Source organism: Girardinichthys multiradiatus, chromosome 20, assembly GCF_021462225.1.
Source record: "Girardinichthys multiradiatus isolate DD_20200921_A chromosome 20, DD_fGirMul_XY1, whole genome shotgun sequence".
Classification (NCBI taxonomy): Eukaryota; Metazoa; Chordata; class Actinopteri; order Cyprinodontiformes; family Goodeidae; genus Girardinichthys; species Girardinichthys multiradiatus.
In genome coordinates this window covers 39,485,108-39,557,196 of record NC_061812.1, presented here as the reverse complement: position 1 = coordinate 39,557,196, position 72,089 = coordinate 39,485,108, and the positions used below count along the sequence as shown (strand labels likewise).

The window sequence follows — 72,089 nt, the reverse complement described above, 5'->3', positions numbered from 1 at the left end:
TAACTTAAACTGCAAAGCTATTAACATGCACCTACCTCAGAAACAAGCTGCTTCTTAATTCTCCTGAAAACTCAAAGTTTAATCAATCTGAGATTTAGAAACATTATTCCAAACATGGATTATTGTTTCATGCAACATATAATCAAACATTCATACCAACAAAACAAAGACAAAACATCAGAGACAGACAAATGGCCAAATTTGAAGCTTCAAGAATTCAAAGAAATTTTTAACAATCTCTTTTCAGAATATGTTTTCTCAACCATATCTTTTAATGCTACAATTGATCAATTTTGTTATGACAATCGTCAGGATCCTTTTTAAAAATGAGTGCACATAGTCCAAAGAGATCTCAAAGTATTTAGAAGCACAGCAACAGTTTTCTCTTATATGAATCCAAATTTACTGATGCTGAAACCTTTTGCTAATTCTTTGTACTGTAACTCTGTAATAATAACTACAATCCTGAGAGTTATTGTTATAATTCTCTTTTTGTTTGGCTCAATTTGATCGCAGCTGCATTGCAGAATTTCTAGTTAAATGCAAAGAAGTATTTTTAATTTAATTCAATTCAAATTCAAAGATACTTTATTGATCCCCGAGGGGAAATGAGAAAAGTCAGCATTGACATTTTTATGTTATACCCAAACTAAACAAAACTGCAGTGTTTGACTTAATCAGAAATTAAGATAAGAAGCTTGTCTCCAAACTGGACTTTTTCCCACATAATGTTTCAAAAAAGAACAAACATCATTTTCTTTAATTTGGCTATTTAAATTTTGAGAGTTGGGGAGAACTTATCACTAGAACCCCTCTTTAATAATCCAATGGTGATAAATGTTCCAATATTTTATCTCTTAGTAATCTGAAATCACCTTGTGTACCTTTGTACTCCCATGTATTCTTTTAATCTTTAAACCTTAAGAAATCAAACAAGGAGACTTGAGTTTGAGCCGACCATCCACTTACTGTTAAGAGAGCCTTTATTTCTTTTATTTTCCTAAAATGAAGGATTTTACTTGTCTTGATTCTGTTACAAAAATCCTAACCTTGGTTCCAAAACTAAACTCTTCAACCCCAATCTGTGTCCCCAGAGTAGAATTTTTGAGCATTATTGCATTTCAAAGTCACCAAAATGACTGGAACTCATCATTGACTTAGATCTATTCTAATAGGTAATCAGTCTACCTTTAATTAAGTATTATAATTTCATGGACCCAAAATCTATGGCTTACAGGCTTCAGGAGTCCAGGAACCACAAGTTGAGTACTACTGCATTGAACAATGATGTTAACTTTCTGCAGAGATTGAAGGATTGGCTAAATATATTATTTCTGCTTGGACAATAATCAGATTTAAAATTATTAGTTCACAGCTCCTAATTTACCTCAGATCATATTTGCTCCTATCCCAGTTCATAAGAAGCTTCAGACAAACATTATGCTAAAAAGCCAAAAACAAAACAAAAACCAGATCTGTTTTAAAATAAAGAAAAAGCATGCTTAAAAACTTGGTACTGTGGTGGAAAATAACTCCACGGTTCTGAAGGCCTTTTCATGCAGAGTCTTTTAGGAAGCAGTTTAATTTTTGTGTGGTACCACTGTCCAATCAAATTCTTTCTAAATAACCCAATTTTTTCATACTCATTTTAAAGGTTTGTTTTACCAAGGGAAATATGTTTAACAAAACCAATTACTCTCAAAAGTTTTAAAAGTTTTTTTTTAGCTGGTGATATCTTAGAAAACAACAAGTGTTTTAACATTTCTGTGCAACACAGAACTGATCAGGTGTCCTTTCCTTCTCCAAAGGGAGAAAAAAGAACCTGCAGAACCAAACCTTTCATAGTTTTTTGTCAGGACCTGATATAAGGTACAGTGTAAATCAACACGCTGCATGAATCAGAAGAGGGAAGAAAAACCTAATATAACCTCTTCCCAGCAGCTGCTGTGAAAAACAATGAATTTGTACTTTCCATAAGCGTCAGTTAACACTTGCGGACAAAAACTGCACCAAACTGTAAGTACTGTGTCAGAGACTGTATGAAGACCATCTGCAGTAGAACTAAGACTGTTTTAATGAGGTCTCGACCCATTAGATTTATGGAATACAAAATCTGACAACAGAAAATAATATCTGAAGGAGAAACCCATCAGGTTTTACGCATTCGCTGGGTTTTAAAAATACTCCTTCATGAGATCTGTCCTGAGAATAACATAGAAACACTTGGTTACTGCTGAGTTTTGGAGATGTTGTAACTTCCTCTGCTTTTAATAACTTTTAATAACTAGAATAATTGACCCTGAATATTCCACGACGAAAGAGAACTTGTTTCTCTAAAATAATTAACTGGAAAGTATCAAATGAGTTAAGTTATCACCCTTTTAAAGATACTTTTCTAACCCTAAAATAATATTTTAACCCGCTATATCTGTCAACGTCAAGTAAGCGTAACATGAGCAGCGGTTAATAAGCGTTCTTCGTTGCAGAAAATAGGAAAAGATTTATGCAAATGTGTGTGTGTTTGTACGTTACCCCCATCAGTTTCTTAATCGCTCCAGAGTCAGACTGTCATGGCACACAGTCCTCTATCAGTCCAAAAAACAACCAGGCCCTTCCCCGGTCTGTTGGTGAGACATTCAATCATTCTTTGTCCACTTCAACCTCTCCAGGAGGGAGAAAGAAGAAACCCCGCTCCGGTTTCTCCCCTGCCCGCATAAGATGTGCTTTCAATATAAATCCAGTGTATCACTCTTCTGGCTCTTGCAAACAGCATGGATCGTTGTCCATCTCAGAGGGTCCAGACTTCTTCTGAGTTTGTTTTTTTTTTTTCTTGTAGAAAGTCACACTGTGATTTTCAACATGCAGGAAGGCAGATCTCTCTCTTTCAGGCCTTGCTGGAGAAGCGTCTCTGGTGGAGTAGCCATGGAGAAGGGCAGGTTTCTAAGGTCCAGACTCAAAAACGCAGATGTTGAACTTAAATCCCATATATGTGTGTATTTGTGTGTGAGAGAGGCAGAAGAAAAGTTTAGTATAGGTTCAGATTTTGTACAAATACATATTATCAGTCAGTCAGTCAGTTGTCCCCCTGCCTGTCACTTCCTTCCACAACATGCACTATACTCCTTTCTAAAACAACTTTCTTTTCGCATCTCTAACGTCCTTTTTCAATTTTACCTTCTTTACCGACTGATCGCAATATTTAAGACAAACGAAACTTCCTTCAGGAAAGTTTTAACTCTTTAACCCCTTAATTGATGCACTCTGTGCTTTTTAATCTTTTCTTATGTTTTTTTATTTATTTTTCCATCAACTGTTTTACTTGAAACTTTTTAAACTATTTTACTTATTTACACTCAAACTTCCACGCTGTGAAAAACCAAACTTATCTTCCAAATTAAAGCACATTTAACACAATCATCCCCACTTTTTCCTTTCATTATTTTATAAATCAGAGTATGAAGAAGGAGACACCCCTGATGCCTCAAGGTTCCGGAACCATTTTTTTTTTACCTGTTCAGCGGCACGTCTGCCCACTGGCTTTTCTCCTTTATGAGGTGTAGAAAATTGCTAAAAACCACCCGCAAAACCCTGTGTTTTGCTTTATCTTATTGTTACCAATAAGAACCTCCCTGCAATTCCTTTTGCAGGGTAACCGGGCCCTCAGCTGATGTCCTCCCTCTTGCAACTCTGGAACCTAATTAATTAGTTAGGAGATGATGGTTAATGTGTAATAAAAATAATAATATACATTATATCATACAGAGCAACTTCTCACCCAGATATATTTGAAGACAAATTGTTCGGATCTAATCAGCCAGACGCCGCAGGCGGGCATGAGGACTCCACTACCGTAATATGGAGGTGGACTGAGAACAACTCTCAGGCTGGCCAGGCGTCCGTGTCCCATCCTGCGGTCTCCTCTGGCACGTCAGATCCTGTTCGTGACGCTAAAATTGTTGTGGAATTTTCTTATCAAAGTGGGTAGAAGTTGACTCACAACAAGAGAAAATCCGGACTTTGTCTTATAAGTTTTATTCAAAGGCATTCAGCGTTTGAAGACCCTGACACTGAGGTTAGTCAGTGAAACAGAGCCACGAACAGAAATCACAAACAGTATTTATACTAAAAATGAGGGTGTTATCTCAACTTCAAAGAGTTTTAGAAATATGGCCCCTAGACCCTCCCCGGGTCAGAGTTAACAAAGTTATTTATGAGGGCACCCATCTACCTTCCTTTGAAATATACACTTCAGGAAGGGTTAACCATAAAACTCTCCAGCATGTGAATTTAGAGTCCATCTGCTAAATAAAACAGAACACTCATCAAACACAGAGGTCAGAGGTGAGAGGTAGATGGAAGGTCACCTGTGAGTGATACAACACAGAAACAAATGAGAGAGGTGAAGGGAATATCAGAGCATTTTAAAAGAATTTTCCATCACACTATTAGGAGATTTTGGAGCACTTCATGCTTCCATCTGCTGAAAAGCTTTATGGAGATGAACATTTCATTTTTCAGCACCACCTGGCACCTGCTCACAGTGCCAAAACCACTGGTAAATGGTTTACTGACCATGGTATCACTGTGCTCAATTGGCCTGCCAACTCTCCTGACCTGAACCCCATAGAGAATCTGTGGGATATTGTGAAGAGAACGTTGAGAGACTCAAGACCCAACACTCTGGTTGAGCTAAAGGCTGCTATCGAAGCATCCTGGGCCTCCATAAGACCTCAGCAGTGCCACAGGCTGATTGCCTCCATGCCATGCCGCATTGAAGCAGTCATTTCTGCCAAAGGATTCCCGACCAAGTATTGAGTGCATAACTGTACATGATTATTTGAAGGTTGACGTTGTTTGTATTAAAAACACTCTTCTTTTATTGGTTGGATGAAATATGCTAATTTTGTGAGATAGGAATTTTGGATTTTCATGAGCTGTATGCCACAATCATCCGTATTAAGACAATAAAAGACCTGAAATATTTCAGTTAGTGTGCAATGAATCTAAAATATATGAATGTTAAATTTTCATCATTACATTATAGAAAATAATGAACTTTATCACAATATGCTAATTTTTTGAGAAGGACCTGTAATAATAGGGTACGAGTACGAGTAAATAAACATATAAGCTGGGTTAAATCACAGCCATCTTATTGAGTGACCTGCATGAATAATGCAATGCTCTCATTGGTTAAAAGGTTAGGTCAAAAAATATATCCATTTAAGCCTCAGAGTATGGCAGAGAAATAGGTGACATACTGGAAACAGATGATATCTGTCAAAACATCTAAAGCACAAATATCAGACTGGTGCCTGAACAAATTTCTAACCATGCGGGCGTTTTATAGTATTTCTAAATATAGGGCACTTAACATGGTTGTTGGTCTACAGCACTCAACGCTCTCCTACTATCTTTTAGCTTTACATGCAGCGAAAGTGACAGTGTTGTTTTTTTTTAAAGCTTTCAGAGTGGGCTACAACATGCAAAAATGCAAAAAATAGAGACACCAAAACCAAACTTTGACTCTTTGTTAGAGTCAGGCATTCATGTGGCAAATAAAAAAAACAAGCTACCAAAAGTTGAGCAGGTTTATTTAAGTTATAGTTTGAAACAGTAAGGGAGATAAATAAACATATATATATATATATATATTTAATCACATTCTCAATCTCACTGATGTTCTGTGTGATATGTCTTTCCTAGAATGAGCCAAACTCTGGTGCAGACAGAAGTCTTGTCTCCTTCATGATTATTTAGCTTTGCATTGTCTAAACAGACCAAAATGAATGAACAAATACTGGTTGTAGATGGGGCTTTTACAGCCTTTTGCAGCAATTATCACCACACATCACCCTGAACACACCATTCAACAGTAACCAATGGTGGTGGCAGCATCATGCTGTTGTGATGCTTTTTCTTTAGCAGGGGCAGGCAAGCTGGTCAGGGTTGATGGGAAAGATTCATAGATCTGAAGAAAGGGTAATACTGGAAGAAAACCTGTTAGAGGCTACAAAGAATGTGACTCTGGTGGGGGAGGTTCACTTTCCTGTAGGACAGCAGCCAGCAATACAGTGGAATACTTTAGATCAAAGCATATTTATGAGTTAGAATAAGTCAATGTTCAGGCCTAAATCTAATTGAGAATTTATGGAAGTTTTGAAAAATACACGTTGGCTAAGCTTGAGTTACTTTTCCAATAAGAATAGGCAAAAAGTTCAGTCGTAACATGTGAAATGCTGGTGATTGTATGAAGTATCGACCCAGTAGGGCTGAATAGTAATGCACACCAAAACGTTTAGATTGTTAGGTGTAAAAACAATTAAAACCATGTATCATTTTCCTTCTACTTCTTCAGTGAGCACTAGGCTATTTTGTGTTAGTCATACACTGAAGTTGAAGTGAAGGCTTTAACAAGTGATAAAAAAGGAAGATTTGGTTGTTTTCCAAACTTCAAGCCTAAAGTTGAAAACAGTTTCATGTCATGTAATATGTTAAGCAATTTATTTAGTGAAACCAGGGGTGAAAGTGAGCCGGTACGGTCTGGTACTGCATACCACTAAAAGATTCTGTACTGGGAAGAGGGAAGAACGGCTGTCTGCTATGAAACAGTCATCCAGAACCAGTTACGGCTGCAAAAATTCACGAGCACACAAAGAAGATCAGATCCACTACCAATAGGTAGTCTAAAACACGACTTAATCTGTTTATAAATATAGCTTTTTTCCCCTCATTCCAAATAGTTTCTGAACTGTTCTGCTATGCTGGAGCCTCAATGCTCTTGCTTTGCTTCTCTCCCCTCGGAGCTCGAGGCTTTTGTGAACGGCCAGCCTTTAAAACGAGCACTGCTACGTTTAATGTCTGTCTGCTCGCTGCTAAATACCCCATTTAAAAGCAAAGGGAGAGTAACTAGATGTGTTAATGTTAATTTGCTGAATTACAACAACACAGTACAGCTCGAAAACACTGCTTATGACCAGAGATTTCACATACACTACACGAGAGCGCAGGTGCGCTTACCTCCGAAACAGAGCGGTGGCCAAGGAGATTGGTGCGTTCGATTTAATGGACTGGGAGGTTTTATACAGGTGGTGCACCGACATAAAAAGCTGCCGCTTGCATTAGGACAGGACGAACAATAAATCACTTACCATCTACAGACTTTTAAATAAAAACGGCGAAAACAACAAAACTGTCAAATGTTTAATTTAAATGAAATCAAAACTTGACCACAATGCAGAGAACAATAACTTCTTTGTTCACATTGTGAAGTGATTGTAATTTCTGCCTTATACAGACAGCCTACAGTAAAGTAAAATATTGATAGATTTTAATTAGTCTGAGTTTGGACTTTGCTAAGAGAGAGAGAGATCTCGAGGGGCCACAGATGAGAGTAACAACACACACCGACACATTATATATATATATATATATATATATATATATATGATCTATTTATCTATTTCAGATGTGTGTATGTTTGTTTGTGTCAATGTAGTGGAAGTAATCCTTGATATGACCTAAGTGTGTCACCTCCCATCATGCACAATAGCACGTGAGATGGCTGTGCTGAGGCCTAAACGTCCTTTAGGAGGTTGGCACGTCTTTTCCACCAAATATAAACACACACACACAACTTCTCTTACAGTCACACACCTTATTGCACACTTTAAAAAGCTTGGGGCTCATTAACACACCAGGCCTCCTGTTAGTAGAACTTCACATCAAAGCCTTTAAGCAAACAATAAAACATCAGTGTGGGGCCAAACATAAATTAGACGTTACTTTCTTTCACCCAGAAAGGTCAGAGCAATCCAGTAGGGACAGCCCAATGTCAAGCCATGGACCTGTTTATGTCTTTATAAGGATGGGATGGAGACAAATCTTTCCTACATTATTCTTAAAGAATATTTGAATAATGCAAATAAAGCCAAAAGAATGATAAGAAGCACAGGAACTCAGTGGTGGGAAACACGTGACCTGTTACAGGTCAGACAGGGACCCATGTAAATCAACGGCTTGAAACCTCATATCATTAGATTAAAAGTAACGTGATCAGTTCAGTAAAGAGACAAGCCATGGTTTCATCCAGGACACTTAATATCGTAAAACAACACAGCGTGTCTTAGCCCTTGGTGACCGGTACCCAGATCAGATAAATATTAATCATTGGAAAATAGCCCCACACGTGCAAAAAACGTAATACAGTAAGGCAAGGCTATTCATGCTTTGGCCAGTCAGGCAGACTCTCCCTGCAAGAAAATAATGTAATGGGCAAGAAAAGCACACAGAAAGCTGGGAGCGTCACAATGACTAAAGAGAGAAAGGCAAAAAGGGAAAATGTGCTTTTTTAAAACTCATACCCAAAATTACTACAGTGATTGTATGCTTTCCTAATATTTTACAGTCTAACTCACACTTATATTAATCAACTGGTTAGTATGCGATCTATAGTCGGTCTGGGATCAGCATTAATAGAAATGTTAACTAAAGCAGTGTCTGGTACACTGCCAGCATGTTTTTCGCCAGATAGACGGCTCTGCAGTGCAGTAGTTGTGAGCACGTGAGGAAGAGCGCACATGTCGGGGGGATTACAGAAAAAGCACATCTTTAGTACCCTCCAAGGACTCTTCCTCTCCCTTGAGACAAAGTCTGCACCCCTTGCTGCACTGATGCAGCAGTTATTTCCATCTATGTCAAGTAAGCATTCAGCCCTCTTATCATCCCAAAGCAGCAGCATTTATGCACCATGACAAGCACTTAATCTCTTCAAAGCAACAGACCATCAAGCAATCTGACAAACAAAAGACTACCCTAAGCACACAATAACTACGATTAAAACAAAAATGTTCTTTGGGACTTTGCAAGTTCTGCTGTTCCCAATGTAATCTCCAAACTGCCAATATACAACATTTAAATTTTCTTCCAACCCCTCTGTCCTAATCTCTCCAAAGACAAAGCTGTGTACCTGCATAATGAACATTTGTTGATAGATAAGGAGGCTCAAACAGAGGTTTTGAGACTGCTGAGGTGTGGGATGATGGTGCTGATGATAGTTCATGAGTGGAGGCTGATGGTTACGCTTGGGTCTCTTCCAGTGAACTGACTGCAGCACCTGAGGCTCAAAGAGAGAAAGAAATGGGCTTGCCTTGTATGTCAACTAAAACAAAAGGTGCATTCCCAGCCAAAAAGGTTTATAATTATGATCTGACATACCTCCAAGGTGATATAACTAATGCCGCTAAATATGTCATTTATTACATACAAGCGTTGACAACATAAAGCCACAATGTGCTGATGAAAATGTTTGTATCATCAAAACTACTTTGTCTCCTTGATGTGGAAGGAGATACAATTACTGGTGTCTGGGACAAAATATGCTTTGAAGGAGCAGAACTTGTTTGTAGGCAGCTGATAAACAGGTCACAAAAAAAAAATTTTGTACCAGTTAATCTCTTAAAGGCATCAATTTGGAATTTGGACCCAGATGTTGCCATTTTGTAACTAAAATCAAACCATTTTGTATCTGCGTGTGAAACCATGTTGTATTTCCTTTTGTAGTTCACTGTTTTATAACGATGAACTGAAATAAAAATCTTCAAATCTTATTATTATTTTTTTTACCTTTTTCTGAAGCTTAGTTCACATTTAAATTAAATTATTTATTCAGCATTTATTTGACCTTTTCTCTTTTTTTCAGGATGAAGATATTTTAAACAATCAACACAGTGAATTTTAAAAACAAGATTTGGATGTACAAATTAGAAATTTCATGGGATTTTTATAATCCACACAGAGTCAAAGACGTCCTTCATAAATCCATCCACCTTGTACAGCCCCCCAGTACCACTGGCAGTGAAAAAATCCCACAGAATGCAACCACCACCATGCCAAACTGCTGGCATAGTTGTTCTATAGGTTTAAAAGCCTTGATTTGACTTGAGTGCTCCAAAGACTCTTCTTGCTATGTTGGCCAAATAGCTCGTTCTGACTATAAAACTTTACTCCAGAAGGTGTTTACTTGTGGAGCAGTGCTTCTTTTTTAGTTGGCAACCTCTCAGTCATTGATGATGTAAAACTCAGTTCACTGGGAGCCCCGACAGCTTCCACTTCAGAGTCCATTTGAGCCTTGGTGGTATCTGGTTTATTTAGGGTCTTCTTCCAGATTTTGCATTTGCATTTGATGATGATGATGTACTAAGGATCTTGACATCTGCAGATGTTCAGAAGTGGCTCAAAAAGACTGTCAAAACTGTCTCAAGTCTACAGTTCTTCTTAGATCATCTTTCCTGTTCCATGGATTTTCTCTTTATATGCCCAAGTACCAGCTGTAGACAACCATTAACACTATAAAACCCAGACCTTGGCCTTGCCAGGTTTAGACCATTAGAAACCACTTATTAAAAAAAAGATTATAATAAGCCTACAATCATTTAGGCTGGATTTAGATCTCTTTAAATTCTTCACCAGACTCAAAAGCTCCTACAAACCTTTTTCTGAAGGGCTCAGCCAGCTCTTTTGATCGGGTCATAGTGTTCACTTTTACTTCAACAGTCAGAAACAGACCAATGTAAATTAAGTTTAAACAGTGCAAACCTCCTTAAAAAATGTGCAGCAATGATGTGAACTAGATGTGATACACCTGTGTGTCATATTTGTCATTTTAAGTTAGAGTAAATGTGGGAGAGTCCTAATTTATTTCCCACCAGAAATTACATTTGTTTTAAACCACGTTACAGAAAAATGTAAGTTATTTTCTTTGATTTTCACTGTTTCTGTATATTAGATGAATTTCTCAGTATTGTTAAATGTGATAACAGATATCTATGTCCAAATGTCTTAAAAACATAGAGGCTGCTGTACTGTGCCCTATTATTTCCATATGACTGTTTGTATAATTTTGACCCTGTGTAGATTTGACATATTCAACAAAAATATTCACACTTGTGTACCCAATTCTTGTTTTTAAAACTCATTAAAATTGCTGTTTCAAATCCATAACTAAAAGCCCTGAATTAAAATCACGTTCATGCCCATTATGGGTGGATTTAAAAGTCTAAATGGAACTTATAAGCAAAAAGATCCAGACCGAAACAAATAGAAAATGTTGCTTCTATTTCAGTAAGGTTGTGTGCTTCTGCATTGGTGCACTACATTAGTAGTTTTGCCATGAGAGAGCTGCTAAAGTGCATTTTCCTTGTTACCAAACCCCTCAACCGCCCTCTCAATGAATCAGTGACCAATTTAAAGTAAACTATCCCTGGCTCTCACACCCTGCAGTAAGAGCACAGTATGCTCCTTTAAGTTTAGTGCCCACATCCACAAAACCGTCTGATACAAAGAGTAATAGGTGCACGGCTAATCAGTCAGACATGCACACAGACTCAAAAAGCAGTCAGAAACAAGGATTTCACTAAAAGATAGCTCTAACTGTCATGATAATGATGAAAAAGCAGCAATTTTCTTTGCACTCAGGTGACGTGTGTGAACTGAAAGAAAACAAATAACTAGTTATTTACTGGTAAAAATAGATAGTTGAGCTATTGAATTAAAAATATCAAAGGGGTGACAGCCACTCTGGGAGACAACAAGGGTCAAAATGTGTACCAATAGTGGTGGGATGCCTGCCCACAATAGCCGGCATTGCCAAAAACTGCTTCAGGAGTCCAGTGATGGTGAGAGCAGGTTTATATATAAACTCAGTAATCCCCCAACAATAGGACACCTTAAGGGACTGTGCTTCAAAGACAGGATTCCAGAGGTGGCACGAGGAATACAGATGGCAAAAGTCCAAAATGACATCACAGCCACACAGAGCGGGTGAGACCCTCATAGTTTGGAGCGCTTTCAATGACGAATACCATGGCCTGATTCTCTTTTCATCTGGTTTCCCTGGCAAGGGCCAAAAACACAACCTGATGACAACCTTTAAAGGACCTGTCCTCACATTTTATGCCTCTCACACAGCAACTAGGCAGAACAATTAAGCTGGTGAAGAGATTATGATGTGCAATCTCAGGATTAAAACTTGTCACACGTTCCATGACTGAGAAATGGTGACACGCTGGTAAATCCCAGACAAGAAGGGCAATGACAGCTCTGCTGGCACAGGGTAAGCGTCTGAATCATTCAGGAAGGTCAAACAGGTCCCGTCGGCTCCAGGGCTACATCATTATTTGATACTTGGGCCTGAGACTTCAGCATGGTGTTACTTTCTCTCTGTAACACAAACCCAATGTGGGTCTTGTCTACGACCAGCACCAGGACACTATTTTCCACAACATTTTGATCTCACAGGGAAACCACTCTTTGACCACAAACACCAAAATGGAATAAAATAAGATTTTAGAAGAACTATTCTAAATTTAAGTCAATTGACACATTTTATCATAAATGAATCTCTCTATATAATATTGTTACATCTTAAGATTACATTCCCCTGCTTTCTGTGAAAGGGAATAAATGTCTTTGGTAACGCCAAACTGTTTAAAATAATATGCAAGTCAGGGTTTGATCCACCAAAACAATAGCTAGGGGTTGAAGTCATCCAGCACGTATAACACCCCCGAGCAAGTTTAAGTTACAAACCTGTGGCCACTATGAACATTAATGCAAAAGGAGCATGACTCCACAATGCGCTGTAAGAACAGACATGCAGAATAATCTTCCTGTATGATCAGAGAATTATCTTGCTCACCACATCTGATGCAGATAATGACATGTTAAAGATCTCATACAGCAACTTACCTTACTTTAATTTACTTAGCACTGAACGGATCTGAAAAGCCTACATGAGGATCAAGACATACAATCTCAGCCCATGGAGGATTTCCTCCCAGGGTCTTGTGCCAAAATTCGGATGAATTCCGGAAGTTGTAAACCTCTTTTGCTCAGTAATCACAGAGCCAGCTGCATAGGCTCCGAGGCTTGGGGTCTCAGTGGATCAACTTGTACAATGAAAGGACAAAGGGGTCCATAATAGGAAGTTTGTGTATATGTATTTATTGCGGAAATGTGATCTGAAAGAGCTTCAAATTAATGTGAAACAATCTGATGTGTGGGTACCAGGAAGGAGCAATTATCGTTTTGTTACAGAGAAAAAAAAGGTTCTCATGATAGGACTAAGTGATCCAATAATAATATTAATAAACTCAAGTCAGAAACTCTAATAATATGGTCTGGATTTTTACTTTTGCTGTTTGAACTGCTTTTCCATGAGATCATCAATAAATGCTGTATGTATCATAATAAAATTGAACGTAATCATTTTGTAATGTTTAGCAGAACAGTTGCACTACTGAATGTATCTGTTACAGAGAAGTACTACCCCTTTTCCAAAAAAATATGTTGTTTATTGAGCTAAATCTGTTTTCGTGGGGCTTAGTCTATATCTACAAAAAGACTGCAATACATTTTTGAATACTTTTTATTGTTACCACAGTAAAATATTTAAACAAATATGGGGATACAATTTTAAGTCCATAACGCCCATCCTTAGTTGCTGCTATGGCACACAGTGTTGCAGAAAACACAGAGGTTAATGCATGCAAAGTTCTGCTTCTTGGTGAAACTAATTGTTAACACTACATAACATTCCCAAGTGCAGAAATACTTTGTGAAAAATTGTTTTTTATTGAGCTGTATTCATGCTTTGTCCTTGTTTTCTTTTTATTTTAACTTTAGACCAATCGAACCCTAATCTCCAACAGTTATGGAGTGTTTGCCGTTGTAGATTGCCCTCAACTTTGGAAAATGAGCTTTCTCTGGACAAAGTGGAACCAGCTAGTTCCATAAACTGACACTTTTGGTCAGTTTTTCTGGCCATCTCAGTGTGATTTCTGAAATAATTGTAATAGTGAGGGGGGTTGAACCCAACCCACCACTGTTATACTTCTCAACCATATAGTAAAGTAGTGATAGTGCCCTAAAGGTTGAATATTGTGAGGGTTCTGCCCGTTTTGCAACTCCAGGAAGGGATGTAGCTATGACCGACAGTCTGATGGTACGTTCACACCAAACGCGGATTGTGCAAATTTTTCGCCTCATTTGTATGCTTTTGCCTGCTCGACATTCCGCGTGAACTCCGCATTGGCATTTGGTAACAAGCGGCAACGCTTCGCCGCGTCATCAAATAGGAGGAGCTTCCATCTGCTGCTTGCTGGTTTCAACTGAACATGCTGGACATGGATTTCACGGATAATCACGATGTTTTACCTGTGGAGAGCCGAAAAACGCTGCCGACGTCAACGTCCCTGGGTTAACCAGATTCTTCAGGTACGGGAACAGTTCGGAGAGTACCACCACCTACTCCAGGAGCTGCGTCTGGATGACGGTCGATTTCAGCGGTACTTCCATCTATTCAGGACCCAGTTCGAAGATCTGCTGCCCCGTGTTGGGAGACGAGTCGGCCTCCGGGACACCAACTACCGGCGACCACAGTGAAGCCAGCCCCAACAACGGAAACTCAAGCTCCGCGGTGCCAGCGGCATCTAGCCCATGGCCGATCCGAGTCAGACACCCAGATTTCGGCTAGCTGCTCTCTGTTGCTCCCTCTTCTGATGCGCGGTGGTTCACTAGGGACCATCAATAAGTTTCCGAACCAAACAATCGTGGAAAATCTGAGTGATTGAATCGGATCAACCGTGAGCTAGATGCCACTAACTCCGCAGAGCTTGAACATCCAACTTCAAACTAAGTTCACCGCGGTCTACCAGCGCTGTATCCCTGCTGCTGAATGCCTGTCCATCTGTCTTCGGTGGGTAAATAAATCTCAGCTCAGTAAAAAAAACTGCCGATTTTTAATGTCCACATCTCCTAAATATAAGATATTTGTGCCTAAACATAACCAGGCCAGGGCCTTTCTGTACTTGTCTCGGTAAAAGTAATTAGTTCTGAGTCATACAACTCAGGCTTGCCGCACACCGCCACTATGATCTGGTCCTCCATCTTCACTGACAACCGCTTCTTCTCCGCTTTGGTCCTTCACCCTATGTCACAGCCACATCCAGTCCCTGATTGGTTGACGCGACGCTAATTTAGGAAAAAGTTCAGATTTTTCAACTCGTCCATCGCTCTCGCTCCGCTCCCGCTTCGCTTGGCGCGCCTTCCGCGCCGCGCCCTCCGTGTCCTTCGCACCACGCCGCTCCGCTCCTGAACGCGCCTCTACATAGGGATAACATGTAAATTGGCTGCTCCTTTCGCAGAAACCGCGTTCGGTGTGAACGCACCATAAGAGACTAGCCAGCTGTGTGACTTCAGGCAAAAACAATTATTTTGATACTCGGTAATTTTCACCATTGGACAGGTTGCACTTAAGTGCTCTGAGACAGAACAGACCACAAGAATTCAGCTATGGTACTTAGTTGTGGTCAGCAGGTATAAGTTGTTTTAAATTAAAGAATAACAGATCTGTGTTTTTTTTATGTGCGTCATATGTCTGATGATGTTTCCCTTTTTTTGACTAGGGGATTTCTGACTTAGCACTCAATTCTGACCCAGATGAGTTTGCCTAATGTGGTTCCGTGATGCTGCCTTCATTCATGGAAGGTTGTGTATGTGTGGAGAATACTGTCTTCGAGTGGTTATTCACGAAAGAGGGCTGTATAAAGGGACGAATTAACAGTATTATCCAGTTTTATTAAAATGAAGCTCTAAAAATCTAAACAAGACAAAGATGAATGGAGCAGCAGTGAAGCCTAGAGCTTATAGACCCAATGTAAAATAAGAATGAATTTTTACTTATATACCTTTTGTTTGACCATTATTTTACCCTGAGATGTAACTACAACCAGATATGTTATCCCTCAGTGAACTAACCTATTCCTGTAACCTTCGAAGAACTATTAGACCAAAAAGTAGCCTATAGGTCAGAGCTGATATGATATGCTTGTTGGACATTTCTCAGTGTTACTATAACTGATGAAGTATGATCCCCATATTTTGTTACTGTCACAGGAACTGAGGATAAAGTACGTAGAACTCACTCCATGTAGTTTCTTGAGATTGGTTTAATGGTTTGCTGATTAGTCAATGGAATCTGGTACCTATACAGGATATAAGCCTTAATTTATTCCTAAACATGTTAAATCTAATCTAAATAGACAATATACCACACCAAGTCACTTTAGTGAGAAATGAGGTTCTAATAAGAGAATTTACCAAAGCTTTTTAATCTAATATTAAGGTTTCCAAATTTTTTTTTTAACATCCATCTGCCCAAATAGAGCCCAATGTAAGAACCTCCAATGTAAGACCTGTAGTTTAAATCATATTATGTCATATGTTTCCAGCTGGATGAAGTGGAAAATTAGTCATTTCGGACCAACACCTGTTGGAGAGCGCATACATGCTGTGGGAGAAGAAAATGAGACGTGTGTGAGAAATATATTGAGCTAAAACTTGTCTTCAGTCAGACGACAGCTTGTCATCACAACTGTGACCAGCTGACTAATTTCCATTGACAGTGATACTATGACAGCATGAAGGAGGCCATACATACCAGTAAGAGGCCCTCCACACGTGGGAAAATCCCTCTGATCTCCTGTAATATCCAAATGCTGAACCTGAGCCGTCTTGATTAAGGGAGATCCCAAAATGTTTTACCATAATGAACCTACTCATTAAAGGAGGAATTATCAGTTAGTCAGAAACACTCAGCTGAAACACAGTTTTAATTATGACGCCTAAAATTATAGAATTTTGGTCATTTTATAAATAGTTAAATATTGTTGGCCCAGTATTTTTGGGATGTGAGGATATGCTACTATTATCCAATTTATATTAATTAAATTGTAAATTGAATATTTTAATTTTAATCTTCTATGTAGAAACTGGTAGATTCAGTTGTACTGTAGACTTTTAAAAGTGCAGGTTTAAATATAGAATAAGAGCAAATACTTAGGAAATGCTGGGCAAAGGTTATGAAAAAAAATAACACTCATTAAAACTGATCTCAGATAGAGAGGCGCTGATCTGGCCGATACGGATTTCTGGTTTTCTTTGAGGTCTGAGCTGCCAATTCCAACACAAGAAAAAAACGGGAGAAAAATATGGAGAAAATGTAGGGGTTACAAAATTCACCCAATTTGTGCATCAACATATATGTTCCTAACTTTCATTTGAATTACATAAAATTCAAAAAAGTAAATCAAGTACATGTTTGGGGTTAGATTGAAAATGATTAAACTTTTTAGTTTTGATGCAGGTAATGTTATGATTCTGGCCCGTCTGCCTGCTCTGTCTTCATGTAATCGGCTAATCTGCTTCACCTGTCTGCTGCTGCACTGGAGTGCAATCAATCATGCCATGCACCTGTTTTTCTGCAGTTATATTCAGCCCTCAGACAGGCAGACAGTGCCAGATTTTAGATTTTCAAAAACCTACCAGTTAGTAGATGTCCAGCATTCCTTCCTGCCTGACCACGTTTTTGACCACTTTTTGCATCTTGGATTTCCCTGCCTTGCCTGACCCTCATTGGATGTCTCTCGCCTCTGGATCACAACCTTGTTTCTGCCTCTCGACCAAAGCCTCCTGCCTAACCCCTGGATTTGTCTGCCTGAGTCTGCCTCCCTGGTTTTACCCAGTTACTACCCCCCCCCCCCTGACTACTGAGCCTTGGATCTTTCCCCTTGTCGGCAATCCGACTTCTGGCTGTGGCGTGTTCTGCACCGATCCTGGATTCTGGAGACTGCCAGGACCGCACCCCGCAAAGGAGCCTATTCTGATTCCTCCGTCCTACACGGACTCTGTTAAGGTGGGTGGCTTCTTTGGAATCATATATATTTACCTAAGTTTTTTCAAGCCACTAACCTGCCTCTCCGTTCCCAGTGATCCCAGGTTCCCGGCTGGTGGAATCCTGAGTATCTGTGCGCTGCTCCTGAATAAATCGTTTAACTTTTATTCTGTTTCTGGCTGAAATTCTGGGTCCTCTGTCCTGAACCTCACAGGTAATATACAGGAAAAAAAGAATGACATTTTTCTTTATTAGGCCTGCTGATCACAGATCACAGCCAATCAGTGGAATCTCTGTATTTCGGGTCGCTTGATTGGTGCACCACCAGTCTTACAGTTTATCCCCTTCCCTACAGGAGAAACATGAACATTTTTGGCCTTATTAATCTGTTGAGGTTTAGCAGCACTTTGTTTAATGTTCCTCACAGCATTATCCAGGATTGCTAGGGACAGTAACACAAAGAACCATAATGTGCACCGAATTTCTACCAGCTTATAATGTACAGTACATGTCAATTTGTTTTTCCCATACCACCATAACTCATGTCAGCATGTCAAGCACGTAGCATCCATGTGACAAATAAGTAGTCTTGGATTTAAAACAACTGAAAAGATTACGTTTACTGCACTGATGCATTTGTAGTTGTCAGTTTGAAGGAATTGTGTTCATTACATACACCATAAGAGAGTGAATATTAGTTTTTAGTACTGATTGTCAGATGACAATCCAAAACAATGTATGTGCTGTAATATATCAAACGTCTTCTCAAACCGTTTATTTTGAGCAAGCAAACAAAGCAGTATTCAATCTTCATTTAGTCAATATGCAATAAATAGACAATCTATAAAATCAAAGTCTTAATTACATTACTTTGGTAGCTTTAATTAACAGGAAAATTTGAAACTAAACTCTCTAAGAAAGTTACCAACAGGAAAAGTCATGGTCACCAACTAAAATAATAAATTACATTAAATCTAACAATAGTTGGCTAAATAAAAGTTTGCTTCTGTTTTGAGGTAAATGGTTGTCCACATAAAGTGTGTAAAGAAACTCTGAAAACCCTAAAACGTTTGACGTTAATTTCTAGAAAAAGGCAAATTTGCAAAAATGACCTTATATCTTTGTTGTGCTGCTTGGGGCTTTCCTTGTTTTAAGGTAAACAATTTTACCTACCTTCTCCGAAAGTGCTTGGTTTGTTTCCATGGTAATTGGTTTAAATGCTGATGTCTTAACACAAACTAGTAGCATTACATATATTAGGTTCATTTAATAACAAGGTGATTTTCCTAATGCTATTTTCACTTCAGCCATGAAATTCTTTTCCATTTTAAATGGTAGGTATGACTCTGGGTAATTGTGCCTTGGCACAATAGATTCCGATGTAAAAAACAAGTTGGAGAGCACAGCTGTTGATCAATTACTTTCTCTGTTTCAGACTCATCCTAATATCAGCGGTTTATAAGTCAAGCCTTCCAGCTACTATTGACCACATTGTACAGCTTTTTCCCCAACACAAATGAAGTGTTAAATTTGCTTTTGCTTGCACCTCATCTAAGAGGGTGTGACATCAGCGTCCATGACCTCTTAACATTTTTATGTTTGCCACTTTATTAGGTACACCTTGCCAATAAATCTCCAGTTCCAACAGATTCCAAAGGTGCTATATTGGACTGAGATCTGCAGACTGTGGAGGCAGTAAAGTTATTGTCATATTCAAGAAACCAGTTTAAGACAGTTTGTGCCCTGTGCCGTGGTGCATTAACCATCAGAACATACTTTTTGATGGTTAATGCCTGAAATGTAGACATAAAGAGACAGACATGGTCAGCAGCATCACAGGCAGGCTCTGGTGTTTAAAGGATGCCCGGTTGGTACAAAGGGCAACAAACTGTGGCAAAAATGACTCACCATGCCTTTACACAACACCAGCAGCATGAATTGTTCATACAGGGCAGAGAGGATCCATGCATTCATATTTACACCAAATTCTGACCCCCCCCATTTGGATGTCCCAGCTAAAATTGAGACTGATTGGACAAGGCAACATTTTTCCCATCTGAAATTTTCCAAATTTGGTAAGCCTGTGTGAATTTTAGCCTAGCTGACAAGAGCAACACCCGTTATGGCCCTCTGCTGCTGTACCCCATCTGCTTCAAGGTTTGGCATACCTCCGTTATAACGAGTTAATTGAGCTGCTGTTTCCTTACCATCTTCTAGAATCAGTCTGTACTCTTCTGACCTGTGACATCAGCAAGGTATTTCAGTCCACACAACTACTGAGAGATTTACTGTGAATCTAAAATCCCAGTAGATCAGCAGTTTCAGGAACCTCAGACCAGTCCGCCTGGAACCGACTACCAAGCCACGTTCAAAGTTACTTAAATCCCCTTTGCTCCTCATTCTGATGCTTAGATTGAACTTCAGCAACTCGTAGTCACCATGGCTAGAGATTTTTTATCTATTCACTCATGGATATTTTGGACACAATGACTCTGTGACTGTTGTGGATTATTCAAGTGGTGACGGAGAAATATATACAGTATGTCGATCTTTAAATAAAATTTTGTGATCAACTTTATTAAATGCACCACTGAGATCTAGTTAAACCATGACAGAAGGTTGTTGATGCATCAAGCCCCAGATCATTGTTCCACAAGAAGCAGGTAACTGCAAACCTATAAATGACTAAGCAATATGTTCGGGTCTTCATGCCAGATAGCCAAATGAATTTAGTGCTTTAAATTCAACAAAAGGTGTTGTGTGCTATCCATGTTCTGCATCAGATTCGACTAATGACTGAATATCTCACTTTGGACAGACACTGAAGAAAGATCTATCACTGCTGTCCATGCACACGCAGAACTGTGTGATGCAGTTGCTGTCTTCTATTTGTATCATATTGTATCACTATGTCACACTTCTTCCGCCTTAATGTTTTACGCTTACAGTTCAAGACCTTTCAGCTGATCGTGAGGAAAAAAAAAAAGACATGTAAATCATAAACTGAAAGGGTGACCTGAAAGGAACTAGAAATTAGATTATTTAATGGCTTTGACTCAGCCTTAAATAGGGGGAAGAGCTAGGTAATGTTGGGGGAAGCTTGAAGAACAGTCACTGCTCCTCTGTATCAGAAGGATTTAGTTTAGGTGGTCTGAGCAGTTGGTCATAAGGCCTACTTGAGGCCTCCCTTTTTGCAGGTAGCACATGATTGGGAGGAGATTCTAGGGTATACTCAGAGTACTGATCTTCACCTTGCACCTTGATCATGGAATGCCATGGGATTCTCCAGAAGGAGCTAGAGGGTGTTTCATTTGGGGAGAGGCAGGTCTAGGTTTAGATTGTGGAGCTGTTGTCAATGAATGGATGGATGGATGGTCTTTTTCTTCATTTGAAATTGTGTCTTTTCTATTAGATGGGAGCCATGAACTGGGGACTACAGAGTGAGGAACATCCAGTTAGATAGAAGTAGTGACTGCTTTAGAGGGTCATTCTTTGAGTTTGCGATGTGGACATACAGTGAAACAAAAAGCATATAAAGCTACTTTCCCTTTCACTAAATATGTTTGCTTTCTGGTTCTGAGCCCAACTCTGCAGTCACTTGTAATCTCATGTTCTCTTTGAGATGCATCATTACTCAACTTCTATTTTGAATTAAGTTATTTGTTATGTCTTTGACAGATGGTGGAGAAACCACAGGTGCACCACCCATGTGAGAAATTAAAACACACACACAGTCGAACACGCTCTGGCAGTGATACACACAGGACAAAATGGCAGCGGCTACAAAAACAATACTTTTATTGGACATTGTCTCTGCTGACACAAGGTGGGTATGTAACATCCACTGCCTCAGTAGTTAACCTTTGTGACCTATGTGAGTCAACGCCAAGGATGTGAAAAGTAGAAGCCCACGGACTGATTTATGTGATACAATTACGTTGTTAGATTGTGGAAGTTTGGAAACAGCACATGGTCCAAACTGGTTTCCTGCAGCTAGTAGTGTCACTCTCTGGAGGATGAAGACAACCATCTTAATGTGGCTTTTAACTTGCAAAGGGAGGAAGTAGAAGATGCTGATTCTTTCATTGGAAGTCTGACATGGTTATGAACCCCTGATAAGTAGATTCTGGATTGGATTTAGAGAAATTTGCTCAATCAAAATAAACTTGAGAGAAACTTAGGTAGTCATTTTTTTTATGCCGCTGATTTTAATGATTTTTTTGAAATGGCATTTTTTTCATTTCTTCCCAGAATTTTTTTTATTTCTTCCTAGGATGACTTCTTCTTAATTTACCACAGAATAAGTCAAATGACTGAACCCTGTTCATTTTTTTTATTACATAAGCTTCCAATGCTCAAGCAGCACTAAGGCAGCATTGTTCGGTAGAGAACTGCAAAAAAAAAAAAAACTGATTGTAAACTTCTGAATTGTTGCTTTGATATGATGACGTAGGTCAGCACACAAGCATCTGCAAAGGTCAGCGCAGTGCAGAGAACAAACAGCAACAATGAGGACAACAGCGCTACATATTAACACAGCAAAACTAGTCGCCCTCATGTCTTTGAAACTTGTTCAAGGAACATGGAGTGGGTTTGTTACTTACTGTGCAGTCAGTCTGGGGAGACAAAGCCTGCTTTTTGTCTCAAAGGACAAAAGTGAGGTCAAAGTCTGTTCCCTTGAACAACCTTTCTTTGTCACATTATGGGGGGTTATGTAACACAAGCTCCACAACAAGACTTTTTAACAAACATGCTGGTATCTTTTATTTCTGTCTAAAGACGACAGCTGTTTAAATTCTGTTGCCTCTTTTTCATCATTGTCTTGGCTTTTACAGCAAAGAGAATCTTGCAGAGTCACATTCATTTGTACTGTGCTCTTAACTCTGTAGAGAAGATTGTTACTCAATTCAATTCAAAAAAGACTTTATTAATCCCAAAGGGAAATTAAATATTGTTGTAGCTTATTATGTAGGTTTCTTCAAAGAGCCGTTGTAGATGCTGATGGCTGTGGGCAGGAAGGATCTCCTGTAGCGGTCTGTCTTACAGCAGATCTGAAGAAGCCTCTGACTGAAGACACTCTGTTGTTGTAACAGTCTAATGAAGAAGATGCTCAGGGTTCTCCATAATGTTCTTCATCTTATGAGAAATCCTTCTTTGCACAATGATCTCCAGAGGTTCCAGAGGAGTCCACAGAACAGAGCCAGCCTTCTTTATCAGCTTGAGAGTCCCTGGCTCTGATGCTGCTACCCCAGCAGATGATGGCAGAAGAGATCACACTCTCCACAACAGACTTATAGAAGATATGCAGCATCTTACTGCAAACAACAAAGGACCTAAGCTTCCTCAAGAAGTAAAGTCTGCTCTGTCCCTTCGTGTAGATGGCTTCACAGTTGCATCTCCACTCTAGTCTGTTGTCCAGGTGAACACCGAGGTATTTATACTCCTCCACCACCTCCACTTCTTCTCCCATGATAGAAATAGTTTTTGACTTATTCCTGTTTCTCTTCAAATCTACAATCATCTCCTTTGTTTTATTCACGTTCAAGATGATTGTTTCCACACCATGCCACAAAGCGGTCCACCACTTTCCTGTACTCAGCTTCTTGTCCATCTCTGATCCACCCCACAACTGCAGAATCAGTTTATTTCTGCAGTGTCTTGTACTGGAAGTCTGAGGTGTACAGAGGGAAGAGGAATGGTGAGAGTACAGTCCCCTGTGGCACTCCTGTGCTGCTGACTACCTGGTTAGACTCACAACCCTTTAGTCTCACAAAATGTGGTCTGTCTGTCAGGTAGTCTTTGATCCAGGAGATTGTTGAGGCCTCCACCTGAGTCTTCTAGAGTTTCTGACAAAGCAAATCAGGTTGGATTGTGTTAAATGCACTGGAGAAATCAAAGAACATGATCCTCATAGTGCTGCTGCTTTGTCCAGATGACAGTGGGTTTGTTGAAGCAGGTGTGAGATGGCATCTTCAACTCCAGCTCCACAGTAATAGGCAAACTGAAGGGTGTCCTGATAGTTTATTTTTTGCTTACTCAGGTGGGCCAACAGGAGCCTCTCAAGGACCTTCATGATATGGGATGTCAGGGCAACAGGTCTATAGTCATTTTGGACTGATGGGTTAGTTTTCTTTGGAACCGGAACAAGACGGGAGGTCTTCCATAACACTGGAATCTTCTTCTGGGCCAGGATTAGATTGAAGAGGTGCTGCAGAATCCCACAGACCTGCTCAGCACACCCCTTCAGGACTCTAGGGCCGACACCATCTGGGCCTGCAACCTTATTCCGATTCAGTCTCTCCAATTGTCTCTTCACCTGACTTCTTGAGACACACAGGAGGAAGGGGGAGGCAAAGGGAGCATAAGCATCTTCTGATATGGTTGAAGGCAAACATGTAGAAGCAGAAGGGTCTATGGCTGAGGTGGAAGATAAAACATTTCAGGTGTTACTGGACAGCTGTGGGTCTTGTGGGTCAAAGGAGGGTGGGATGTCTGTTTGGCTGTGAGCAGGAGAGAAGGATGCTGACCTTGTTTCTGAACTGAACCTATTGAAGAATGTGTTCAGTTCACTGGCTCTGTCCAGACCTCCATCGGTCTGATCATCCTTCTGCTTGAAACCTGTGATCTTCTTCATCCCTAACCACACATCTCTGATATTGTTTTGCTGGAGCTTGCTCTCCAGCTTCTTCTTGTACATCTCCTTGCTGTCTCTTATCTTGACTTTAAGTTGATTATGTAAACTCCTCAATAATTCCTTGTCTCCTTCTATAAATGTTCTATTTTTCCAGTTAAGCAGGTCCTTCAGGTCGCTGGTGATCCAGGGTTTGTTATTGGGGAAGCATCTCATGGTTCTGGTGGGGATGATGTTATCCACACTAAAGTTTATATAGTCGGTAACACAGTCAGTCATGGCATTGATGTCCTCTCCATGTGGTTGGCACAGTGCGTCCCAGTCTGTAGCCTCAAAGCAACCTTGCAGGGCTTCTTCAGCTTCCTGTGACGATTTTCTCACAGTCCTCTTTATTACAGGTTGTCTCTGAACAAGGGGGTTTTATTTCGAGCAGAGAAAAACAAGATTGTGATCTGATTTACCTAGAGATGTGTGAGTCCTTGACATTTGCATAAAACAAATCCAACGTTTTGTTTTCTCTGGTAGAGCAGCTGACAAACTGTTGAAACATTGGAAGTGTAGCAGAGAGTGAAGCATGGTTAAAATCACCAGATATTGCCACAAACGCATTGGGGTGTTGTGTCTGTAGCTTAGCAACAACTGAGCTGATGGCATCACATGCAGTGTCAGCAACTGCAGAGATGACACTTCACAGTAACATGTCCTGGATGACACCATCTGTTGTTCACAAGTACTGCCAGTCCACCTCCTTTACATTTGTCACTCCTGTTTAAATCTGCTCGTATGGTTAAAAAGCCCGGCAGAGAGACGCTGGAGTCGGGGATATGATCCTGCAGCCATGTCTCGGTAAAACACATAATACTGCATTCCCGGTACTCTGGCTAGGTCCTTTGTAGGGCTTGGAGTTCATCCAACTTGTTTCCCAGCGATCTCACGTTGCCCATCATAATTGACGGAAGAGATGTTTGAACTTCCTCCTTCTCTCTCTTCTCTTAGCTCCTGCTCTGCATCCAGGGCATCTCCTTTTCAACTCATCAGGGATTTGGGGTTGTAGTTGAAGTATTATTTGAGCTTTTGAGATATTAATCAGCTGCTCCCGGTTGTAAGAAACAACCCCGTTGCCATGGCAATGCATCATAACAAATGTCCAAAGGTAGAAAAGTATTAGGAAAAATCCTCCAAGATGCACAGCATCCAACACCGGAGAAGACAGTCCAAAAAAAATCAACTGTATCCACCACAAGAGGAATAGTTCCAAAAAAGAATAAATCAGAATCAAAAGTAACAGAGCTACTCCAACCTGCTGCCAACTTGAGCGGCGCAATTCTAGTCTACCACTGAACACATCAACCTGGTTAACTGATAGTGACCTTTCAGGCATCTAAGAAGGAAGAATGTAAGACATTTCTATTTGTAATTATGGTCCACACAACTACTGAGAGATTTGCAGAGAATCTGAAATCCCAGTAGATTAGCAGTTTCAGGAACCTCAGACCAGTACGCCTGGAACGGATTACCAAGCCAAGTTCAAAGTTATTTGAATCCCCTTTGCTCCTCATTCTGATGCTTGAATTGAACTTCAGCAAGTTGTAGTCACCATGGCTAGATGCATAAATTGGCTGAACAGGTGTTCCTAATAAAGTGACAGGTAAATGTATACTGTGAACATGTTATGATTATAACATGTTATGAAATACTCGGATGATTCTGCAGTTGTGGGGTGGATCAGAGATGGACAAGAAGATGAGTACAGGAAGGTGGTGGACCGCGAAGCTCTCAATTTACCGGTCGGGCTACGTTCCTACCCTCACCTATGGCCGTGAACTTTGGGTCATGACCAAAAGAACGAGATACCGGATACAAGTGGCTGAAATGAGCTTCCTCCGTAGGGTGGCCGGGCACTCCCTTAGAGATAGGGTGAGGAGCTCGGCCATCGGAAGGGGCTCGGAGTAGAGCCGCTGCTCCTCCACATCAAGAGGAGCCAGTTGAGGTGGCTCGGGCACCTATACCGGATGCCTCCTGGACGCCTTCCTCAGGAGGTGTTCCAGGCACGTCCCACCGGGAGGAGGCCCAGGGGACGGCCCAGGACACGTTGGAGGGACTATGTCTCTCAGCTGGCCTGGGAGCGCCTTGGGCTCCCCTCGGAGGAGCTGGAGGAGGTGTCTGGGGAGAGGGACGTCTGGGTGTCTCTGCTGAGTCTGCTGAGTCTGCTGCCCCCGCAACCCGGTCCTGGATAAGCGGAAGATGACGAGTACGAGTAAATCTGTTGGGCTTCTTCTTCTTCCCTAATGTGTGTATATATATATATATATATATATATATATGTACTAATGTGTATTTATAAATATAGAATGTCCCAGTACACCAAACATTGTTGGTTGTTAACTTTCCACTATGCATTAATGCAACTGTATCCAATGAACAGCCCTGTTTGTCTTTACAGTTTGTAAAAGAGATTATTTAAGTTCAATGCAAGCCCTGTGGCGTATACGGCCTGGAGATATAATATGAACAGTCAGAGCTCAACCCTGATTACAGGTGGGGTAGATATAGCTTTCAAGTCTGTTTGTAGTGCAGAAGTCAACAATGCTCCACTTATGTAAGCCCTGAAGCCATGCCAAATTAACCAGAGCGTCTGTTTGAGCTTATTGGAAGTGGAACAACACTGAACTGGGTTTTTATTAGTTAGAGCAATAACATCCTCTCCCTGTGCATCCGTGCATCCGTCTGGCTGTCTGGACCACCCTCCACCTGCAGGGTTCTCCTTGACCACCAAGACAGACTTCTTTAGAGCTTGACCGACATCTACATGGATTCTTTGAAACCTTCCAAGACCAAGGAGAACAAAGCTGCCAGGAAACAGAGCTGAACAGAGCAAGCAGCACAGAAAAGGAAGGGAGAAGGGAAGTCTTGTGTAACACTGGCAACAAAGAAGGGACACTGTTTAGTGAATGGTTAGAACTTAGTTTTTTATGTATTATTGTCAGCATCTTGGCTATTCTCAGAAACAAATGTACTTATAGGCTTATAAAAACGCATATAGGTTAAAAATAGTTTGAAATATATTTTTTTATTATCTTCTGATCAACATGTCTGTAGTTCAAGAACATAAGCAAAAATATATGTATATTTTCATGTCATAGTTCAAAGTCTGATTAATGAAAGAAAATTCCTGTACATGTAAGATAATTACTGAACGAGCACAATAAATCCAATGCCTTGCAAAAGTGTTAACACCCCTTGAACATTTCCACATTTTATCATGTTATAGCCAGAAACTTAAATGTTGTCTTAGTTAGATCTTATGTGATAACAACAATACAAAGTAGTGAATAATTGTGAGGTGGAAGGCAAATAAAAGATTTTACTTACAAAAGAATATCTGAAAAATGCGATATGCATTTGTCTTCAGCCCCCCAAAGTGAACACTTTATAGAAACACCTTTCGGTGCAATCCATTGTTTGTTCCAACATAGTCACACTGAATGGACCGGATCCGTAAGCATCAATTCTCAAGTCTTGTCACAGATTCTCAATTGGATTAAGTGTGGACTTTGTATAGGCCATTATAACGCATGAGTATGCTTTGATCTAAGCCATTCCATAGTAGGTCACAGCTGTATGTTTAAGAGTGTTGTCCTGCTGGATGGAGAAGCCCGGTCCCATTCTGAAATCTCTTGCACTTTTTCAACGGTTTTCTTCAAGTATTACCCTGTACTTAGCTTGACCTATCTTGACCAGGTTTCCTGTCCTTTCCAAAGAAAAACATCCCAACAGCATGATGCAGCCACCACCGTGGCAACTAGATGCATTACATTTTTTAGGGGTATCAGAGTAAAAAAGAGTAAAGAATACAAATAAGCCCACACTTTCTGGTGTAATTTTCAAGTTTTTAAAACTTAGAAAAATTTTCCATACATCTTACAGCTATTCACTACTTTCTGTTGGTTTATCACATGAAATACCAAGAAAATATATATATAAAAGTTTCCACAAAGGGAAAATAAATGTTGTAACTCATATTATACAGGTTACTTAAAAGGGTTGTAAATTCAGATGACTGCGAGCAGGAAGGATTTTGTGCAGCAGTCAGTAGTGCAACAGATTTAAAGAAGTCTCAGATTGAAAACACCTCATTGTTTTTCTTTTTTTTTTACACTTTACTTTGAAAGCAAGCTTATTTTAGATGTTGCAGGGTTTTTTTTTGTGTACTAATATCTGTCATTACAACAGGTTTGCTATTTGAAGCCCAGTTTAGCTAATTCAAATGTCTCAACTTAGTTGGTAGTCATTTCACCTGTCATTTAAAATTCATACATTTTTCCATGTATGAGTAAAATGCTGAATGGTGGAGAACTTTGCATCATTTCCATCTCCTCATGTGAATTGAGGCACTTTCCCTCTGGTTCATTATCTATGCACTGCTGAATAGGACATCCCCACAGAGAGAGCCGTTTGGCCATTCATTCAGGTTTCAATAGCAATGACGCAAATCCCTGACCTGTGCGGTGGGCAGTGGCCCAGGCATGTTCTCTTGGACTGAGTCCCTGCTGCCTCAACACACCAACAGCCTGGAACTCACACAAGCCAGAACAGCTGAGGCACAGTTGGTACCCCCAATGAGCCGTGAGAGCCCCAGCCAACATCATGCAGTCCGTCTGAGGCTCACCTGGCACAATGTTCCCTGATCATGTAACATATGTAGCATATTGTTCATGTTCTAATTTTGTGCTCAAGTTCCCTGGTAAAATCAAATATTAAAGACATGTAATAATTAAAGTCAAGAGACAGCTGCAGTGTTATTTTGGAAACATGACTACATGTATATATAGTAAACAGAACGCACACAGAAAAAGCTTCACCGTGAGTACGAAGCCTTGCCGAAACCCGGGATCGAACCAGGGACCTTTAGATCTTCAGTCTAACGCTCTCCCAACTGAGCTATTTCGGCGTATGATGACGCGCTGGAATGCGGAAATACGTCTTCCTCAACTGCGATCGTGATAGACCGTAATACTTTTATTAAAGACATTTAAAAATATTTTTACACTTACACAAAAAATATGCCTGAAATTTAAAATGCGTATCAATCTTTATTTATGGCAGGAAGGATTTTTTTCCTCACAGTATGTGCGACAAAGTTTACATTTTGATACAATATTAATGAAAGAGCAGTAATTTAAAGAACAGTTAAAATATCCGCATTAAACCTTTCGTTGACTTTGAATTACAATAAAACGTTTCTGTAATGTGTCAAAGTTCCCAGCAGAGGGCGACCAAACATAAACCTTTGGTGATCAGCTGAAAACATTTTTTTATCTATACTGATCCCCCTTTGTGAATTGTGTTTTTGAATAGAGTTAGAATTCTCTGAATTACACAGACTAGAGCTATATTTGAATTTGTTGCATTAAAAGAAAATTGCAAGAGATCGATGAATGACTAAACCATTTAACACAAATCTGTAGCATGGGTTGATTGGTCTTGAGTGTTAGTAGTTTCTGTAGTAAGATGATAAGATGCTGCGACAATAAAGCATAAAGCTTTTATTATCAGTGTTATTCTCTTTATTTTATTTATTTATTTTTTTAATTACCTCTGTTGTTTGATTTTCTGTATCATTGTAATGTTTTTCCGTACGTACAGCGCCTTGAGTGCCTTGCTGCTGAAAAGCGCTATATACATAAACTTGACTTGACTTGTTAACAACAAATTATCCAATATCCAACATAACAGAATAACTGCAATTGTTGACTTGTAACTTAGAATATGGTATTTACCATGTATTACCACGAGTATTTACTTGTTGCAAATGTATATTTCACAGCCTCATGCAGCACATTACTTAGAAGGTAAGGAGGATCTAAATTGAATGTTAATTTTATTTGAAGGAAAGAATTTGATTAAATGTGTATTACTATATCAATATAAATCCTTCAAAAAACATTATCATTTGTGTGTGGTTGTTCTCAGTCTAATGCATCATCAGAACAATGACAATATGACAATATATCAATAAGCTAAAAAAAAAACGAAGATTTTTTTTCAAACCGTACCAAAGCCCAGAATGAACTGAGACATCAGCAAGAACGGAGCAAGTGTCACAATTCAAATACTTGACATCCACTAAAACAGTACAGAAATACTTATTTGGCTCAGCCTGGTGAGGAGGCAAAGGTGTGAAGAGTTACATGAGCTCAGTTTAGAGCTCTTGTTTAATCACATCAAAAGCAGTCATTTAAAGAGATGATCGGGGGGCTTCCTGGTGCTGTGCCGCATGGGTTTATGGGCACATCCCACTGGGATAAGAACCCGGGTCAAACCTGGAACTTGATGTATATTTCCTTCCTTGGGATCCCCTGATAATTAGATGCAAATTGGAATAGAATAGAATAGAATCATCCTTTATTGTCCCTCAGTGGCAGCAGGAATTGGGTTTGGAGCTTGAAAGAATAATTGCATTTTACTAATATATTTACACAGTTAGTTCTCCCATTAACTTCACTGGTGTGTCTAGCACCGCATTTGTGAAGGTGGAATATAATTTACTAGTTTTTTGAATTTTAAATCCTAGGTTGTGCTTAATGAGTTTGTAAACAATATCTGTTAAAGACAGGACTTAAATATTGCCCTGAGGAAATGGCTGCTCACTGGAATTGGCCAATTTCTTGATCGGACCTGCCAATGACCATGTGAAAGAATCTCATCTTTTACCAATCAGGGAACACATCACACCTAGGTAAGCTGTACTGACAACAGACTTCAGTATTACTGAGTTAAGAAGACTCAAAGTTACCTGTTTTCAGTATAGACGATGTGTTTAAAATGAAGTCAGAGGAACCACAAAGCTGTAAGATGCTATTGAAAAGGAAACTGTATTTTCCACAGTTTGAAAAGTCTGTGGTTCATTCAGGCTCCTGCTGAGCAGGAGAGAGCAAAAACTTCAGCTGATAACCGTATGGCTGAATGTACTGCAATAAAAATAGCTGTTGTTTTATCCTTTAGAGCTTGTAACCTCTGTCAGTCATTGATCATTTGGAAATGTTAGCAACCTTTAAGATATCTCAGAGTCAAAGAAAAGATCCACAATATCTAGGGAATACACGCAACTGTTCGCTGACTAAAGACAGGTCAAAATCTGAACCGCTCAATCATTTTGTTTTTGTTTCAAAATATTAATAAAACCATCTCCTACAGCAACTGCTCCATCATACAAGCCCAGTGACGTTGCCTCCATATATTATCAGGTTACAGCTAATTATTTTCAGTGCTGTTCCTATACTTTTGTTTGCCATAAATCTTTAAGAAAAAATTGGAAATGGCCAAAATTTGTATAAGCAGGTCAAAGCTGTACGAAAAGCAGAAATTCTGAAATTGGCCACAATATTCAGATCAGTGCATTTGATGGGAATCAACCCACCTGGATAATATTCGTTGAGCTGTTTTATTTGTTTAATTGGTCAAAGAATTATAAAGTGAGGAAAACCAGAGCTTTGACACATAGCCTTCCTTTAAAAGCTAATAAATATTCTGTTTCTGAAAAACAATCCAGATTTTTTTATTATCAAAGTTGTTGATATTTGTGTCTTTTATTTTCAAATTAACCAGTGGAAAGAAAACAAATTAGATCATTCACTCATGGTGAAAATGTTAAGAGATCTTGAACCAGAAAATTACAAACAGCACTTCTCTGCACCCCACTGGCTTTTATCATAACTTCAATTGTTTGAGGCAAGGAGATCTCTAAAAATAAATCATCATTCTTCATTGATCAGGTTCAGGTGTTGCAGGCAAGTTAACAAAATTACTTTTAATTTTCTTTATTCTCTTAATCCATGATGTGTCGGATCTAGTTAAAAAACAAAAGGGACAAAGGGTGAAACAAATACTCCTTCATTCTACACCCTTAGTCACTCCGAGTTTATGTTTGATGATTGGTTTTGCAAATGACTTTAATAAATGAATATATAAATATAAAAAAATAAATAAAATGAAATAAAAACCTCTTATTCGTTCATTTGTTTAATTGTCCGCTTGATACCGCCCCATTGGGTAGGCTTATTATCGCCCGCCCGACAACTTGTTCTCTTCTGCTTAGTTGTTATGGGTGTTCCACAAATTGCTTTTCAAAATATTCGGATAATTTGTATTTTACAAACATTCATTTCCTCTTCTGTTAATTCATTTTTCATACATTTTCAATTTACAAGACAGATTGCAAAGGTTTCCTCCTGATGCTTTTAGGAGGAACTCCTGGGTGTGCAGACATGTTACCTCTGTTTTATTCTCCTGTGACTGCAATTTGTTAACCCCAACTAAATCTCTGAGAACAACTTAAACCATCTTTCTATTTTTGGTGGGGTTGTTGAAACTAGGTTCATCAGTAAATGTGTTACAAGCCAGTTTAATTAATATTTAACCTGAAGTTTGAAAATATGCACCGGATGTCAAGATCACAGTAAGAGCTGGGTGGGTTAATCCTTGCTTCAAAGGTGCAGGATATCTATCTAATGTTCTTCAATGCAGATTCTGACAACAAGATCACATCTTGTTGCTTTGGCAATATTTCGAGGCTAGCACCAAGTAGATAATACAGCCGATCTGTGTGAGAGAATAAACTGACTTTTGTTGTATGTTTGCTGTTGATAGCTTGCGGAGCATAAAACAGCAGATGTGGCCAACTCCAAGACTCAGTCTGGCTGAGAGCTGTGGATTATGTTGAGAAATTATTTTCCACTGTTCCCTAATAATCTCTCCATTCTGATTGCACAATAAAATGCCCATTCACTCCCTAATTATTTTTCTATTCAGATTTGTTGCAACAATGGCCAGTGACCGTGTGTCCACCTCTAGTTAGTTAAAGATTCTGTGTTGTGTTTTCAGGTTGGGAGGTTTAGACCTTCATCATACTTTATTATTCACTGTATCTCTATATTTTACTCCCTGATGTTTCAGTATCTACGGTCCTGGTCAGACGTTTACATTCACTCATATGGATTTGAAAATCATATTAATTTTATGTTTTTATTGTTGTTATAGCACCATTTATTATTCCGTTTGGAATAATGATCCAAAATCATTTTTGGGGGGTTTAAAGCATCTAGATATAAATTTTTCGTGAAGATTCTGTGGGTATTTCTCCATCCTTCACTGCTCCACCTACTTTATGTGATGGCCAGTACGATAGGCAGCAAAATAGACCCAAACCATGATACTGCCACCACCATGCTTCACAGCTGGCACAGGGATCATTGTTGTAGGCTTGAAAGCCTCCCAATAATTCCTCAGAAATTCTACTTGGCCAAAAAGCTCAATCTTTGCTTCAGCTGACAATAAAATGGTTCTCTGGATATTTGGCTCATCTGTGTGGGCAGCAAACTTTAGAGGTGCATCTTCCTTAATCAAGATGAGAGGATGTAAAATCCTGTCCATGATTCATTCTGATATGATCACTTGCTGTCTTTTCAATATCATGGTCTAGTTCTTTTGATTTGGGTTGTAGATTAAAAACATAGCTGTCAGGTTTACCTTTTTTTCCCTAAAAGTTCATGATCTTATTTTCCAGAGATGGATTTTATCTTCATACTTCATGTAATTGATGTGTAAACTATGCTAAGATACAAATTGTCTTTTCTCCTCATCTTCGTTGTTGGTTTATAAAAAGAAATGTTCCGTTTCCTCATTAATCACGCTCATGTAATATGTCATTGTGTTGGTTGGATGTAGATCTCCATCTTCTTACATCCTGTGACTTTCTTGTGTGCTGGTATTGTGACTAACAAAGCAGCATCATCTGAAAAGCTCTTTATTTTTACAGAATTACACACAAGTGCTTTAGCCACTGTGAAAAAAGGACAGTGAGATAGGAAGGTGATGAAAGGATGTATTTTACCCTAAACCCTGAGTTTTTTAACACAAACGTACATGGAATGAGCATGAAAGAACAGGCCCCTGCTGACACAGTTGTTTAAAGCTCTAAACGCCCCCTGCAAAACACCAAACCACCAGAATGGCAAAGAGACAAGCAACTTATTAAAAAAAAAGAGATCTTTTGTTGCAAGCACTGAGCAACTTGCAGAGGTTTTCATTATCTCATGCTTCTTCAGTGTCACGCGTCTCAATTGATTATGTCTGATTTGGGTGTTTCTTTTTTCAATCAGGGTTTCTCATATTTTCTTTGGCTGTTTGGTCAGCGAGTCACTTTTAGCTTTTCAAACCATCACACCTCTCTGTGATTCATCTTCTGAACTGTGTGCTGATACATGCGATGTTCTTTTAGTAAGCAAGCACCCCACTGACGATTGGGGCTCTCAGGCCTTTGGGCCTTGACATGCTTTTTAATCACTTGTCCATTCAAGCAGCAAGTAAAAGCTGTTCTTCAGGATGAATGAATCTAATCTGACAAACTTTTCTTACTTTATATCAAACTCTTGTGTTTTAAGTAAAAGATCCAACGTATCAAGCATATATTTGAATCTTCTGTTGCCATGTTGGTCAGCGTTTTTCCATGTCCAGAATAAACTTGTCCCACTGAGAAAAAACTTTGAATGTAAAGAAAACAGAGATTTAAACTTTAACTTACAAGAACCTCTTTCTCTAAGTCCCTTCAAAATCCCCTAAAGGTAGAGCTGGTTCCCATTTGTGCCCATTATTCGACCTTTCCTCACTTCCCTGTTTAGATTATCCCCAGCTGCTCTGCATTCGGTTGATTGTGCTCACCTGGTCTCCAAGTTACTCCATGTTATATCGTCACAGTATTTAAGTGTCTCAGTCTTGGTCATTCTCTACTGGACTTTGTAAGTTTGTCATATTTGTCATTAACTATTCTAAATTCATCATGCATCTGCTGATGTTCTGTTGCCGCTTAGGTCCTCATCAGCAACCTCCAAACATGACAAAGAGTTGCTATAATATCACACTGATTCTTATATAAACCCTGTTATATCTTACTTTATGGTTGTAGAATAGAATAAGTATTTTTCATCTTTGCTTTTTCTTTTGCCTTAAAAATCATAACTGAGCAGATAGTATGTTTATTATTATTATATCACATTTTTGGTTCCATTGATCATGAGCTCTCGTAGTTTTTCGTGGTTTAATCATTCATTTTTGAGGTGATTCTAAATAAATACTAAATCCAAAAGAAAGACCAGCCCAAGCCTCCATGGGGCTCTAAGTGAAATTTGTTTTTGGGGCCCCCTGTTTTTGCCAATATTATGGATTGCTGCAATCAACAGTCAGATGATCAGATCATTTACACACCTAGTATCACCTCACTGCAGCTCTGGGAGTGCTGTTTATAATATTCTATATCTATACATCATCTAGTTTTACTGGACATAATAAAATAAACTAGTACGCAATGTATTTACAGTAAAAGTCTTGTTTACTGTTTTCAAAAAACAGCATTGTGCAAAAATAATCTGTAATGGAAGAACAACAACAAAGAAAATAACTTAGATACATAAAAATAAATTAGACCGTACAAAAAAAAGAGATATTGAAATGTCAGTCAGTCATTTTCTACCGCTTATTCCATAGTGGGTCACGGGGGAGCTGATGCCTATCTCCAGCAGTCTATGGGTGAGAGGCAGGGTACACCCTGGACAGGTCGCCAGTCCATCGCAGGGCAACACACATACAACCATGCACACACTCATTCATACACCTAAGGGCAATTTAGAGTTACCAATTGACCTAACAGGCATGTCTTTGGACTGTGGGAGGAAGCCGGAGTACCCGGTGAGAACCCACGCATGCACGGGGAGAACATGCAAACTCCATGCAGAAAGACCCCAGGCTGGGAATTGAACCCAGGACCTTCTTGCTTCAAGGCAACAGTGCTACCAACTGCACCACCGTGCAGCCCCTATTGAAATGTAATAAATAAAATGTCAAGCAAATACTTACATTTTGTAAACGAATAGTTACCTGAAACCGAGTACAAAGCAGTTTAAAAAATTGCCACGTTGAAAAATGAAAGCAATCCTCCAAAGACTGAAGGGTACAGTCTCCCACATCATAACACAGGAAACTTCCAGGCTCTTCATTGCATCTGATTCTGGCTCATCAGGCATCCCATAAGCAAAATGCCTTCTTGTGGTTCGCAACCTCTACTGTTTCAGCAGTGCTAAATCTAAATCAGCAGCAAATCTGAAATCCTAAAGACCCAATTTCTTCAGCAAGCGATTGAGTCTAAACTTTTACTAAGGGGTCAGTAGCTGTTTCTCTGACTTCTAATAAAGCTTCTCTCACCTTGTCTGCTTGGTAGCCTAATAGTTCAATACTTTTAACCCGCCTTTCCCAAAATGTTTCCCTCCAGGACTTAATGTGTGATGTTCATGCTTCTTCAAGATGGCCCACCTGAAGAACCTGAGAAGAGTTTGTAAATCTTTTCCACATTTCCCAAAAAGCAAGTGGCATCCAAAGAGACTTTAGCGACATCTGAAACCAAAAGATTTAAACTATAGCCTCCACAAGGCACGTAAAAAGCACATGGATTTGTTTTTGAAAGCCTTGCATGTATGCCTTTATTTTCCCCTTTCATGTTTGATTGTCCCCTACAGTTTTCAATTAGGATGTTCAATTCTTCAAGCTTCTGAAGAATTAGTGCAGACAAGCCATGACCAGTAGTTTCAGGAGCTAAAAGAAACCCCAAAAAGCATTCCTTTATTTCTGGAATTTTTCCAAGGTTTACGAGGCGCACAACAACCAACATCTGTCCTTGATGACTCACATCTGGGGTGCAATCTCGATTGATTGCATAATATTTAGAATCTTTTATTTCTGACACCATTGTCTCCAGTACTTGATCACTTACACAGGTTATCGGTTCATTTTGTATTGTTTTCTCCAAGTATGTGATATGTTGTGCTCCCCTCTCAATGCGTCTCACGTGATCTCTTAACACAGGGTCAAATTTAGTCATCAGTTCCACTTCTTTTAAAAAGTTCCCATTATTGGCCTGATGTTATGTGTCAACAGATCCCCTTAGTGCCAGGTTTCTTTCAGCAAGTGACTGGATAATACTAATTAAGCGTTTCAGCACATCCCTCCAGCGATTCTTTTCTGCTTCAAGTAGGTCCATTTCAATTACACCCTTTGAAAGATGCAAAGCAAATTCCTTCCATTTCATCATGTTGCTACAATGATTTTCACTATTTTCATGCCGTTTCAGCAGTGCCCCTAAGTTGACCCAATTGCGCTGTCCCTCAGTTGCCAGTTTTAAGGGTTTTTGGGAAAATAATTTGCAACAAAGCAACAGACTGCATCTTTGAGTTTTGAATTGGTCAACCAGCTTCATTTGACTTTTTCCCCATTGACTCATTGTCTGTAAGTATAGTGATAAAGAAAACTTCGACCATCATACCTTTCGGAGAAAAAAGCAGTTCTCCCTGATAGGCAGTGGCCCTCTGATCACCTGCTCTGTCCTGTCTGACTTTGAGAGGAAAGATGGCCACTCAGCTGGGTCAACTGGAGGACCAGGTGACGATCCATGGTGTGAAGGAGACTTAGAGGTGAAAGCTTTTGAGGAACAGACAAAAGAAAGACCATTTAAAAGGACTTAAAAGGACATTACATTTGAGTTGTCTATGCAATTATCAATCTAAGAATGTTTTGCACTACAATGAGCAATTATAAAAGAGGTTCTGCTGTTAATCTACAAGGTAAATCTGCAGTGGTAGCAGACAAAGAGGAGACAGTGGGGACTGAGGGTGGTGGTGCCAGACATGACATAGTAGAGGATACAGATGGACCTAGGATGAAAACAACAACAAAATGATAGTCATGGTAGATGTCATATTACTCTTGAAAACTGTGTTGGTTAATTTATTAAATTTAAAAAACGGTTTAAAAAATTCCTATACCAGTGTGTTTTTGTTTGTGATAAGAACAAAATACTACCAGTAGAATAACTGAAATTTGCTTCAGAAATGTTTTATTTAACAATTATATAAAGGGTGTTCTGCTGTTAACCTAGCAGGTAGATCAGCAGTGGTAGCAGACACAGAGACAGTGGGGACAGAGGATGATGATGCAAGACATAGTTGGATGTCAGAGGAAATGCCTACATGTATACACATATTAATGAGATACTTTGATTAACTGATTTTCCCCGAGTGTAATTCTTAAAACTAAAAATTACCTGATGGTGAGGTTCCCTCACCCCACTGTTGAGCCTGAGGATGTGGACTGGCACTGTGGCTGATTCTGTGGCTCCAAAGTATTTTAACAATGCTCCAGGACAAGTTTAACATAACTTATCAGTTGATAAAAAAAATTGGGTTAATTTTATTTACATAAGTTACTATGTAAGCAAAATAAATTCAAACTACAGTTAAGCTAGTAGCCATGAAGACTGATGCAAAAACACTTTACTAGCAAATGTCAGAAGTTATTTTTTTTTAATTATTATTTGCAATCAAACTTTAGTAAAAACTTCGTTTTGATGCCATAAGAGGCCTAAATATATAGGGCCAACCCTGTGAATTAACTCAAAGATAAAGCCCGGTTTACACAAACACCTTAGCATAAACATTTGGGCTATTTAACCGGACCGCTAAACGTTCTGCACCACATCCCCGGGCGCAGCACAATGGCAGCCCACTGCTCCCTGTAAGGGATGGGTTAAATGCAGAGGACAAATTTCGTTGTAATGTACATGTGCAATGACCAATAAAGATGACGATTATTATTATTATTATTTCTTTAGACATGCAAACGTACCTTTATCTTGGCTTTTCTCTCTTCTTCCTCTTTCCTCGGCCCTCGAAGGATGCGTCCTATTTTGTGACATATGTTTGCCTACTAGCCATTACCTGCGCATTGAACGACAGGAAGCTCACGGCACCGGGGCAGTGTAGTGGCGTGCCGCGACCACTAAGGGGACCCCTAAACCAGTAATTTTCTTGCATTTTTTTTTTTTTTTTTTTTTTTTTTACATAAAGATATATTACTGTAAAACTATTCACAACTTTACCATGAAATTGTGTGTTTTTGTTACTAAAATCATAAAAAAATTATACATCCAAAAAAAAAAAAAAAAAAAAATCAACTACCCTTGGGGGCCCGCTACTGGCTCCTGGGCCCTAAGCAGCCGCTTAGTTTGCATTTGCCTTGGGATGGCCCAGTCCCAAGGAATATGCGGAAATCTCTTGATTCTTCTTTTGTAATCGAGATCAATCAATAGACCACTAAATAATTCATCAGTTTGCTTTTGATCTTTAATTATGAGACTTATCAGCACTAAGATCATTTAACATAACTTATCGCTAAACACGATGAAGTAATTGCAGATCAGGGTTTTGGACTTCCAAGACAAAATAAACACTGTCACGGAGTGACATTTTTGGACTCTGTTTGTGGCTTTGTGTTTGTTTACCTTTTGCTTAGATGTTTCTATTTTGGTTTTTGTATCATGTTTTCTTTTCTCTGCTTCCGCCTCCTAGTGTTTTCTTCTTAAGTTCTTTTATGGTTGTTTTCTTATTACTTGGTATGGTTTATTATTATTGTAATTATTATAGTTCTTGGTCTTCCCTCGATTCTGTAGTTTTATTTCTCTTTAGTATCTTTGTGTTTTATTTGTTCCTTTGCACTCTTCTTGTTTACTAGTTTATTTTCTGTTTCCTTTCCAGTTATTTCAGTCAGTGTGGTTAGGTTTATTTACTTTTGTATTCAGGTTTTCTTTATGGGTTCTTTGTTTGTTCTTAGGTTGTTATTGTTGTTCCTATGTTCCCTCTAGTTTCTCTGTTTACTTTAGTTATGATTATTCTAGTTTTCTTATTCCCATTTGATTATTTATCTTTGTCTATAGGTTTGCTTGGTCTGTGTTTCTGTTTATTGTTTATTAGTTACTTTGCCCATCCTCAGTCTTTGTAATTGTTTCACCTGTTCCTTCTGCTTCCCTGCCTCCTTGTCACCCCTGTTCCCTGTTTTCTCTGATTATCTGCCTTTGTTATCTCACAGTATATAAGTTTGGTTTCGTGTCTTTGTTCATTGCTGGTTCCTTGTGTAAAGGCTAAAAAGTCCAAGATACAACATAGCTATATTTCTGGGCTAGTAAGGACAATGTCTGGCTGAAATAAAATGCTTCTCTGATGTTAGGAGATCTAAAGGATCTCTGCTTCTTGTTCACTGAACACCAGTGTTGCGTATTTGTTAGTCATTTGTTTTAAACCAGCAGTATGTTAAAACACTAAAACAATCTGAGGTATTAGTGGCCTACTTGCTTTCTCTGCTGAATTAGCCTACTTTCCCCTGCAGGCTTCATCCCACATAGATGACCCTCTTTTTTTACTTTCCTGCTGAGGCCTGCATCACCTCCCTCCCTCCCACACAGCACAAAGCCCACGCAAAGTTCATTTCTTTCTTTTTTAATTCTGGCATCTCTAGCTGGTGTGTGCAGGAGGACCCACAGGGAGGAGCACATGCTGAACCATGCCAGGTGGACGTCCTCAGTGCCTACACAGGGAACCAATGCTGGACACAGATTCTGATACAATCTGGCATCGCAAAGAGTTCAAATAGCTCAGTAGTGAGGTTCAACGATAAATGCTAAAATCAACATACTATAACAATTACTCTGTTTCTTTCTGATTGTAAAAAAATAGCACATTCATTAATGTCTCATATATTGTAAAATATCTGTGGTTCAACTTGAGGGGAAATGGTACACTGAGTTGAAGTTGACTTGCTACAGCTGCAACATAGAATAATTTAACAAATAACTTATGAAGTATAACACGCAGTTCATATAAACAGGAGTACACAACAAAAGAAGCTAATTAAGCCCTAAGAATTTTTCATTTTTATTGATATAATCCTGTTTTTTTAAAACATTCACTATCCAACAACACCATAAACACACATAAAGTTAGCATATTCTTGGAGTAAGACAACATAATGTGCATTTTCAATGTGTTTACATTCAAAAATACATTGCAACAGCTCACATGGCTCCAGTGTGGGTACATCATCAGAACACAAGCAGAAGGAACAAAGTCAACAGCAAACACGTCTTAATAATTTTATTAACAATAGTCCCATTAATCCCATTGAGAAGGAGCCAGTTGCTGTCTCGTGTTTGCTGTTTGCAGCAGCGGCGACAGAAATAGTCCTCTAGTCTAGAAAGACAGCCTTAGAACTCTTTCAGAGCAAGTGGCTTTGATTGAAGATTTCACATTAAATAAATTAAATCTGGGCAATATTTACAACATGTACACACATGTTCTTACGAAAGTGCACTGCCCCAATGAGCTACAAACATCTACTCAATACTATCTAAAGATTGCTTAAGGAGGTCTCAGCTACACTGATGTTTAATAGAAATCTTACTATTTCTGTCCATTTACCAGGGTTGATTTTCACTCATTTCCTCAGAGTAAATGTTGAGAATTTTTTCAACATTTAGTGTTTGAATTAAAACCTTTCTGTTGTGCTTCCTAGAAATTGAAAAAACTAAAACATACAATAAATGTAGCTCTATAGCCAGTTTCTGCAGTGCCTTGCTTAAGTATACATGCCCCTTAAACTTTGTCATGTTTTGTCACAACTACAAATCTTAATGTGTTTCATTGTGGTTTCATGTGACAGATCAACAGAAGGTAATGCATAATTCTGAACAGAAAGGAAAATGATACATGGGATACAAAGGAAACCCTGCTGCTGCTGGGGAAAAGCAGCAGAAGTAAACAACTAATAGCTCTGTTGGGACCCCAGCTATGGGTACAACATTATGGGCCAGTAGGAGCCTTTCTGGAACTTTCAAAATAAATCGCATTAACCTACTTCCAGCACAGCCAGAAACAGGGTAACAGCGGACGTCCCGTGACGTCACTGTCGGAATAAAAACAACGCTTTTGCAACTTCACCCGGACAACATTTCCTCAGCACGGTTCATGTAAGAGGTTGTGTTTTGGGCAGAGAGAGAAGTGGTTTAGAATGAAATAATCTAAAAAAATTTTTGTTTTATGACATTTGGTTTTGTTTGTGTTGAAACTCAGCCATCTTAGTGCTAGCAGATTATCTCCTCTAAGTCACACAATTAAGCCCATTTCTCAGAGATTTGGTTCTTATTCAAAATCTTTCTTTAAATATTATTTTAATAAATAAAGGCAGCTAATTAAACACAGTTGAGAATTGGTCATCCAGAAGGTTGGTTTTATTCAGCAAATCATTCTTTAAAATATTATTTTCTTAAAATAATATTTTATCTGATCTTGCATTGTGAATGGTTGTTTAAAGGTAAACCAATTATTGTCTAAGTTAGTTCCAAGACTAACTTAACTTCACTTCCAGATTCTTCAAGATAATCCTTGGTTCTAAAACATAAATAACATTGCACCACTTTATTGGTCATAGTTTTCAACCTTCTTTAATCAACTTGTTTATATTGTACATAGCCCATTAGTCTTCCTTATTCTTTAATTCTGCTTGGTAGTTTAGTTGGATTGTTTTAGCATAGTAAAAAGTTTGTTAATATATGTTTGACTTGAGTTGACTTATTTTTGTTAATAAATTCTTGTATTTTAAGAAATTGTGTGAATTCATTCCATGTGTGTGCAGAGTTTATGCTGTTCAATAATGTCAGAGCTTGGCTCATCCCTTTCAATTTTGTCCTAATACCACCGCCTTATTAGGCTGGTATTTACAGGACACCCCTCAACCAAAATATTATTTAATAAAATATTAATATTAAATAATATATTCATATTCATAATTACAACAGCTGTCATGTCAACAGATTCTCCTCCTGAGCTATGGATCTCTGCAGCTCCTCCAGAGTTACCACAGACCCCTTGGCTGATCCTCTGGTTAACTTACTCCTTGATGGATGGCCATGTTTTGGTAGGCCTGCAGTTGTGCAATAATCATTTTCAGATAATGGACTGAACAGCACTCTTTTGAGATGTTTGAGATATCATTTTATAACAGAATGGTGCTTTAAACCTCTCCACAGTTTTATCCATGACCTATCTGCTGTGTTCCTTTTCTTCATGATGCTGATTTGTTCTCCAATGTTCTCAAACAAACCTCTAAGGCCTTCACCAGATCAGCTGCATTAATGCTGAAGTTAAATTAAACACAGGTGACTTTTAAAGGCAATTGGCAGCACTGGTTTTTATTTGGGGGCTTAATACAAATCAACATCACATTTTTTTATTAAAAAAAATGTTAAAAACAGGTATCATATTCCCTTCCACTTCACAATGATGCGTTATTATAACTTAAGACTAAGACAACTGATTAGACTACAGTTTATTTAGGAGTATAAGAATTAAAGGGGCTGAAAGCATATTAATGTAACGCTTTTCTGATTTTAATGTGTAAAACATTTAACCATGCATCATTTTCATCCATTGTACAATTATGCACTACTTTGTGTTGGTCTACCACATAAAACCCCAGTAAAATACATTGCGGTTTGCGACTGTAACTTCAAACTGTGAGGAAGTGCAAGGCACTGTATGGGTCAGCATAAAGAAGGGAGAAAAGATGAAGGGATCAGCTAGTCTGCAAGTTACAGTAAGATATTACACCATTACTTAAAAACTAGGAAGAAAAAGAGCTGAAGTAATATCAAATGGTGGTGTAAATTCTTAAATAAACCCTGTTATATCTGACCGTGTGAGCTAGAACCAAACTGCATTGCTTATTTCACACTTTTACTGTCTTATGACAGGGTCTTCATCCGTTGACCACTTCTAAATCCTTTAGCCTTCTTTATTCAGGCTAATGTGGCAGTGTTTTAAATGTTTCTTCTGCAAAACAGAAGTACAGCTAATATTGATTTGATTCAAAGAATAGCTATGTATTCAAAGTGGATGAACATAAGATCATTTGAGTGGGAGATCTTTCTCTGGAACAACACATTCTTAAGAACAGTTATATAAAAACTCACTGTATGTTTATAAACCTCAGTATTTCGCAGTGTACAAATGATATACCTTAATTTGTGTGGAAGCCATGCACACCACAGTGACGACAGCGTTCTGCCTTAAATGTTGCCTGAGGTGACCGGAGCCGTGTTTAGCCGGGCCTTGCTGGCGGTTACATTTAAACATCTCCCAGAGGTAAAAATGTGCTCTCCACATTTTCTACAGCAGCTCTTTGCATCAGTGAATTTTACAATAGAATGCACCTGCGACCTTATTCTGCTTTTTAATTACTCCGTCTGCACCCAAGGGTCTCAGCCTCAAAGGGCCTCGGCCATGTGGCGATCTGTGCCTTCACTTGCTTCCAGCCGCACCTGTCGGCTGGTTTTTCTGGTCTCTACCCAGGAGTTGTGTATCACTGTGCCCCCTGGAGACGGGTCCACCTGGAGCAAGGACACCACTCGCTTCTTAACTTTGGCACGAAGGGCACGGCGCAGTTTCTGTCGGGTGAAGGCATAGAGCAAGGGGTGGGAGATGGTGGTGCCGTAAGCAAGGGCCAGGAACCAGAGCCGTAGGCTGACCAGGACGTCACTGGGGCCGATGCTTAGGATCAGTATGTTGGTCACAGAAAGAGGAGCCCAACAGCCCAGGAAAGTTGTGATGATAATGAGGGACATTTTAAACACCCGCCTCTGTCGTTCACGACGATCTCGATGACGTCTCACTGCCCGACGCAGTGCTATTATTGCTGAGACGGAGGCCTGGACGCCCATGGTGGCTGGCAGGGGAGCAGCAGCGCCCGCCTCAGAGGCGATGAGAGGAGCGGCGGTGGACTGGGCGGGGGGAGAGGTAGCGGTTGGGGTTGGAGACGGGGATGGAATGAGTGGTGGGTGGCTGAGCTGTTTTGTACCATCTGTGGTGCACTGTTCCCCTCCTGCCTCTCTGTTGTTCCTCCTAAGTCCTCCCTTCCTCTCTTTCTGTCTCTTGTGACGCCCCCTGCTCCGCTGACTCTTCCTCATGTGGGAGCCAATGCGTATGTTCAGAGCCCTCAGTATTCTGGAGTAGGTGAACAACATGACTGCCACAGTGGTGAAGAAGATGGGCACCTGTAGTATGAGATGGTAATACATACCCAGACTTGTGTAATAGCCCTGACCACCAACACATAGGAGGGTCCTGTTCCGCCATGCTGGCACAGCTGTTCCCCTAACACCAAGTGAGGTGGTCATCTCACTTGTTTCATCTGGTTCTGATGCACTGGACCACTGGACCTCCAAGAACGGCATGAAAAACACTGCAACCGAAGTGACCCAGACGGCAGCCAGGAGCAGCGCTGCTCTGCGAGTCGTCAGTAGCCTGTTGGCTGGCCGCACCGAGATGTCATAGCGGTCCAGGCTGATGACCAGGATGTTTATGGCTGTAGCAATGCTGGCGAATGTGACACAAGCCTCGTGGAAGCAGCAGAGCAATGTCAGGTTGGGTCCTGGCGGCAGCAGCACCACCACCAAAGTGAGGGGCACACAGAGTAAGCACACTGCCACATCCAGCACATGCAGGTTGACCGTCACCATGTTGCTAACTGAATCTACCAAATTAGACTGGGAGCAGTAGAGCACCAGCACTGTCAGGTTGCTGCTGAACCCCAGCACGAGCTCGAGCATTAGGAAGGCGGTAAGCGACACCTGGAAGCTCAGTGAGTACGGCATGTGCCAGGGAACCGCACTGGCAGATGAGGCATCTCCCTGATCCTGATGAACCTCCGTACCCTCCAGGCCTGCTGGCATCCTGACCCAGTCAATGGTGGCGGGGCCTGAAGTGTAGCTCCCAGTCTCCATCACGACCCTTCAGTCCTTGTATATTGTGCCTGTCCCACTGCAGATTACTTCCCATAATGCACTAGTCTGATCCTCCATGATGAGGTGGTGGAAAACAGTGTAGCGACAGTTCTGGGGAGATTAGAACACAACAAAAAAGAAAATGCAGCGTAAAGGTTAGAATCAAAACACTTTATTCCCGGTGGATATAAGCATTGTCATGGACTGAAATGTCATAACAGAGAGACCGTGACCCATGCATGTTTGCTAAAATATGTCGATCTCATACATATGTGCACACACAAAACCCAGCTTCTACACTGAACGGGTTCTGAATTATACATCAATCCAGGCCAGTTTACAGCCTTGCCTGGGTTCATAACAAGATAATATCAGATGGGCCCCCATGGAAAGCTATTTGATACAAAATTAAATAAATAAATACTGCTATTGATAAATTATTGATAAATATTCCATGAAATAAATAAAATATCCCCATGAAATAAAAACAAATACTTATGTTACAAGAAATGTTTATATTGTTTGATTTAATTCATTTCAAGATTTAATTTACTTAAAGATTTATTTAATTTACTTAAAGATTTATTTATTTATTTCATAATGCAGTTTTATTTTGTGAAACTTTTATTGTAAAGCTACTTTACATATTTCAGTGACTTTTACTTTTTAACCCTGTTTTTCATTTTAAGCTCTTTTTATTTCATGTTCTAATATTCAAATGAGGGGGCGGCGTTTTGTCTGTGGGGCGGCGCTGGGACAGCAGGGCGGAGCTCTGAGGCCGGCAGAAGCATGACGTTGCCTACCCGAAGACAGCATGCTGGAGGGGGCCAGGGGATTCCTTCTCCCTCCCCTAGCTCCGGCCGTAAAAGCCTGCCACGGCGGTTGCCGCTGTTTTTGTAGAAACCAATGCTGATTATCGACACACGGGATGTCATTATTGTTATAACCTGTTACTTTTAAGTGATGATGTCATTATTGTTTTTTATTTAATAAACAGCGTTAGACCCATAACATAAGGTGGCTGTATTTACTTGAGATAGAAAATAAATAGCACTATGTGTGTGTATGACGTGCTGAAAGGATGACGAAGACTTATTGCACAAACAGCTTCCACAAAAACAGCAGCAACCACCGTGGCAGGCTTTTTACGGCCGGTCTGGCACCGGAATCCCCTGGCTCCCTCCGGCATGCTGTCTTCTGCCGGCCTCAGCCACGAATTGAGCTCCGCCCTGCTGTCCCAGCGCCGCCCCACAGTTAAAACTCCGCCCCCTCATTTGAATATAAGAACATGAAATAAAAAGAGCTTAAAATGAAAAACAGGGTTAAAAAGTAAAAGTCACTGAAATATGTAAAGTAGCTTTACACAATAAAAGTTACACAAAATAAAACTGCATTATGAAATAAATAAATCTATAAGTAAATTAAATCAATCTTTAAGTAAATTAAATCTTGAAATGAATTAAATAAAATAAGATAAAAATGTATTTTAACATAATTATTTTGCTTTATTTCATGGTGATATTTATTTATATCATGGAATATTTATTAATAATTTATCAATAGCAGTATTTATTTAATTTTGAATGAAACGGCTCTCCATACTACCAATGGCATTTTTTAACCAGTAACAAATTAACTAATATTTACCGTTTCAAGACATGGTTGATAGTGCATTCTAACACCTTCTGCCATCTTTTTCATTATTCCCCTTTCCCTTCTTCTCCCTCCTATCTGCTTCATACTTTGGATTTTTTTAGTTTTTCTGCTTGAGCTTTAAATTGGGTTGCTTGGCTCCTTCTCTGATTAATGATCTGCAATGCTCTCCTGTTATTTTACTTGGACTGCCATGTCTTGGGCAATATTCTCTCCAGTTTTGGATTATGAATTGAGGTGTTCAAAGCTCGAGATTTAGTAATAACCTAATTCCACTTTAAACTTTTCCACAACTAAATCCCTGACCTGTCTCCTGTGTTCCTTGGTCTTTATGCTATTTTTTTGTTGTTGGTTTATTACATTTAATCCCAGTTAAAGGCAATCAGGTTTGTGGTTGTTACATGGTATGTATCAAGAAATGTGGAAAAGGTCAAGGGGAGTTAATACTTTTACAAGACTTTCACGAAGTTCAGCTGAACAGAGTCATAGTTATTCTGGAAAGGGCAGAAAGAACATTATAACAGAAGGACTTTAATTATTTCCTTGCTATCTCTGGCTCCTGAGCAGCCTGTTATAAAGCCTCCTGCTATGCTGTTGGCAGGTTGGTGCTAGATTGCCTCAGATTAGCTGTAGATTTGTTGTGCTGTGCTGTGAATGGTTGCTTCCCTACAAGGTTGTGAATGGTTTCCTTTTTTCTCTCGAGTGATGATTCTTGGACATTTCTAAAATATCACAGGGCCGTTAAATGGGTCAGTTTTGGATTGGTTCATGTTTTATTTTTTCAAGGATCTTGGCCACTGATCTGAAAAGGTTACCCAAATACAGTTTTCACTGATGATTTAATTAGGATTTTATGCCATTAGTGACATCAGCCCATGCCTGATGGGTTTATCCAAGAGCTCAAATGTTTAAATTAGGCAATTATAAATAGAAAAAATGTTGCACATAAATGTGGAAAGTTGGACGTTTAAAATGCTGACATCATAAATACTTAGGCTTATAATTTTACATTTTAGCTGTATGTCTATTCAGAATTTTACCACATACAGTATTGCATATTCAGGTACTGATGTTTGAAAAGCATAGATGCTCATCCGCTAATCAGCAGGTGGATGTTACAATCCCTGCATCCACTTATCGTTGTGTAAAAGTGGCCATGGGTAAGATAAAGAGTCAGTCTTTGGCTCTTTGGGTCAGTAATATGTGAATAAATGTGTGTCAGTGCATTCTCTTAGTACCGCAAATTGAGCTAAGGGGTCAATAAGACTGCAAACGACTAAAAAGGACAGATGATTCATAAGCTTCATAAATGTTTCATGTCAGATTCTGAACGAGTGGTGAAAGCTATCATATGACTGCAGAGTAAAAAAGAAATGTTCATGAGACATGAGGTACCTAAAATTATAGATGAAAAATCAATCAGGCATAACAATATGATCTTTCTGGCACATTCCACAGAAACTTGACTGGACTGAGATCTGGGGAATTTGAAAGCCATGCCTCCTGGGTCGGGACAGCGAGGACTGCTGCGTTAAGGACTGAGGTCTCCGTACCGTGGTCACGCGCTGCGCCACACCGCCATTTTTGCTTTTTGTTTGTAGGATCATGCTAACAGAGGCCACAACCATCAGAAATACCATTTTAGTGAAAGGTTGTACGTGGTCCGTAACAATGCTAAGATAGGTGCTACTTGTAAAAGTAGCATCACCGTTTAATGGCAGGACCCCAGAGTTGCCACCAGATCATTGAATGAATCTCACTCACTACCTCTGCTGACTCGCTTTCTTCTCATAGTGGATCCTGGTGCCAGGGGTTCCCCAGGTAAAGAAAGCAGACACACACCTAGTCATCTAAGTGATGTTAAAAGAAAGCAAGAGTAATCAGACCAACTCACCTCACCCGCTTTAATTGTTCAGTGGTCCTGTTCTGATGCTCATTGTTTCTTCTTTCAGGCACGCTTATAGAGTAATTCGAGCTACAGTAGCTTGTATGTTGGATTAAACCAAACGGGCCAGTCTTCATTCACCACATGCATCAGTGACCCATGTCTGCCCAAGGCCCAATCCCCAGATCGGTAATGTTTCTTCCTTTAACCACATTTGATATATACATAAAGATAATTACACTGCAGAGTGGGAACAGTCCAATTGGGGATTTGGAGATGCTCTGACTAGCTATCATTATTTGGGTCTAGTCAAACTTGCTTGCCCATTCTCCCTGCTTCCAACCCAATAACTTTGAGGACAAAATGTTCTCTTGCTGCTTAATGTATCCCCACACTACCAGATGCCATAATAATGAAATAATCAGTGTTAATCAGCACACCTCACCGCGGTCATATTATGCCAATTCTGCATATATGTTTTAGGTTCTGTTTTAGGGGCTTTGTTCACTGATCTGCAGTCAATCAGTAGATAGTTTACATGTGTGTGGCGAATATGTAACAACCGATACAACTGATCTCACTTTCTGATACACAAAGGATTCAAAAACATCGACAAAGCAGGAAACAAACAAAACCTCACATGAAGCATAAACAGGACCAGAGTGGGCCAGGAGACATATGGAAGAATCTGTCAACAAGTGAGAACAAACCAGTGGTATAAATACTAGTGAGGTAATTACTGTAGTGGAAACAAGTGAGCACAAGATGAACATGAGGAGCAGGTGGGCAAAGATAACTGAGTGATAGAAAACAAAAGGCAAAATCTATATATTCTTACCGACTGGTGAGCAATAATTCCACTTCTGCTCATGATCCATTACATATTGATACTTCTTGACAGCCCACTTACCTGTGATTTAAACGACCATCATCTCTAAAAAAGCTTTATGCTTTACTGTCCAGCTCATCCCCCTTACAATAAGTTTATAAGCACACGCTTATGAGCGTACAAGATTACAATTTTGAATGCTGTCTCTTTCTATTTTATCCACTGTCCGGTTTGTTTGTACCATGCACCATGCAGCCGCAAACAGCAGGGTCAGTTTCTATGAGCTGATTTCTGCTGAAGGCTTGTTTCTGTTAAAAGGGAATCATGCATGCTCTAAAGAGTCAGTCTCCACAGATGTGGAACTGGCTTTAAAATATCTGCGATGGGTGTTGGTGTTATATAGGTCAAGCAGGATTGAACTGAATTAATTAACTGGTATTTAGATGCTTGATAATCATCTGTTAATTCAAATAATTCCACTTGCTTTTTCCATTGACTTGTTGGGATTTGCCTTTGTACCATTTATAACCAGTTTCTAATTTGTATTAGTTAATTAGGATCCTATATATCTGCCAGTGTGATGTTTTCCAAATCATCCAAACAGAAACTAGGTCACCTGGATGCAGCTGTCAACGTCCCTCAGAAGAGCCCTCTTTCCCATTTTCTCTGACGTTAATAAACCATGTCAAACTAAACATATGATTAATTTAATGTAAATGTACCAAAGTATTTAAGTGAATGTAAAATTGGGATAGGAAGGACATGTATGTTAAACCAAATCTGGGACCAATCATATATTTGAAACATTATAAAGTTTGCTTGCATCTCAGTTTTACTTCTTATGTTACATTTAAACTTTGGGAAATAGCTATTTTGGAATCTGGGAAGAGTTTCGAGGAACTTTGGGAAAAAGCTATTTGAAACTCAAAGAATAGTTATTTGCATGGCTATTTGGAACTTTGAGAGCAACTATCTGAGACTCTGGGTATAGCTATTTTGAACTCTTGATATATGTATTTGGAACCCTGGGAATAGATGTTTGGAACTCTGGGAATAGTTATTTGGTAGACTGGAAAATTAGGAATAGCCATTTGGAACTCAGAATTGGGATTTGGGAAACTAGGAATACAAACCAGTGTTGTAGCTCTTTGTTTCCAAGACATTGATTGAAAGCATTTGTATATAGTATTACAGCATTCCCGTTTTAACTTTTGAAATTTCAAAACATTACACTGAGACTGTTAGCTAATTAGAGTGTAATAAACATCATGTTGATTCTAATTTAGATCAGCTTATTTTTGTGTGTGTGTTTGTTTAAATTGAGAATAACGTAGGCTTAAGTTAAAGAATAATCAGATCACACAGGTGAAGTTGAGCTGAAAAAAGACTCTAATTCTAGTTATGGTAAATATTTTTGTTTGATATTTGCAAAATCAAATGTTTCCAAAAACAGCTAAAATAGACTGTTTTTGCTAAATGTGTGGACTGGATATATCAGTACTGAAGATTACGAAATTCCTAACAATCACCCAGAAACACACAAGCTTTCCACAGACCATAAACTGCATTACCAAAGGGTCTCAGGTTCTCTAGGTTTGAAGCACAGAGTCTGATTCAGAACAGAACAAACTTGTGAAAGCTGCTTAGGAAATTGAAGTCTTTGATGACTTTTCTTCAAAGTTAACAAATAAATAAAAATAAAAAAACGAACCAGCCCAACTCGACGAGAACAAGCTAAAAGCCAGCATTTAAAACACACTCATCGCTGATTAAGGGGTGGTAACTAATTGCACCCACAGGAAGCTGTGATTTTGAGCAATTGCAATCGCGGCCTCTTTTCATCTGAGCTGGCGAGTGAAACTTTCTAAATCAAGTGTTTAAAACACAGATGACACAACAACAGAGAGAATGAAGTCCCATAAATAAATCTATGCACGTCTGCAGTCTAGCAACAAGATGCTCAATCGACAGATATAGACTCATTTTTCAACCTTCCTCCGTTGCTCCAGCAACAATGCTACCAGAAATCTCACTATCAAGAACAAAGGTGATATTATGGCTCTGCAAGTGATTTTTGTCATGACAACATGTTTGCTCCTGCAAAGAGAGGACAGAACTGATGCGCCTTTTAGCTACAAAAAAGCAAAGTCCGAAACTAATTTTATTATGTGTAAATATACAATGATGATCTTTACAGAATATATTAGGCTATTCAGAAACCAAGTGTAAGCATCAAATATGTGCAGTTTAAGGGACAATCACCTAAAATCCCACTAAATAGCATTTAAGTTAGTGGTAACATGAGAAAATGTGAAAGAAAGGGGTTTAAATAGATTTTTAAAGCAAGGTTTAGGTTGTGATTTAATTTTTGGTTTTAATGGTGAGAAATATCTTGTGGCTATCTGTATTGAAAAGAGGGAATACTGATGAGATAACAGATGAAAAAAAAATACATGGTGAAATGAGACAAGCATGTACAGAAATGATGGTGTGCAGAACTCAGCCCTGCAGCTGGCCAACCCCCCTCATGCTCCCAGCTACTGTGCTAGGGAGCAGACTGATTGCCACCAGAGGGTACCAGGGCTTTAGATGAACACAGGACAGAAATGGAAATGCACACTTTAGGTGAGGCAGAGGGTTCTCATTTGAAAAGAGGCATGCAGCACCTGAAACTAGGCTATCTGAAACACCTGCTGGAGAGAACATTTTAGAAAAGAAATGCCTGAAGGAGGGAAGGAAGGAAGTGAAGTAGTGGGAAGAAACAGTAGTGCCGGTAAACAAGCTGTCCCAGAGAGCAGAGGTGGTAGTTTTTTCCACTCTAAAGTCTTACATCAGCCTTCCTCTAGCAGCTCACGGTTTCCTGGTTGCCACCAGTCCCCAAAAGGCTGCTTCAGTCTCTAATGGCTCAGCTCATGATTGCCTGAGTGAAACGCTTCATGATTACTACACACTCAGGGTACATAAAACAGCAAAGGTGGAAAGATGTTCCCAACCTTAAAACCCCAGCACCAGAGCAATCTGATCACAGAAGGATTGCACTGAAGCTTATTTATGATAGGTTGGCTTTTCTGTAGAGATCATTGGATTGGCTGTGCCAAGTTAATAAAGTTTATTTAAGGAGATTTCTAGCTCTAGTGTAATTTTAAACTACTGCTCTTTCGGTAAAAGTACAGTTCAGTTACCATTTTCAAAAGCACCACTGTTTAATAAAAGTGCTACTTATGTGGCACACACATCAACCAGTGTGACACTTGCTGAAAAAGACGGTTCCTCCAGCCCAATCCTGGAGAGGAAAGAGCTTTGAATGTTTTCCATCACTGAAAAAACTCCAATTAGACTGAATCTTTGAGGTTAGGTCTCTGCAGACAGATCATTTTCTAAATGCAAATAAAACTCTTGGAGGTGACCAGCATGACCACCAGTACTAACAAGCTGGGCATCAAAGGCAGGAAAGAACAAAACTCTGCATTTCTGGACATAATTTGCTAATTAAGTCACCAGAAGTGGAAGAGATGACTGAAAGAGGGAAGATTTCCATACTTTAGAGAAACCAATAATCACCTTTAGTGAGAACAAGGACATGATCTGCATGATCTGGGAGACACATTCAGAAATTAATCTGAACTTTTTAGGAACTGCTCTCTTAATTTATACTCCCAGCAGTAATGCTGGTGGAGATAATAAACTACTCGGTCATATACTGTTCTGTCCGTGTCATGTATGAGTATGTAATCTGGGGGAGTGGGGGTGGTTTGGGCTGTGTTTAACATGGGCAACGTGGCTCACCGCCCTGGGCGCCATCCTTTCAGTAATCAGTATAAAAATAAAAGAATGTCAACTGCCATCTGAACAGGTTCTGTGCTGCTTATTTGCTTGTCGGGACAAGTAGACGTTGGTTCTGTTGTGTCCAGACAAAATGTAGAACAGCCCACCAGCATCAGGCTGATGACACTGACGTTGATATCTGATTCAAAGGTTCCAACTTGGCACTAAATTAAAGGGCTATTTCACAGTTTTTATGGGAATCTGAACTACATTTGATAATCTCAAGTTCATCATCTAAACTCTGACTCGTAGAAACTGAACTGAACTGCTCTATATGAACAAAGATTATGTAAAACACAAGTTGACATTACTGAAAACTTGATTCTGTTTTTGAAAACACAAAACAATTTGGGTTTCTAGTTTAAAACTAGTTGTTGAAACTTTTCCTGCATTGCTTTACTAGCATATTATGCCAACTTTAGATGGAAACACGTGTTTTAATTGCAATATATAGACTGGTTAAACCTGGACTGAACACCAACGGTGAAACTAGTTTTTCACATCAGCTTTTTCTTTACCAATCCAAAACTTCTGTTTTTTTCATCATGCTCCTGGTAATGTTATAATGTGTATCTATGAGTAACTTTATTTAGTCATGGAGAAATCTAACTGCAGCTTCAAATTTAGTGCTGACTATGAACTGGACCTTTCCAAACACTTCTCAGTGCATGTGCTGTTTAACCAAATGATTTATTATAACAATATTTTATCAAGCTTCTGTATCAAACAAATTGACATAATGTAGACACAGTTTTGTGATGAAATTATAGCTCTGAGGTAATGAATTGTTCAGCAGCTGGGCAATAAAACAGAACAAGTATGGATAAGGCTCAGTTAAATGGATAAAACAGTTTTTGTACTAGTTGTAAATCACAACCACTTCAAAATCAAGTTCTGTAACATTTTGCATGATTTCAGTTTCATCATTTAAGGTGTGTGAATTGTATTATTCAGGTAGGAGATCATGTCACAGGTCACACGTGGAGAGGGAGAGAAGTGACAGGTCGGTCAAAACAGGTTGTCATAATGAAGCCAGAGGCAGATTCAACTGAGTGTTCAAGTAAAATATAAATATCTGTCTGGAAAAAACTATTCATCTGTTTTTATACATTTTATTAAAAAATGGTGTGTCAAGACTTCTCATTTATCAATGTGGAAATCTCTAATGGCAATATAACTATCACATCAAAATTAGAATTCCAGTACAACCCATCCAGAGCGGGACGGGTCAACGAGGCTTTGCTGCCCACTTACAGACGCTGCCCTAAATCTGATAATTTATCTTTGGTGATGAGCTCCAAGTCTTTCAGATTGGCAGCCCTCCTTGCCATCACCCTAATCTGTAGCTCCCTCCACAGATTATCTGTCAGATGTGACTCAGGACTGACTTACTTCCAGTCAGAACTAACATGTCAGTAAAATAAAAGATTACCTAAACATAAATAAATTTAAACAATTTGTATTAAATGTACATAAAAATAGATAGTTTCAAATTTGATAATCCTTTTACATTATTTTATTATTTTTGGAGAGATGCCTGTCTCATTTCCTGTCAGAGACAAACTCTCTTGCTTTCATATATTTTTTCTTTGTGGCCATTTTAACATCTGTCAAGGAATCAGCTGTAAATGTTTTGCTAAATGAAACATATAAACAATATTTAAAGCATTCAGCTAAACCCTATAAGTTACAGTATGTCCAATTGTGTTGGATTTTCACCAACAACAAGGGCAGATTTAAAAATCACTGATTTTAACATTGAAAAGCCCATTTATCGAGGTTTAAGAATCTACGAGACCAATAAACTTCAGAACATCAAGTCACACTAACGTGATAGTATAATTCATCAGGTTCAACGTAAAGAAAACATCAATGAGTCAGATGAAATCACAAGGTACTGCATACAGTAGCAGCACTTTCCACACACATCTGATGCGTAATGCTCTGCAGTGCTTTCCTCTTGTAGTGTGGGGAGCCAGAGCGTGTGAGACAAGAGACCGCATAGCATGTATAATTGAACAACTTTAGACACATCGGCATCTCCCAGAGGCGGCAGCCCAAAGATTAAAAAGATGAATGGCAGCGAAGATAATCTTGCTATTCCTGTGTGACAAGCTGATGTAACAGGTTGTCAAAATGACAGAGCTAGTAATAGGAGATAAAGAGAGATACATGAATGGGGAATACATCATAGAGTAGAGATATTTTGAGGAATTTGAAAACAGAAACGTGAATGAATGTACAAAAGGACTGTGGTTAAATAATAACTTTAACAATAATGGATATGTAAAGTACGCTCTCAGTGACAATCTGAGCCAGTTACAACCCATGATTCTGTTCAATGTGACTTGAGTACTTTGAACAAAATAAATATAGACAATTCTTGTATCAGAAATCATCTTTTTTTCCCGAAGTTGCTTTTGGAACATTAGACGTTTTTTTTCCAAAACTCTTTAAAGCAACTTTTTTTTTTTTTTTTTGCAGGAACATTACAGGAATTTAGATCAAAATGTGTGATGAACAATCCGGACAACACACTGTGATAGATCAAACACACAGTGCCATGTAAAAGTATTCACACCTCATGAACTCTCCCATATTTTATCGGACGGAGAAACAAATACAACTCTGAAAGGTGCGCCATGCATTTATATTCTGCTCCATTCAATCTGATACTCTTAATTAAAATCCAGAGTAACCAATGGCTTCTAGGAACCACCTATTTAGTACAAAACTATTTCATCTCAGTAGAAATACAGCTTTGAAAACTCAGCAAGCATTGTTTATTCCAACATCTGAAAATGAAGTATGACAACTGCAAACCTACCAAGACCAGACCATCTACCTGAGCCGACAGGAGAGCATGAATCAGAGAAGCAGCAGAGGCCCATGGTATCTCTGGAGGAGCTGCACAGATATACAGCTCAAGCAGGAGAATCTGTTGACATGGCAACTATTAGTGGTACACTCCACAGACCTGTCAGTGGCTGAGTTGTTTTGAATGAGCAAAATGTTTCTATGTATGCAAAGTTAGTAAAGAAGTAGTAGAGATACCCAGAAAGACAAGGAGTGAAAGTTGAATCTACCAAGTATTAGTTTAGGAGGGGCAAATATAAATACACCCTACACTTTTCAGATTTCTATTGCTAAAATATTTTAAAACCATGTATTATACATTACACTTCACAATTAGTAGTTTTGTAGAGGCACTATTTAAATACAGCAATAATGAAGAAAAAAAAAAAACAAGGAGACCATCAGTGCAAAGGCAGTAATCCAAATGTTTTCCTAGTTTGCTACTAAAAACATAAACAAAACATAAAAGAGCTGCCTGACACTTAAGATATGGAGTGAGTTTAACAAGACATTTGCCTCTGACAAGAATTGTCAGTGGCAAATGTTGAAAACAAGATCTAGTGAACATCTTCATTGAGGAGATCCTCCTCAGAGGGCCCTTTAAACAATTTGTTCTGAATGTTCCTTTGAAAAATCAACCTGTGGGGCCAAGTTTTACTTTTTTAAATCTTTTTTTTTATTATTCAGTGAGAACTGATTCTTTCAAAGACCCAAACTTCTTCTTGTTATGTTTTGTTTGACTCTTCCTCAAAAATTAACTATAGTTGTTGTTGTTAGGTACAGAATTATTACACAGATGGTTAATATAGATGCAAAAAAGAAAAAAACAACAGTCATAAAAGTGTCATCTGCATATTTTTATGCCAATGATAATAAAATGCACAAAAACATGTTTATTGTGAATTAAATTTTCTACATAAAGAGGCTGCACACACTGTTTGTGACTGTATAGGAACTTCCTCAGTGACTGCAGTCATGATCTTCAAGATATCATAACAGCTATTGTGCACATCAGTAAATTTAAATAGAGTGTCAGATAAAGACATTTAAACTTCATATCAATCATATAGCTCTCTTCAAACACTGACAGAGCTGATTTTGATGGATAATTTATCCCTCTTAGTAAGACCTGATTTACATGTTAAAACCATATCTAGACCTCATTTAGACATCAGTAAATAAAAGGTCTATTCATAGCTGTGGTTTAGACCTATATACTGGTCTAACCTGAGATCGAAAATTAAACATTCCACAATAAAGTATGTAACCAATGCAAAAATGTCAGAAAGAAAATAAAACGAAACTCAAAGACATCTTCATTTGATTAAGTGTTAAAAACTAAGCTGAACTTTGTACATGAACCAACCAAAATGCCCAGCACCAACCTCAGTGTTGCTCTGTTGGAGCAGGTAGAATAACCGGCCAACATGCCTCTGTAGAAAATAGGGTTTCCTTTTAAAAAGCCTCTTACAGCTTCTGTGATTTCTCTGACTTTATTTTAAGAAATAGCTAACTTTGAGATGTTTCCCTTGGCAACAACTTCCAAGCCACCGTGTGTGATAGCTGTTATGTATGGTGCATTCACTGATCAGAAAACAGGGGGATTTCTTTTTTTTTCCCAACCGGTTAGTCAGGGTACATCATAGTTACTCGCTGGATCTCTAATTCAATTCAAAAAACAATTATTAATCTCAAACGAGAAATCAGAAATGACACTTTGAAGGAGGTCTTATTATGCAAGTGTCAATAAAGAGTAAGTAGAGATGGTAGCAAATGTGAGCTGGAAGGATCTCCTGTACTGCGTTGTGCTGAAGTGAATCTGACTGAAGACGGTGGTTTGTTGAGTTGTTGTGTTATGAAGATGAAGCTTAGGGTTGTCCACTATGTTCTTCATTATATTTCTTTGTTCACAATTAGCTCTAGAAGCTCCGGAACAGTCCCCAGAACAGAACCGGGCATCTTTTTTGAGCTTGAGTGTTTTTTAGACTCTGGGCCAAATGCTGTTAGTCCAACAGATGCAAGCAGAAGAGATTAAACTCTCAACAACAGACTTTTAGAAGATCAGCTGCATCTTGCTGCCAACGCTGAACAACCTATGTTTCCTCACTAAGTACAGCCTGCTCAATCCCTTCCTGTACACAGCTTCACTGTTCTGTCTCCCGTCCAATCTGTTGTCCAAGTGGACCCCAAAAGTGTTATACTTCCTCTAAAATCTGCAAGATTTTCTTTTCTCTTGTTCACATTAAAACTTAGGTAATCAGAAATGTATCTACTTGTATGAAGTGGACTTTTTTCTTGTTAGGTTATATATTATATATAGAAAAAGGCACTAAATTTAATTAGTGGTCATTTTTACTATTTATTAAAATTAGCGTCTACCGTAGCAGGAGTTTAAATATCATCAGCCTTCCTTAATTAGCACAGTTACTCCTGCATTATTAAAATGTTAGGTATACAAGTAGGCATTATTTAAAAACCTCCACTTTTCTTTTCATCTGAGGGTTGACATGGTGTGTTTGTGTTCAAATAATGCTGTTTCTTCATCATGATGCAAAATTATTCAAGGAGGCTCTCTAAAATCTCATCAGGCTGTCAAATCAATCAAAGGAAGCTGTCATGAGAATGAAGTTTCTGTCATCTACTGTTGATGAAAGCGTCAAATGTGACATAGTTTGTGATAAGCATGGGGTGATTTAATAATCAGATATAATTAGGGATGCTTTCAGGTGATTTTTTTAAGCAACTGGTGGATTTTGAATAAATTAGAACATCAGTCTCTTGTCAGGCCTCGTAGAATCAGTCAAATGTAACCCTTTGTGTAGAAACGTTGACCCCAATCACCTGTCATGACAGTGTGGGTACAAAGCCAGTAGAGCAATGAGTCTCTCATCACATATCTTGGGTCAAAAGGAAGCATGTCCATTTTATCTCTCAAACCTGAGAGTAAGCACTGTAACGTGAGAGAGCAACAACAAAAAATGAAGGCAACACAAGTGCATACGAGTACACAGAGCTTGCACTGCAAAAATGTGACTGTTTGTAACAGACTACTTACAGAGACATCAAGCTCTTATTTGAGGATTCTTTCCAGAGTAGCACACCGTGATGGAAACAAAATGTTAGCTAAATATTTGCAGGCCGCTGCTCATCCTCTGCACAACTGGCCTGAGAGAGAAAACACACACAGACACACTCCTCTATGCTACCACATGAACATGCCACGCACAGTCAGGTACACACCGAGTAGGTTACTCTCCAAGACTCCTGCTTAGTCTACATTAAATGGCTTGTGGTGTGGCTGAAAGCAAAGATGATGAAAGTCAAGAGTGTACTACAGAGCTGTGAATGTTCCAGGAGATGAAATGCTTATAACAAATCAGCGACAGGGTCCTACGGTCAACCTGGCTTGCAGCTCTATTTCTGTCCTTCTCACAGAGACTGGTAAATGCATCTACTGATGGAGGGATTGACCTTTAAGCTTGAGGACAACCTCCACAATTTGATCATGCATTCATTTTATGATTGGGACTTCAGAGTAAAACAGTACTTCAAAAAAGCACTCATGTCCCTTGAAATTTTTCACATTCTTCACATTACAAAAAAACTTCTAAATATTTTTTTTGCTTTTTTATGTAATAGACCAAGAAAAAATAACATATAATTGTGAGTGGGAAGGAAAAGGATGCAATGCAATACAAACATATTCCCCCCCTGACAGATTTGTTATGTTTCTGATTTTTCGCCACAATGAAATAAACAAATTTTCTTATCAATCAAAGATAATCTGAGCAAATACAAAATACTGCTTTTTAAACAATTTCTAAGCACACCTGCAAATACAGTACTTATATTCAATAATTAGAAAATACTTGATAAGTGCATTTATTTCAGTAACACCATTCACTAAGTGAAACGCATTATATAAAATAATTACACACAGACTGAAAACACCATTTAAGATTGTCAGAGTTCTGGGAGTTTCTTTCTGTTCACCTATTTTACCTGCTATTAACCCCATCCAACCTCTAGATGGCACCAGATGCACAGTAGGAGCTGACTCCACAGGTGTTCTCCATCAGCCTCATTAGGAGAGGTGCTCAAGTACCCAACGTTGCCAACACTCCGGTGCCTGAGTTTTAACCTACAGTGGAAACTCTGGTTGGCCAAGACAAGTCTCCTTGTGATTATTTTCTGAGTACTTACCTTCTTGTGTCCTCCTTCCCAGGTTACCTCCAGTTCCGAGCTTCTTATCCAGTCTGCGTATCCAGAAGATCCAGACTCTCTCTCCACAAGAGAACTTTACGGATTTCAAGTCTCCTCAGGCTTCCTGTGAACGAACCTGGCTCACCCTCCACCGTGCTCCCCACCAAGATCATCCAGCTGGTGCCACCTCCACCTCAAGTGCAAGTAGAACAGAATTACCTGGACCTTTCACTTATCCGACACGCTCCCGGAGTTTTCCATCATCTCACTTCTCCTCCCTCCTGGGATGAAAATTTAACATTCATATATTTTAGATTCATTGCACACTAACTGAAATATTTCAGGTCTTTTATTGTCTTAATACAGATGATTTTGGCATACAGCTCATGAAAACCCAAAATTCCTATCTCACAAAATTAGCATATCATCAAAAGGGTCTCTAAACGAGCTATGAACCTAATCATCTGAATCAACGAGTTAACTCTAAACACCTGCAAAAGATTCCTGAGGCCTTTAAAACTCCCAGTCTGGTTCATCACTCAAAACCCCAATCATGGGTAAGACTGCCGACCTGACTGCTGTCCAGAAGGACACTATTGACACCCTCAAGCAAGAGGGTAAGACACAGAAAGAAATTTCTGAACAAATAGGCTGTTCCCAGAGTGCTGTATCAAGGCACCTCAGTGGGAAGTCTGTGGGAAGGAAAAAGTGTGGCAGAAAACGCTGCACAACGAGAAGAGGTGACCGGACCCTGAGGAAGATTGTGGAGAAGGGCCGATTCCAGACCTTGGGGGACCTGCGGAAGCAGTGGACTGAGTCTGGAGTAGAAACATCCAGAGCCACCGTGCACAGGCGTGTGCAGGAAATGGGCTACAGGTGCCGCATTCCCCAGGTCAAGCCACTTTTGAACCAGAAACAGCGGCAGAAGCGCCTGACCTGGGCTACAGAGAAGCAGCACTGGACTGTTGCTCAGTGGTCCAAAGTACTTTTTTTGGATGAAAGCAAATTCTGCATGTCATTCGGAAATCAAGGTGCCAGAGTCTGGAGGAAGACTGGGGAGAAGGAAATTCCAAAATGCCAGAAGTCCAGTGTCAAGTACCCACAGTCAGTGATGGTCTGGGGTGCTGTGTCAGCTGCTGGTGTTGGTCCACTGTGTTTTATCAAGGGCAGGGTCAATGCAGCTAGCTATCAGGAGATTTTGGAGCACTTAATGCTTCCATCTGCTGAAAAGCTTTATGGAGATGAACATTTCATTTTTCAGCACGACCTGGCACCTGCTCACAGTGCCAAAACCACTGGTAAATGGTTTACTGACCATGGTATCACTGTGCTCAATTGGCCTGCCAACTCTCCTGACCTGAACCCCATTGAGAATCTGTGGGATATTGTGAAGAGAACGTTGAGAGACTCAAGACCCAACACTCTGGATGAGCTAAAGGCCGCTATCGAAGCATCCTGGGCCTCCATAAGACCTCAGCAGTGCCACAGGCTGATTGCCTCCATGCCACGCCGCATTGAAGCAGTCATTTCTGCAAAAGGATTCCCGACCAAGTATTGAGTGCATAACTACATGATTATTTGAAGGTTGACGTTTTTTGTATTAAAAACACTTTTCTTTTATTGGTCGGATGAAATATGCTAATTTTGTGAGATAGGAATTTTGGGTTTTTGTGAGCTGTATGCCAAAATCATCCGTATTAAGACAATAAAAGACCTGAAATATTTCAGTTAGTGTGCAATGAATCTAAAATATATGAATGTTACATTTTCATCATTACATTATGGAAAATAATTAACTTTATCACAATATGCTAATATTTTGAGAAGGACCTGTACAACTGGAGCGCTTGCAGCTCAGTCGGAACAATAATCCCAATTTAGAATCTGATGGCAAGACTTTGAAATTTCTCAGTCTCCATTTAATCGGACGCAGCTTGAGCTATTGTGCAAAGAAGCATAAACCAAAATGTCAGCCTTTAAATTAGCAAAACCGGTGAAGACTGATACCGAAAGACTAACAGCTGATAATGCAAAGAAAGCATTGACTTTAAAGTTTTTTGGGAGCTTAAAAATAAAAATGCACTTCATCGTTTTCAGATTTTATCTAAAAATATTTTCAAAACCACGTATTGTTTTCCTGTCAATTAACAACTATGCATGACATTCAAGTTTAAAAAAATGTTGCGGATGGCAGAAAAATGTGAAAAAGTTAGAGGGGTATTAATAGTTTTTCAAAGCACTGCATCAGACAGCTTCTATTATTCACTTACAGCTCATATCATACTAAGCCTTTATGCAAAATTCTATCGAATGTGTTGAATACACACTTATTTGAGATGTGTTTCTTACTATTTAAAGACCTTTCCCAAAAGATAAATTAGCTGTTTTTTGTCATATTGAAGAATGAAATACAAGACTTTGTGCTATAAGAGCTGTAGTAGAAGTCTCCTCTTTCACATGGGGCAGTTGCATTATACACTCATTGTATTTCTTTCAGATTTTTTTTTTCTCAAGGCTTTCATTTAAACTCTTAATGTAGATTTGTTCCAAACTGAAGAATACAGTTCAGTTAGATGATTTCTTTACATATCTACATTAACAAGATGGCCTCAACATCTAAAAGTTTAATTATGTCATCTCTTAGGCTACCTTCAAGTTTCGATGCTTAATTCAGATTTTTTTCTGAAATCAGATTTTTTTTTTTTGCATGGCCATTCAAACTACTAATTAAATGCGACACTATCATACTTCAGTCTGAACAGTTCATGATCCCCAACGACAGAAGGAGAACGTAGACGTTACACAGCAGCACTTTGTTTACAGAGGTATTAATGGATGTCGGCATCTGTGTGTTATTAAGTTGTTGAGGAAGGAGGAGCTAATATTATGTTCACATTCTAAGATGAATAGGGGAAGGAAAAAAAGAGAGCACAACTATTTACAATGCTCTTTGTTGGAGCAGTGACCGTTATTTCCACAGAGAAGTCCGTGGATGCGTATGACCGTTCAGACTGCAGACGCTTTGAAAACTGTCTAATACGTATCTGATTTAGTACCACACATGAAAGAGGCACAGTTTGGATTTTTTGGAGGTGAAAAGATCAGAATTGGGCTGTTCAGGCTGCTATGAAAAAGTGAAAACTGAACACCCTCTCTTAAAGTCAATAGAGAGACTTTGTAAGCTGTGCAGGTTGTTGGAAAATGCCTTCATTAGATAGTCCTGCAGATTTTCCAACTGCATTGTTTGCCTGTTTGCCAAAAACAACTCTGAACAACGCTTTCGCCTATGTAAACACTTAAAAACCTTGGTTTGACTCAACATGTCAAGGGTACATATGTTGGACTTGTCTGAACATTTCAAAGGTCTCTGTAACAGTACAGACTTTCCTGGAACTTTCAAAATAAATTGCATTAACCTACTTCCGGCAGAGCCAGGAAACGGGGTAACTGCGGACTTCCTGTGACGTCACTGTCCAAATAAAAGCACCACTCTTGCTACATCCTGCCTCTTCCACAGGGCCTCCAGAGGGACCGGATAGGGGGGAACAGCGCGCTAATGTCTCTTTGCTGGCAAACAGACACAAACTCTTCAAAATGGATACAAGGGTGTCATAAGATCACGCGATCATATGCACAAGTTCAGTACTGATGAATTACTGTTGAAAGAATCCGGTATTCATTCATAAAAGGGAGATTAATGTATAAGCATTGCTTTACTTTCTCTCTGAGGCCTGCAGAAACAAACTGTGTTCCAGAGTTCCCTGCAGAGACACGGTCTCTACATAGCAGAGTCTGAAGGAAGGACAACAGGAGCCTCATCTTGTGGTAACGTGCAGTGTGGTCAGCGGACAGAACGGGCCGCCCATCCACAGCTACGAAGGTTAGCTGGAAGCTAACCGTTTGTTGACTGTGGACGTTTCTTCAAACTTCATCGTCGCCCGGACAACTCCTCAACACCTTCATAAGAGGTTAGGTTTGGGCAGAATAATAGAGAAGGATTTAGATTGAAATTATCTAAACGTTTTTCATTTTATGAAGTTGGGTTTTGTTTGTGTTTTTAAAGTTAAGACAAACTTCATTTAAAGGGTGATTTTAAACAGAAGATCGGCCATAACGCGCCGCTATCAGCTTCCTTTGTTAGCTTTCCCTGCTAACAAGCTAAGAACACGTGCTTGCCTGCTAGGGAACATTTAACAGAAAGGTTGTTAGTTTTCAAGCTAGTAAATAATAGTCCCTAAACATTATTTTACTAAATCTGATAACTAAGTGAACACCATTAAGCCCCATTTCTCCAGAAAGATGTGGCTCTTTTCCAAAATATTCCCTTAATAATATTTCCTTAAACATTATTTTAGTAAATAATGGCAGCTAATGAGACACTGTTGAGGATTAGTCATCCAGAAGGTTGGTTTTATTCAGCAGATCATTCTTAAAACATTATTTTATTAAAATAATATTTTATCTGATCTTGCATTATGAATGGTTGTCTAAGTTGGTTCCAAGACTAACTTCACGTCACTTCCAGATTCTTCAAGATAATCCTTGGTTCTCAAACATAAAGAACATTGCATGGTAATATTGCATCAATCTTTCAGTCATGGTTTCCAATCATCTTTAATCAACTTGTTTATATTGTGCATAGCCCATGAGTCTTCGTTATTCTTTAATTCTGCTTGGTAGTTTAGTTGGATTGTTTTAGCATGGTAAAGAGTTTGTTGATTGAAATATGTTTGACTTTGAGTTGACTTATTTTTGTTAATAAATTCTTGTATTTTAAGACATTGTGTGAATTCATTTCATACATGTGCAGAGTTTATGTTGTTCAATAATGTCAGAGCTCGTCTCACACCTTTCTATTTTGTCCAAATACCATCGCCTTACTGGGCTGGTATTCACAAGATAACCCTTAACAGACCGAAATATTATTTGATAAAATATTAAAATATTAATATTAAATAATATTCTCAGATTCATAGTCATAACAAGCACATCACTGAAGAACTGCCAAATCTATGAAGTCTTTTAAATCAAGGTTAAAAATAATTTGTTTAGAGTTGCCTTTAACTGTTCTGTTTAAACTATAAACTGAAACATCATTCATTTTAGTCTGTAGTCCAACTTTTATTTTACTTTCATTTATCATCCCACTGCTATGTACTTTTTTCTATGTGTTTTCTTTTCTTATGTTTTCATCATGTAAAGCACTGTGAATTGCCTTGGTACTAAAATGTGCTATATAAATAAAGTCTCCTTGCCTTGTCTGACATTAATTTAGACTAAACATTGCATGTTTCAGGTCAGTTGGAATTATAAGCTATTTGTAATGTTTTTTTTACTTTTCTGAAATTTGTGACATACATTTTCTTAGTGTTTGGAAGTGTTGCCTGTGTGACTTGGGCCAAATATTTTGGGCATCCTTTCACAAGCTCCTAACAATAGTTTGCAGGAATTTTGGTATCTTCCTTCAGACAGAACTGCTGTAACTGAGTCAGGTTAACAGCAGCCTTGTTTGCAAATACATAAATAGCTCTACTCACAGATATCCGATAGGACTAGGATTCATTTAGCTATTGCTGTAATTTACTCTGTGTATTTTGTGTTTCTGTTCCATAGAAAGTATGCCTCAATTGGTGCTTTTTATTTTGTTTTTGTGTCTCTTTTTTGTCCTCTTAACCCAAAGCTGATTGCAGCAGATGGCCTCTCACACCAAACCTGGTTTTCCTGGAGGGTTGTTCCTGTTAAAAAGGATAGGTACCTTTACATTGTCACCACTTGCTTGCTGAGGCTGAGGGATTGCTATAGAGCGGATGACTTAATGCATTTGGTTGGGCTTGCTTAGACAGATAGCTTTGTATCAATTGTCATTGATGACTGCCTGAATTTGCAATGTATTTTAGATTGAACTGTGTTTAATTTGTGAATCTGACTATATGATTGGAAAGGGATGAACTGGGTGGATTATGACATAAATTTAACCGATTTAACCGGCCTGAGGTGCCCTGAGGTGACATTTGCTGTTTGATAGAACAATCTCCCTTGAATATCCACTTTCTCTGCAGCTTTCATATGCATCTTCTGCCCTGATGCATCTCCATGACAACCTAAGCATCATGATGTAGGGCTTTGATTGTTGTTAAACGAGCAGGAAACGGCAAGTGAACATGATCCAAGGTATTTTAACAGCTGTTATACAAGTTAAGAATTTTAAGTGAAAGACTGCAATATCGGAATATAAAATATGTTAACGTGGCACCAGTTACAGCCATAAAAAGGGTGCAACTCCTACAGTATCAGCCTACAGAGTTATGTCAAATAGTTATGTCAAATTGCAGAAATAGTGATCCAATCCCTATTTCTGTACTGTTTGTTTTATATGTGTAAAACAAAAATTCATATTTTCCAAAAATAATCCTTCAATGTGCCTCTCCCCATTTGACCTTAAATTTTATTTTTTAAGTATGACTGATTATCCTCAGTATTGAGTTAGGTGTAAAAATGTATATTTAAAAAAAATATATTAATATGATTAGATTTTTTTATATTAACGCTTATCAGGCAGTGTTCTACTCAGGTCTAACTGGCCAGCATAGTAACCAATATAATCTGGGTTTTTATATTAACTATTTTTGAGAATAACAGAAGTAAAAGTTCTATTCCTGAATGTCGGGCTTTTTATTACCAGTCCAGGTGTTAAAAAAAATTGTCATTATCTGTTGCATGTAGTGAGAGGCTGGAAGAAATAATCAGAGGAGTGAAGCTTTAAAAGCATCAGAGAGCATCTTAAGGGACAGTATGAAAGAGAAAATCAAGCAAAAGTTTGTCTTTTATTAAGTTTTTAGAAAACTGCTCTCTCTTTCAGCCTTTGCATGCATATAAATGACAAATGACAATATATAGAGACGATAACTTGCAAGCATTTATTGAGTCGACCTTTTAACCGCTTCGGATACCACACAATACAGATCCATTATTCAGACTTTCCAAATAGATTCAGGTTTGAGGGAAGAGCATCCGAGCTCTAAGTGTTGGCCGTGCTTCCTGAATTATTCATCACACAGATAAAATATGGAGCTGAAATAGCCTGGCACTGAAAGAAGGTGGACAGAAAGTTGTTCAGTGACTGACGAGGTAACTCAACTGAATGAGGATTAGAAGCCAGTTAATCAATCTGGTGAACTGGAAACAGTCATACACACACAGATACACACACACAGGCTTTCTGTCTTCAGTGTTTTCCTCCTTCATGTTGCAATCAAAGCCCTCCACAGCAGAACAGAGCTCCTACCACACGCTTTCATCAAGACTTCTTTTTTCTTTCTTTGCTTATCTCCACCTCCACCCGGTTGCCAGCAACACCTCCCTGCTCAGTCACCCTTGCTGCTGCATCTTATGTAGTTTCCCAATCATTGCTCTTTGCCCTCTGAACTTGGCACACCTATCTTTTCCACCCTTTTCTTATCCTCACAAATTGCCTAATGTCAAAAACTACATGATGTAGCATGCAGTCTGTGTGGATGTAATGTTCAACATAGTAACGTTGACTGTCTGCCTAAGGGCAACTAATAAGCAATGGTAAAATTCTGATACCTAAAATCCATATTCTATTAGCTTACAGATTGTACTCATATAAGGCTTCTAGAATTAAATATGTTCCTCAAACATTTTTCCATTTGGTCACATTACAGACATACAATTTCAGAAATTGTATCCAGATTTTATGTGATAGCAGAAACAACAAAGAGAAGCTCATAAGTTTGAGGACGGAAAATACTTGGATTCTATCTTTTTCTTTAACAAATAAGCATCTAGAAGGTATTTATTGCATTTGTACATTTGTACTCAGCCCCCATGAGTCAGTACTTTTTAGAAGTACCTTTTGTGGCAAATACAGCTTCTAGTGCTTTGGGATATGTCTCTACCAGCTTTGCTCATCTAGAGACCGAAGCCTTTGACCATTCTTCTTTGCCAAACAAGAAGTCTGGTTTTAGATGGTGAACCTTCACCTCAGTGTTAAGTTTTTGGCAGCCTTTAACAACTTTTCATCCAGGATTGCTCTGTATTTAGCTCTATCCATGCTCCTATTAAACTCTGTCCAGCCTCCCTGGCCATGTGGGGGGGAAAAAAAACCACATGATGTTACCACCCCTATGTTTTATGGTGGGAATGGTAGGTTCAGGGCGATGGGAAATGTTAGGTTTCCTCCACACTTGGTGTTTTGCATGAGTCCTCTACATGGCTTGTGGAAACTACAAACAGGGGTTGTGTAGCTTTCTTCTCACCAACCCTCAAATACCAAAATTGCCTCTCCAAGCTGAGGTGTGGATCTGTGCAGTTCTTCCAGAGGTACCATATAGTTGCTTCCCTGATTAATGCTCTCCTAGTCTGGCCCATTGGTTGGTCGGACTGCAGTTCAAAGAGGATGTATTATTTCTTGCAGTTGTGCCATAGCTTTTTCTCCATCATTTTTAGATGATGGAGTAAAATGTGCTGCATGAGCTTCAATACTTGTGGTATTGCTTTTATCCTAAAGCTTTAAATTTCTCCACAGCTTTCTCACTGACCCATCCGTTGTGTTCCTTGAGCTTCGTGAGGCTATTTGCTCACTAATGTTCTCTAACAAACCTCAGTAGTATTTATATGAGGAATAGGTTACACACAAGTGGAATTCTGTTTTACTAATAATGTAAATCCTTAAGACACTGATTAAATTTGATTTAGGGGTATTAGTGTAAGGGTGATAAATACTTTTTTTTGGTAAGGGATTTTGAAAACCGCCACTCTCTTTTCTCTTTACAATCCTGCTCTGGTCACATGATATAAGTTATATCAAATAACTTGTAAAATGCATTGAAATTCGTTGTTGTTAGGAAAGAAATCGTGAAAGGGGGAGTGAATACTTATGGAATGAATAAAAAGCGTAAGAAAACACCTGGAGGCATTTTTGTTAGAATTTTCATGGAAACAATTGTTTGTCAGGAGCTACTTGTTGATTAATATGTAGAATCAGCCGAACCTTTAAACAGCTACCTAACATGAGAAAAACACAGTAATTATTACACATAACCTGATATTAAGATCATTTATAGGGAAATGGCGTCTTAAATCCTGTTGGCTCGCAGTCAGCGCCCAGCGCATCGGGAGCGCATCCAAGCAGCCAGGCGCACTCTGGCAAGATAGAGATGTTTCCAGCAGGCTGCAAGGAGAAACATTCAGCCTCGGAGCCCGTTACTGTGTCAAGCCCCCCACTCCCACACATACAGCCCGAGGTTCCCAATAAAACCCAGATTCCTCTGCGGAAATCGATATTTGAGCACGCTCTGGGCCGAGCAGCACGCAGAGCGATGCGCCGCTGCAACAGCAAGGTTGCAAAGAATCAAGCAAGCATCCCACAAACACAAGAAGTTGGATTCAAAAAGGTCGTTTTAAGTTATGGGCGCTGTTTGCAAACGTTTAGACATCTAAACGCAAAACACCGAAATTGCGGCGTAAAAGTTCATCCAATGCAGTTTGTCGAAGCTTATATAGCAGCTGACCACAAATTCAGTTTCATAACAATTGGAACATATAGTTGAGCTGTCAGCATGCCAATTCTTTACACAAAAACAGAAGCAACAAGTCAAATATCTCCGTAGGGATGAAAACATCTCACCTCCCGCGTCCGTGTCGTGCGCTCAGCGATGCATGTCTGCAACCTGTAGGCTGAAAGAGTTGAGGTGAGACTGAATCGCCTCTCAGTCCTGGTGTGCTGTGGAGCGGAGGAACAGACGCTCATCACCGGCACAAACAACAGCTCCAGTAAGGAGAACCACCTGCAGTCAAACGACCCAATGAGAGACAGACAAACTGCAGTTCTGTCCACAGGCAGAGATCAAGCTCCTGCTGGATCCTGTGAGGACTCTGCTATCCGCATGGCTTTCACTGTGTGGCTGATGGGGGAGGAGGAGGAGTACGAAATCCATATAGTTATCAAATCTAAACCACATTCACGACTCCATGACTCTGAGCTTTTATCTTAAAGTCTGATTTTGTGTTTGAAAACATAAAATCAGGAGAATTTCGTGTATTATATTCCGTTTTAAAAAGCACTACAGATTTGGATGTGGAGCAGTTTAACTACAGGTCCTTCTCAAAATATTAGCATATTGTGATAAAGTTCATTATTTTCCATAATGTCATGATGAAAATGTAACATTCATATATTTTAGATTCATTGCACACTAACTGAAATATTTCAGGTCTTTTATTGTCTTAATACGGATGATTTTGGCATACAGCTCATGAAAACCCAAAATTCCTATCTCACAAAATTAGCATATTTCATCCGACCAATAAAAGAAAAGTGTTTTTAATACAAAAAACGTCAACCTTCAAATAATCATGTACAGTTATGCACTCAATACTTGGTCGGGAATCCTTTTGCAGAAATGACTGCATCAATGCGGCGTGGCATGGAGGCAATCAGCCTGTGGCACTGCTGAGGTCTTATGGAGGCCCAGGATGCTTCAATAGCGGCCTTTAGCTCATCCAGAGTGTTGGGTCTTGAGTCTCTCAACGTTCTCTTCACAATATCCCACAGATTCTCTATGGGGTTCAGGTCAGGAGAGTTGGCAGGCCAATTGAGCACAGTGATACCATGGTCAATAAACCATTTACCAGTGGTTTTGGCATTGTGAGCAGGTGCCAGGTCGTGCTGAAAAATGAAATCTTCATCTCCATAAAGCTTTTCAGCAGATGGAAGCATGAAGTGCTCCAAAATCTCCTGATAGT

The 72,089-nt window shown here is 39.2% G+C and overlaps 1 protein-coding gene, 1 long non-coding RNA gene and 1 other non-coding gene across 3 annotated transcripts; 1 reads left to right on the top strand and 2 right to left on the bottom strand.

Annotated features, from left to right (window-relative positions):
• Positions 1–17,214: 17,214 nt before the first annotated feature.
• On the top strand, positions 17,215–21,795 carry LOC124857414. Its single transcript, XR_007035588.1, has 3 exons — positions 17,215–17,752; positions 17,827–17,945; positions 21,410–21,795. It is a non-coding gene; the product is annotated as an uncharacterized LOC124857414 (long non-coding RNA).
• A 7,445-nt stretch (positions 21,796–29,240) lies between these two features.
• On the bottom strand, positions 29,241–29,313 carry trnaf-gaa. The gene has a single exon. It is a non-coding gene; the product is annotated as a tRNA-Phe (tRNA).
• A 13,565-nt stretch (positions 29,314–42,878) lies between these two features.
• Positions 42,879–71,190, bottom strand: LOC124857106 (G-protein coupled receptor 22-like). The gene is made up of 2 exons (XM_047348226.1): positions 70,972–71,190; positions 42,879–46,182 (listed from the first exon to the last, which is right to left on the bottom strand). Exon 2 carries the CDS (start codon positions 46,069–46,071, stop codon positions 44,557–44,559), a length of 1,515 nt encoding a protein of 504 aa, XP_047204182.1. The 5' UTR covers positions 46,072–46,182; positions 70,972–71,190; the 3' UTR covers positions 42,879–44,556.
• Positions 71,191–72,089: the final 899 nt, after the last annotated feature.

Bases quoted from the DNA above. Each gene is read 5' to 3' on its own strand.
- LOC124857106 (XM_047348226.1), bottom strand. From the start codon at position 46,071: ATGGAGACTGGGAGCTACACTTCAGGCCCCGCCACCATTGACTGGGTC.